Here is a 51,796-nt window from a genome sequence, read left to right as displayed (position 1 = left end):
AGAGGGGCCTACAATATTGGTTTCAAAAGAAATTCCCAAATGAGATTTTCCATTCATTATTACATAAGTGATTGTTCACATCTGTAAGAAAATAATATGAGGAGCTTATATGAGTAAATTAACTATAAAACAACAAACAAGAGAAAGGTTGGGGTCGACTGGTCGAGAGACATTCAGGTCAATAAGGTGAAGTGTCAATTCTTAAGGAAATTTTGATGGAGGCTCATAACCCTAAGAAAGCATAAACCTAAGAAAGGGTTAATGTAACCACTGAAAAGTAAGTTTTACATTGTCTATCTTATTGTTTAGGGAATGATTTAAATATTTGTTGGGCTACTCTTCTTATTGCAAATTGGTTTTGAGATGAAACATTAACATCATAGGAGGGTCATAGTCCAACTTCTTTCTGGTTGTCATGGGCCAAAAGATATCCTTTAGTCATGGGTCAAGTTAATCATTCGTCTGATACGGTATGCTTATGTGGAGGGGACATGTTGAGAAGTAAGTCTCACATCGTCTACCTCATTGTCTTGAAAATGATTTAAATACATGTTAGATTACTCCTCTCATTATGGATTGGTTTTGAACTTTTAACACTCACTAAAAAAGATTTAATATATCATAGCTAGCTCATAAGAAATATTAAGTTACAGAAAAACATAAGACTCATTCGGAATAGATTCATCAAATAGAATAATTTACAAATTACAACCCAAAACAACAAATTTCATACCCCCAAACACCCAAAAACACACTCCATATTTCATCTCCAAACATCATCACAAACCAATCATTCATCTGATTTGGTCTCCTAGTTCACTGTTCTTTTATTCATCTGATTTAGTAGGAGGATATATCATTTTTCGATAAAAAAGATCACATGACGACACATGCGCCGGTGTTCTCGTCACTGAAAGCAGTGGTATACCTAACTTCAGTAGAACTAGCACGTGCAAGGTGTGAAACATTAGAATCATAGTTATCATTTCGAACATAACCAGAGGGTGCTTTCTTATCATAAACACCTTGTGCATAAGGGTGAGCTACGACGTCGTATGGTACATAAGGCCATATCTCAGCCCTTTTCCCTGTCCTATGAGAAATTCGAGCCACCACTTTTGAAGGTTCAACGTAGCCAGTAACCGTTACCTTACTAGCTTTACGCTCAACTTCAACTTGGCTCACACCTCTCATTCCTTCAACCGCTTTCTTCACTTTTCTCTCACAACCTTCGCAGTCCATCTTCACCTTCACCTCCACCGTCTGAAATTGCTTCCGCCTGGAACCGCCGTCGGAGCAGTCGCAAAATCCAGATAAGTGATCTAGAACACCCATTTTCCTTGTTGTTTGTTAAGAGTATATATACTGTGATTGATTTTTGTGCTACTTGCTGAGTTATTTTTATCACATTAATTGATTCATTATTTATAGGAGGAGAGAGTAAGTGGTAGCTACTGTAGTAAATAGCCTACGCGGTTATAGTATATAGTATAGTTGACTAATGTCACATGTTAATCAATAAATAATATAGTAGTGTTCACACGTTAACTTGCAGTTTTGTATTTCATTATATATATACTTTTATTGGTGAGGTTCAGTATTGATAAGATTGTGTTGTCGTGTATCTAGTTGGTGACAAACTTCTACAATTTATCTGCACAAAATTTCAAACATGATTAGTTTTGTTAAAATTCACATAAATACGTACTTTTTTTCTTTGTTATCTTCTTATTTAGGGTTATACATCTAGTGTCTCATTAGTTGTATCATTATATGTGTCATTGATTATGATTGGTCGGAAAAATAATTAATTAGTAATTTTAACTTCAATATATTTTTTCATTGTATCTTATTTGAATAATTGAGATTAAAAGATAAATATATATAAAAGTTTTAAGTTATGATAAAACCTATAAATAGTTTTTAATTATAATTATTTATGTATGGTTGTGAAATTCAAGTTTATTTTTCTCACAAATTTTATATCTGAATTATACTATTTATTTTCTACAAAAGTTATCTTGCTAGTGCTAGTACAGTTGATTTGAGAATTTATATTATTCATCAATTACTCCTTTTATATTTTTGTATATATTGTGTCACTTAGATTTAATTGTCGTTCTCAATAACCTGATATTAATAACTTAGTTATTGTTTACTCTCATGATGAAAATAAATTTAATAGAAAAAAACTCTAATAGAAAAATTAATAATTTTATTAAAATTTAAAAAAAAAATCAATGACTACAAAATATATAAAAGATGAATCTTATGAAATAATGGAGTATCAATGTCATCTTTTTCCCGGAAAGAAAACCACAGTACTATAGTACCATGTTAAAGTAATACTTAGAGACTTATTTCGTTCTCCATTTTTGTATATTCCTCGTACCGACATCAATCATATGATGCCTTTTATTACGTGGACCTTCCTCCATATTTCCCATTTCATTTGTTTTTTTTAAATGTTTGTGTTTTAACTTTCTCTTGTATTCATATTTCATGTTTGTTGAAATTTAAAAATTCAACACTAATTATATCTGTTCCAATTATGCCCTACTTATCATATCTTATTTTAGTTACACTTATTTCTTTTTAATTTAGCCTTCACATTATTTACTCTTACTCAAATAATACAAATTTATAAAGGTCTTGAAAAAATGGGATAAATTTTATCGTGAGAAATTAAGAGGGTTAATCATGGAAAGTGTGAAGACATTAAATCGGATCGCTTTAGTGAAAATGGAATGTAGTCCTACTTCAGTTTATTTAGTTTCAACATTTATTACCCTTATTCTACAATTAACCACCTTGATTTTCTGATATAATATTTATCTCAAACTCTCACGAGTTTTACAATTCAGGAGACGGAAAATGAAAATATGATAAATAAGAGTATGTATGAAAAAAATGTAATTTAGGAGTATTAAGTTTCTAAACATCAACATCATAGAAATCAACAAAATGAGAAAAATCAAAACATCAATCTTTGAAGAACGAGGAAATACGTGGTTAAATCATTTATTAATTTATCTGTATAATCTTAAAGATCATTTGTAATATTAATTTTGAACCACAAAGTTAATTAAGTTTTTTTTCTAAAGTCCATTAGGTGAACATGTTTTGAATATCCTCTCTATATTTCTATCTCCTTATCTTCTTGTTTTCACTTTCCAGAAACAAATCATTTATAGTGACATGGACTTAGCCTCAGAACATATGAAGATGATGATAGAGCTTAATTCTCACAAATATTTGTTTACATCAATTTCACAAAGCCCACAAGTCAAAAAACTCGGGCCTTAAAAACAAAATAAGCAGCTTCTCATAACAAAGGGAATTAATAAGTTCCCTTTGTAGTGACTTATGAAAATAAAATAAAAATGTTTATTTGTCTCACATTGTTTAACATCAAAGATTGAAAAAACATTTTTGAACTCATGGAATAAACAAATTCTAAGAGAAATTTTGGATCCTCTTTATTTTTTTTAGATTTTTTATACACGAAGCTATTATACATATAGTATGGCTAATATAAATTAATTATTACCCTCAGTTTACAAGTAACAGAAATAATAGAAGTAAGTTTGTGAGGAAAAAATTCATAATCGTTTCTTGTAAAAGCTTTCACAATCATGAATCATATTAAATTGTAACTTTTTAACATTTTCACTTCTCTATAATTTAAACAACTAAATTAATATGTTACCATATTTCATCAACTCTCTAAAACTTCAACGGAGCACAGACTTACCCAACTCTTATATCTAAACAGCTTTGACTTCTCTTTTTCAATGTGAAAAATGACAAGGACTGTTTTTATAAAAGACTTGACTTGTACGGAGAAGTATATAGGTTAAGATAGTCAACAAAATCTTGTCAACACATTAAAAATTTAATTTCAATTAAAATTTAGCTACAAATAATAGTATCAAAAAATATAAATACATTTGTCTTCAAATATAACTTGTTGTATGTATCTTCATGCAAGTTTTTTTCATTTAAGTTTCATTTAAGAATCAACTCTTTCATTAGTTAAGAGGACCGTGCTTTCGGCGGTGGTCTAACGGGCTTTTGAGTAAATCCATATCTAAAAAATGGGCTTTTGAGTATCTACAAATTGGGCTTTTCAGTAGATCCATATCTAAAAATTGGGCTTCTGAGTATATCCATATCTAAAAATTGGGCTTTTAAGTAGATCCATGTCTCAAAAAAGTTTTGTTTTTCAAATATATATTACATTTCAAATTTTATATAAAACAAACATTGCTTATATCTTTCAATCTGTGGAATATTAGTAGTACGTTTGACATACTAATTCAAATTGAAAACTCATGTAGATTTATTGGTTTGGTGGAGTGAGTTGAGTCACTATGCTTCTGCATCCTATTATGTTCTGCTTCAATGGATGAAAAATAGAAAATAGAAAATAAAAAATAAAAAGACAAAGTTGCCTTGTTACGAACCTACCACGAAACAACAAAATAACGTTGATTCCAATATAATATTATATTAATTCATGCATATCTATTCCCAGCTTTTCTACACATGCTTTTCTGACTCACAGGGATTGACCGTTAAACAATGAAAGGAACATACAATGGGGTAGTAGTGTAGTCAAAGTTGCACAAGATTAACCACTCAATAAGCTTAGATATTGCTTTCACCCATAAAAACATGATCATATATGCATAGGATTAAGATGGGTGATGGGTCCTTCCTCATGATGCGATTTGCTGTCTCCAACCATGTCCCCAATCACATGTCTGACCAATCATAATGAGCAGAAATAATAAAGTTATGAGTATTTAATTTTTTTTAATTGACGTGACATAATAAAATTGATATAGGACAAAGAGTTTGGGACAGCAAATATTTGTCCCCTTCCTCCACCCACAAAAACACAATTTCACAATTCACATTATTGTCTAAGCATTAATTCTACCATCATATTTTGATGGAGATACTACAAAACAAATAAAGATTTGTTAGCCGACTTAGATTTACATAGTCAATCTATATTTGTCTTCTCTTTTAGTCTATGGTGCACTATTGATTAAGTTGTCAGCTAATGAAACAAGTCATGCGATGCAAATGCCTAAATATGCATTAAATTTACATATTGGTGTTGCAATATTGTGTATCAATCTCAATAACTAATTTCTCGGAGATTAAAAAGATTTAATATATATACAACGAAAATGATTTTTGGTGCATAGATTTTAAATTCATTAAAGAATTAATTAACTACTGTATAATGCATTCTGCCGAAAGAGATTATTATATAGAGCTCCATTACAACGATCCGATCGAGAAGTTTAGCCTTTTCATCATATTAAATAATTGTTTCGATTAAATAAGTAAATCGATCAAATCAATTCCACCTAAATTTTTTTTGGCGGTTAACAACTTATTATGAGATAAGATTATTATAGTTTTAAACCATAATGAATTACAGCACAATGGTACAAACAAAAGGAGCAAATAATGGTTATTGGTGTGAACAAAAGAGCACGCAACTTATGGGTCAATATCATGGCAACGTTTGAGTTAAGGCATATGTATATAAGGACTATATATGAAACCAATATTTTTCCACCAATAATGCATTTGGCGGTGCTTATGTGATTACCAAAGGGATTTTATATTGATATAAGTTGAAAACCTAGCGAAAGTAAATTGTTCTTTATTTTGTACAGAGATTTGTACGTATAGTGGAGTAGGACAGGCTTTGAAGTTGGAACTATCAAAATCTTAACTAATAATGTGGGGTGATGAGTAGGTATAAGGTGGGTAGTGATTGAGGTGTGATGATGGATGATATATATTTAAAACAAAAATTATACATAATCCAAAATCCGAAATCCGATAATTTCGTGTTTTGGAAAATCAGAATAATGTGTTTTGCAAATTAATTAAATTATATTTGTGTTATCTTCCAACCAATTTTTTTATTTTAAAGATAATATTTGGAATCAAAGTGTTGATAAGCGCTTTTAATAATACTAATTATTGACACGTATAGTCTTGCAAAGCAAAATTATTTTAATCAATATCCTAGAAATAAAAACTTACTGTCATTATATACCTAAGGGATCAATCAATATGTGATTGGTTTATAAGGTAAGTGATTTCTCTCATTTAATCATAGTACTAATTCGAATATTATGTAATAAAAAACTCTTACTGAAAAAGCTAGCTTCATTGTAGTCGAGATGTTTCGAGCTCTAACAAATTCTCTCCCTTGAAATATACTTGTAAAAATGATTAATATATTTTTAATCCTTACAAGTTGATTTTAGTCCACATGTCGTTTCCTTTAAAGTATTTAGACTAATCTTTGTTGTTTTTGTCACAATAGTCAAATTTTATTAGATTTAATATATATACAATGACATAGTATAAGTGTTTTTTACCTAAAATTAATAAATCTTCATCATTTATATGTTAATTATCATTGAGTTTTAAACAAAAATATTATTATAAATCAATTATGAATAAGATGGCATGGGACTTCATTGGTGCCCGCGTAGCATAAAGTAAGGATAAAGTTTGGGTTCCATAGCAAGCTTCCTTACATTTACCTTCACGGCAAAGTAAATAATTAGGACATTTATGTTTGATGATTGTGCAAAGATCAAAGTCTTAAAGTTAACAATTATGGCGTTGAACGAGTTCGTGTTTTTGACCGTTTCTTCTGTGAATCAATTAAAAATCCCAACGGCCACACAGCAGCAGCATCAGGGAGTGGGACTGCCCTTTGCTGCAACAAGGAACATCTTGTTTTTGCCAAACCAAAGCTACAAACCAATAAGACGTTAATTTAGTACCGTAAGACGATTTCAGAATATCCAAAATATTAATATTTTAATTCAAGTAGACTATATTAATTGGGAGAAATAGTCACATAATATAAAATTGATTAATTTCTTATCCAAAATTCATGGACAACTTTTTTAGTAAAAGAAAAAACCAAAGTTTGAAAAGGACAAAAACAAAGACGAGTAATGTTGCAGGCTTGCATCATAGACTTTTCTCATCAAATACGAGATTGGAATATCCCACATCTTTAATTATGGATTTTCTAATGCTCGAGAATATATTAAGAAAACTTAAGTAAATAAACTTTTAGAAATTAAATATTATAGTCAACCATTATATGTTCTTAAAAAAAACTAAATATTTTTCCATGCAGATTTTAAAAACAAAATCGACTCGTATCTAATAGTGAACTTGAACGTAAAACATATTTATTTCACTAAAAATAATTATTTTGTTAGCATAAATAATAGGACGATAACAATTATAAAAAGTGGGTCAATGTGGGTGGATTTTGGTGCATAAGAACCGCTCAAAATGGGAGGGTGTTCTTGGGGTCAAGGTGGGTGGATTACACGTGGGTCCATCAATACTCACCACTTCATCATGTCTTCATCAAAATCACACCACAATATTCGATGTGGCTCCCTCAACCTCTTCTTTGTGCTTTCCCCATCTATCTTCTAAGACAAATCAATGTTTCCAAAACAAATGAATAAAAAGATGCAACATATTTTTCTTTTAAGGACATTGAGGAAGATAAGATAGAATTTTGTTTTGAGAAGTGTTGAACTTAATTTAAGAAGACTAATTTGCTTGTTTTATTTAAATAATGCCAATAAGGTAATCATTAAAAAGAATCTAGGTGATGACTTTTCTCAAATACCGTGAAATGCAACATTTTTTATATAACTAGTCTTTATCTATATTTAAAAAAATAGTTTGTTTATTTGAAAATATTAATAAATAATTATTTTTTAATTTCGTTTTAAGCATTTATCATGTTAATTAGTAAATTCATGGAGTAGATATATTAGTGGTCATTGGAGAAATAAATAATATTGATTTTTATTTTAAATCATCTTTGTATATACGTACCAAAAACCATATTTTTTTTAATTCAAAACTATTTTTTATCAAAAGTATTTAACAATATTTTTTTCTAAGAAGTTACCTTCCATTATTTTTGTGTGTATATTTGTGGCTTCACTGACATATAGTACAAACCACTTTTAATGCAAGATTCATATGGTAATGGTGCAGGTCATTTTCATATGTTCCTTTCATGTGTGCAAGATTCCAAGAAGATAAGTCCAATGTATAGTCCAAATTAAGTTCAAGAGATTATCACGATCTTCAAATATGGATATATGCTGAGATTAATATTATAGTGATAATTTTGGACCAACTGAACCTATGTTTATTCAACATATAATAACAACTCATGCATCATTATAGTATATGTGCTCTTAAATAACCCATCCTTCTTTTTCCAATCTTAGCTATCAAACCCAAAGCAAAAGGGAATTACGTCTTCTTTTGGCTTTTGGTGGACGGTAATGTCTATATTTCAACCATTTTGAAAGGAATTTGCATAATTTGTTTTCAAAACAAAGAAGAAAATGGTCAAGCTCAACTCACCTAAATTGGTAAATCCAAATTAAGGCACGTCATTGATGATATCGCGCTATATTATTTGCAAGGAATAATTTGGATAATACTATACACTCATATTAATTGCATCAAAACCTTGATGATATCACACTATATTTTTTTTTGGGTTTCATACATTATAAATGAATTTTTACTTCGATACTTTTATTACGTTTAAATGAGATGAAACTTAAGAATATTTGGAAAAATGCTATATCTATTGGTGTTTTTTATTTGTGTGATTTGCTATTATCATTTTCTTAACAAAAAATATATATTACCTTTACAAGACAAGACATGTGTGCTTCTACACACATAATAATATTTGTAGGATGTTTCACTACCAAATTTAATAAAATATCTAAACAAAGCAAAAAAAATGTAAACAAAGGAAAAGATGTGTACATAATATAATAAATGTTAGGATAATGTACTTTTTATTTTAATTAAATATATATGATAATCATATAAATAATGGGTACGCACATGCACGAGTATTATACTACTTATGGATAAGGATCTGAGTTCTCAAACCCTATCTCAGACCAATCTTATTATAGCATCAATTTTGCTTCATTGTGATTGATCAGAGACGTAGTTGGGCACAACAGATTCCCATCCTACTACCTTATCCGCCCATATGCACGATGAGTATTTTAAAAATCCGTTTGTAAAACTCACGGACACCCATTTATGACCTATACTCGTATGGGTTTTACCTTTTGGGGTCAAATTATCAAGAAAACGGCAACCATAATAACCCGCGTTTGACAATGTTTAGAAAATCTGAAAATAAAAACATGGATATCAGCAACACAATAACAAATGACAGAAATAATATAGTGAAGAAAGTAAACAAGTCTATTAAAGACAAAAAATTATGAGCCGTACGTTCCTTTTCTGGCCAATAATAAATCATGCTTTCAATATTCAATCAATTTATGTGACTATTTTCAACGAAAACGCACCATTTCACAGGTTTTAGTGAGTTTCTTATGACTTGCGCTCTCTGCAACCCCACCACCACCCACTTGGAATTATAACTCATTCAATAACCCCATTCATACATTTATTCAAACCAGAACAAACGCCTCTCATATCTCTGACCCGATTGTTTAGTATCAAAATCTGCATGCGGTGCATTGTTCCTTACTATGACCCACACCTACCATTTCTTTCTTTAATGCCCCTTATAGTACAAAAACTATATCAAGTTATAAGAGAGAGAAACAACAAACTCTACAGTATCCCACGCCTTTATAGGTTTCCCTCTTTCTAAATTTTCAGTTACTTTTTTTCTCTCTTCACTCCAAATCTATCCATTAGTTGTCTCATTAATATAACATTTATGTGTATATATATATATATTTCATTTCACACCATCCACTATATAGCACTATCACCACAAAATAATAACACCCCCCAATATCACGCCGCGAGAGCATGAGAAAGAAAGAACTATTATTATGATCATCATCCTTTAAACGTTATATATCACTCTCTCTCTCTCTTTCTACGTTTCCACATTTAACTTTCAACTAAAAACTCTTTCTTTTTCACATCAAGGTGGTGGTGGAGGAAAAAAGTCAAGTTTTTTGGCTTTGGTTTGAAGATATCTTATGGCCATCCAAGCTCAGTTTTATCACAGCAATGGTGGGTCTAATCCATTTTGTGACAATGGATTTTATACTGCTGGCTTTACAGATTCATGTTTCAATCCCCAACAGAGACATCAGCAGCAGATGCAACAATTACAGCAACGTTTGCAACAGCCACACAATGAGAGCCACAACAACCTTGTTGATCCAAATCTTCTTGCTCATAATTCAAAAGCTTTGAATCCTCCTAACTCATTTTCTCAGTTGGAAGAGGTTGATCACTACATCAGATTACAGGTCAGGATTCATAGTGGCATAGACATAAAGTTCTCATCTTTCTATTATTTCCATTGTGTTAAGATTGTGGGTTTATTTTGTTACTTCAATTTATGGAACAGAATGAGCATCTAAGATTTATGCTACAAGAGCAGGGAAAGCAACAAGTATCAGCATTACTGAATAGAGTGGAATCTCATTCGCTGAAACTCCTGAAGCAAAAAGATGAAGAGATTGCAAAGGCTACAAAGAAAAGGGTAGAGTTGGAAGATTTTATAAAAAGACTAGAGGCAGAGAATCAAGGGTGGCAAAAGATAGCACTGGAAAACGAAGCAATGGCACTATCATTGTGCAGAACATTGGAAGAGATGAAAGAAAAATCATCCTATCATAACAATGTGGCAGATGATGCAGAATCATGGTGTGACGAAAGTAGAAGAGACAAAGAAGAAGCAATAGAGGAAAATAGAATAGGGGTTAAGATGGAACAGATAACGAGGGAGATAATGTTATGTAAAAGCTGTAATTCTAGGAGATCGTGCTTTTTGTTCCTTCCATGTAGGCACCTTTGTTCATGCAAAGCCTGTGATGCTTTTCTTAAGGCTTGCCCTGTTTGCACAATGCCAAAGAAAGCGAGCATAGAAACTTTAATTTAATTTTCTGCTCTCTTTCCTTGAACAAAAAAAAAGTAAATAGTGAAAATTTGCTTAGCTGTTTTGATCTGATCTCTGCTATGATAGAGACTCAGATGAATGAGCACAATGTGTTTTACTGTTTCTAGGCTTAGCTAGTTTTAAATGTCTTCTTACTTTTGTTACACCTTTTATGTTTTTACATCTATTTGTACTTAAAACGAATATAAAAGAATCTGATATGCACAGTATCTTTTCTGAGTCCCAAGTATTACAGATTTCCACGTTTTTAGTATTGGTTTTACTTCTGGACTATTTTATTATTCCATTTTGTTCATAGTTAATTCTATAGTAAATAAGCTAAGATTTCTATTTTAATTTATCTCTGCTTACATTCAAAATAATATTTTATTAACGGATGTGTTGATTCAAGTGGTATATAATTGATTTTCTTAAGAAATATTTTGGGTTCAAGTCTTATGTATAAAAAAATATCTGCTAGAAGAGTTAACTTTATATACTTGTGGATGTTCTTAACTCAGATATTATTATCTTCGGTGTGAGGATATAAGTGAGAAATCGGGTCTATGTATTGAATAATTTCAAAATTGTAATTGGATTTGTGATTGGCAGAAATTTTCTTTGCAACAATGACGAGTGGTTGATGGATACTGGACATAGAGTCTATTCAATTTTGGGGCGATCTCTGGATAGGAAGATACCATAGGTTGATATTTTACACTTGTCATGTCTTCTTCTATAGACTTGACAGTCTAAGATATTTAGTTCAGAATATTTTGTAAATATAGATATATGAGTAAATGACTAATTTCAAGGTGCCGTTGGGAGTTGATTTTTAAACAAACATAATTAAAAAGTTATAGATTCATTAAATACATCAGATGGTTATAAATAATTAATCAACAATTCTAAATTTAAGGTAACTTTATGCATCTAATTAGTAAATTTATCCTCTAGAACATACATACCATTCCCGGGTACATAGTATCAATACATTTAAAAATAGAAGCTGAATAATCTGTATAATTATTTTGCATACATATTTTAAAATTTAGAGTAAATTACACTGACATCCCCTGAGTTTTAGTGAAATTACATAAACAATGCTTCACTTTTCTACACCTACACAAACCTCCCCTATTTTTTAACTTTCATTACATTACCATCTCTGCATAAGAAATAAGTGTAATCTTTTAAACAAAAAATGTGATAAATGCAATTAACTTAAACAAAACATGATATATTGTGTAGACAAGTCTAAATAATATACAAATTAATATATCTTTATTATTTTTGTTACAAAATGCATCAACAATTCTAAAGAAATATTGTTTGAATCGCTCTTGTAACGAACAAAAAATAATAAAGAAATATTGATTCATATATTATTTGGACGTGTCTCCACAAGATATCATGTTTTGTTTAACTTAATTGCATTTATCACATTTTTTGTTTAAAATATTACACTTATTTCTTATGCAGAAAAGTGAGGGGTAATTTAATATGGGAGGTTTGTGTAGTGTAGAAAAGTGAGGGGTAATTTATGTAATTTCACTAAAACTAATGAGGTGTCAGTGTAATTTACTCTAAAATTTAGTAAAATATAAAAATATATGGATAAGATTGTCTTGAGAAAGCCAAAATTATTTTCACTATCCCCAAGGCTTACTAGTGTGTTAATATTTATAAATAAATGGTTAAAATTATAGAAATTTAATAAATTGTCATATATATGCAAACATGGTTTCATGATCCCTAAAGTTAATTTCTCAAGTAGAATTGTTAAAGTTGTTTGTGAAGACACAAAGGAAAAGGTGACTTGTGGTATGTGAGTCAATTCTACTAACCATGAGTTTAAGTTGGGCTAGGATAGATAGAGTGGACTTACCTAGACCCGTGTTAGATTGAGTAAGGATCCTTTTAATTATGGATAGGCAACTATAAAAATTAAAGGAAACAATAATATGATAAGACACTTTTATCCTTTTATATATAATATAATAATAATTTTATTATTGAAAATACATATAAAATTAAGTACATACCTCTTAATTAATGGAGATGATCCTTCATATAAAACCGAATCACCCAAGTGAAAGGCATAAGAAAAAATATTCTTGGCCTAAATGCTTAAGAAATCTAGATTAAGTGCAGCAAAGTGTATCCTGATGATGATGAATGAGACCATGAACCAAGGGAACAAATATCTGACGTGTTGTATTTCCATGTGTGCAGTTTGATAATGATCCCTCTGCTATAGCTGAGTCCACCAATGTCTCGTTCTTCTCACCACTATAGCTGTTTTTGTCATTCAACCACGCTCATTTCGTCCTTCACTACCTTTAACCGTTCAACTACTACTACCACAAACCTCACCCATAAAATGGATTGTAGTGCAACACACCACTTCTCAATGTCCCATCAATCAAATCAATTACATTCCACGTGTATAACTCGACTACTAATCTCTTCTTTCTTATAAGTGTTGTCTACCCAACGTAGACGGTTCTCATGTTCTCTTGTTTGTTCGAACCGCAGAATGCATGCTGTGTATTCAGCCTTATTAATACAATGCAGAATTCCAATTATGTCCACATTTAGTATTCAATTGAAAAGTTGGAATACATTCAAAGAAGTTTGACTTGTAAATTATCACTTTCTTGCTAATTAAACTAAGAATTTAAAACAACTTTAAATCTAAGATTGATTAGGCAATTTACTATAAAATCAACATTCTTATTTATATTTATATTATTATAATTTAATTTATATTATTATAAGATGTGGATATAGATTTAATTTTAAATGTTAAATAGGAAAGGAAATTATTATTATAACATTATTAGACGAGGATGTAGATTTGAAATTTGAATATTAAAACGGAAGAAGAAAGAGAAAAAAAGAAATTATTATTTTTCTTTTGATGCTACAATACCATTTTTTGTTGTTGTAAATAACTAATTTATTTTTGGGTTTGTTATTATCCATTCCAACATATGTTGCTTCATTTATAGGAATGAACTATCAATTTTGAGATCTAATAGACTTTACACTGCATCGAAACATTGATGTTGATAAAAAATTATTATGTATTATTATAAGATGGTGATGTAGATTTTTTTGGTTTACTATAGATATCCTTGTACTGATTTTTTTTTGGTTCACTATAGTAATTCTGTCCGAGTCAAAAATATTTACATATCTACGAGACTTGAATATTGATATGTTGCTTAATAGAATCAAGCATGTGACAGTTGAAAGTAGATTTAAATGTAAAAAAAGAAAAGGAAAAAGCAACACGAAACTAAAAGTTAACCATGGTGATGCCACAGACTGCCACCTCTCGTAGTTAATTTAACCGTCGTCTCGACTCTGCCTCCTCCCTTCGCCGCCATCCGCCGCCATTCACCGCCCTCTCCGTCTTTTCTTCTCTCCGCCGGCATCGTATGATTCTTTCTATTGCTTATCTCATATTTTATTCCTTTCCACCATGAAATGATCGATAAATATATTCCATTTTCTGCTATTTTAGGATTAAGTGTTGTCACTTCACTTACACAATAAAATTTCTACTATTTTCAATTTTCAATTAATTTTACAATGATCGTTACGGATTTGGCTTCGATTTGAGATTTGACGTTTGGTAAATAATTTCGACAAGTATGTATTATCAGTAATAGTTATCTGAAACTGCGATTTGGAATGTTAACTGTGATTAAACATGGTTGAGACGAGAACAATTAATTGATGATACAATTTCAAAATTTATGGCATAGCTCCGTTTTGCTTGTTTCTATTATGAGATAATAAACAGATAAATTTCATCATCAGATGTTGACATGTGGTGCTATCAGATAGTTATTTTTCTTTTTTATTTATTTATATGTGTCTGGATGAGTAGGTTGGAGATTATTGTCAACTTCTTAAGTCATGTTTGTTTAAGGTTATATGTGAATGATATGGAATTGCCTTTGTAAGTGTGCGTATTTCTAGATTTGGATTTGTTATTGGAAACTATTTATGCAGGTGAATATTTGATTGGAAACTCTATACTTGTTAGTCAAGTTTTATAACAGAAAGAAGCTTCAATGGCCAAGAAACCTGGATCAAGGCTCAGTAAATTATCTGTATACCTTTACATTCCTAATATCATAGGTGGGTATTTAATTCATGATTAAGCTGAATGATTTTTTTGTTTTTTCCTTAATGGTTAATTACATATTTTAGACACCGTGTTGTTCTACAGCTTATTTTGTTGATTATAGGATACAACTTCGATAAAAGGACAGATTAAACTGTTAAAATTTTCCTGGCATTGCTTATTGTTTTTGGTTTATGGAAACACTAGCCCTTGGCAATGAAATCATGAAATGTAGATGTGTATTGGTTGGTTCTTTGGGTTGTGGACTTCCTACTCTCATTCTTTGGGTTATGAAATCATGAAATGTAGCCCGTGTTTGCAACTGATGTTTAAAACTAAAGGATGTTACCCAACTTCCCAAGGATAATAATACAACATTGTTTATTTTTTGGAATCTTCAAGAGATTTCACTCAAATGTAAGGTCTTTCCTCACAATTCTCCGTGAGCACAATGTATTAACCAGTGTGATGATGATGCAGGATACATCCGGATTCTTTTAAACTGTACTGCCTTCTACCTATGTTTTACAAACAAAATATTGTTTTCTATTCTCTATTTTTTCAGGTGGGATACAATTTTATGTTTTTTTTTTCTAGTTTTGATCTTTCTCTTCTTTAATGCTAATGGGATGGTGGCATAACTTGGCTAAATTTCTGTTACCAGCTTTGTATGCGATGCTGTGGATGGCTGGGCTGCTCGCAAATTCAATCAAGGTATAAACTTTATTGTACAAATCACAGTATCCGCATATATGTCCAAGAATCTGCTTCCATACTTATTTGAGAAGCATTTACCATTTGAATTTGTGGTCCATGTACAAGGCGAGTCTTAGTGCTAATTTCCAAGGTTGAGGATGATTTGTTTCACCCGCATGAATGTATTCTGTTAACTTTTTGACATTTACATCTCTTATAGGATACTGGGTTAAAAGGTCTTAAATAAGAAAATAGAGGGGTAAGTTGATTCATATTACTAATGACGATTGGCTCAACCAATATGATCGAACAGTATTTGTAAACAGGCATTGGGTCTGAATCCTGGTGGTATTGCATTGGTAAGCCATGTGTAAGTACCATTGTAAAGATCTCATTGAGGCTTATGCCCCTGACTATGGGGCAACCTTCCCTCTCACACAACTTTTATTACAGAAAGAAAGTAATTATTCCATATAGTAAACAAATATATTAATCTTGTTTTTTTGTTGTGTTGTTACTTTCTTGATTCAGTGTCAACCTTTGGGGCTGTTCTGGACATGGTAACAGACAGGTCTTTCTCTATCGCCCTCTCTCTGTGCATGCAAGCCAATGAAATGTGTTGATTGATGCTTGCAATGACTCTTTATATTTTTCGATTTTTGTGTGCTATGAACTGATGTGGCTTTCCTCAATACCAGAATTAGCACCGCTTGTCTACTTGTAGTTCTCTCACAAGTGTACAGGTAAGATTTTTCTCCTTTAAATATGTTCATTATTTTCTGTAATTATAAGCATGCACCTAACTTTTGTGGTGAAATTGTTAAGGCCTGGCCTGATTTTCTTGTCATTGCTAGCCTTAGATATTGCCAGCCACTGGCTACAAATGTACAGGTAATGTATTTCAATTTTGTTTTTGCCTCCTCTAACTCTAATTGTATGATTCTACTTACTGGGTTTGGTTTTGACAAGATTCTTTTGATGGATTTTTTTACTTTAAATGTAGCACTTTCTTGCTGGGAAAGGCTAGTCATAAAGACGTAAAAGACAGCACTAACTGGCTTTTCAAGGCATATTATGGAAATAGGATATTTATGGCTTACTGTTGCGTCTCATGCGAGGTAATTGTAATTGATCTCTTGTTGTCACAAAACCTTTAGTGAATATAATGTTATTTTGTTCATCTCCTTTATGTTATTCTACAGGTTCTTTATTTAATTTTGTTTTATCTTGCGGAGAATCAAACAGAGAAATTGGTGGATGTAAGTAGCTAGGTGCTCTCTGTGCTATTAGATTATCTAAGATGTCTACAAATTTTCTTCAGATCACCTTATTTTCTCTGTCGTTTAATTTCAGGTTCTGAAAATTAATTTGAAAAGGATATCAATACTTTCTTTCCTCATTGCTACAAGTTTATTTGGATGGGCAATCAAGCAAGTTATAAATATTATTCAGGTTTGTGCACAATTTACTTGGTTAATATATTTTAAATGATGAGGTCCGGTATACAAATAACTTTACCTCCCCCTCCTCCTCCTCACAATTAGATCTCTGTACTCTATTGAATGCACTATTAGGAAGTATCTTGTCGCCAATGGTGACATTGGTTTCATTTGCAAAACCTTTGAATTCATATCTAGGATTGAGGGTCAGGCAGCAAATTCAGAAACTAGCCAGTTATGTTTTTCCTTAGTCGAATATTGCTTTAGTTTTGTTATTTTATCAGAAACTAGCAAGTTATGTTTTCCCTTAACATGACTTGAAGATTGATTTAAATAGTTTTGTTCTCTTTTACATCTACTTCTAGCCATATAAAGTGTTAAGGATTATTTAATTAATTTACTATGCTCCAATTAGTATATGTGTAAATGCACGGGTTTTGACTCATTGTTCAGTTATTCATTGATTTATTATTCAAGTCTTGAAGTTTGATCTGCCTTAATACCCTTTCGTTTCAGATGAAAACAGCGGCAGATGTGTGTGTTCTTCATGACATTAACAAGAAACACAAGCAGTGATGTGTCTTCCATAACCAAAATCTCTCGCCTTCGGATTTCATTATCAAGTTTCTGGGATCTAACCTTAATACTAATACAAAATCAGTGGCCTAGATGGCAATTGAACTTGAATTGTTCAGTTTTCTATCATTTGTGATGAAAGAAATACAACAGTGTAGAATTAAAAATACTAGCTGTCCATGTTGTTACCAAATTCTAATAGCACAACATTCATTCTTTTTTCTTATTGTTCATTTTGATCTCTGAATCCCATTTAAATCTGTTATTTGCTCCAGAGGAATAGGGTACATTTGTAACCTTGTGATCTTCTGAAACTCCTTATAGGATAAACCGATTAAACTTTATATATTTCAGTTTCCTATTACATTGTGAATAGGGCTACACCTTATTATGGGATAAACTGAATAGGGCTACACCTTATTATATTTCTTTTCTATTTATTTTATGAGGGGGAAACAAGTAATCCAAATGAATGAGTGAATGATGCAATGATTGTGTATAAATCTTTATACTAACATTCTATCACTCCCTCATTCTATATATGTTGTTGACATTTACCATTGAACCCTACAGAGTTATATACATTCAAAAGCAGAGTCAAATAACTGGCAATAATCAATATTACATGTTGCATGGATAATAAACTTGCTCCAAATAATCAAATTTATCTCTGATCTCCGTACTACTTTTAGTTTCTAAAATGATGTTCATAAAAAATAAAAATAAAAGGATCCTCGCTGATATAAAAGTTGTATTAATAAAGGCTAAACCCAAAAAACTGGCTAATGATGATGGCAAATCCCAGGGCAATTGCAACAAGAGAAGAAGCCCAAGTGAGTTTCTCAGTTATTCTAGGTACTCTATCCTTTAGTGCCTCGCTACATGAACCTATAAATACTGTATAGCTCCCCATTGCAAATACAGTTCCAAGTAAGAACATGATGAGAAATGCAGCACCAGCCAATCGAGAAGGCAAAGCGAGCGCAGGCAATACCATCATCAATGCATCTGGTTGCAGTCCATGAACAATTCCGGTGGCGAAAGTAGCAAAACCTATCTTCTTCTTTCCTACTGTAGGATTATCTAGTGATTCATAGACACTCACGTCGCATTCACCATTTTCTAAGGCAACACATGGGGCCGAGGCTTCTGAGGCCTCCTTAATTCCCATTGCACCAATTACTAGAAGGGTAAGTCCGACCACTCTGGTGCCCCAGGTTCGGATGATTTCGATGTGAAGTCGATCCTTTAGGAGCAAAAATATTAAGCCAAAGATAAGCTGACCAGCATCATGGCCACAACCCCAAAGGGCTCCAACAGCAGCACTCTCCATTCGGGTACGACCAATTGACAATGGAGCCAAAGCTGCAAGGTGGTCAGGCCCTGATAGTGTGTGCAAGCAACCAGCAAAGAAACCAGTCCAGGCACTACTTAGTATCTCAGTCCGGATTAGTTTTCCACCAACTGCAGCAGCAGCAGCAGGACCACCGGTCTTGGCAGCAGCCGAAAAGGATGCTAAAGCTGCCGGTGCAAAAGTTGGTTGGAGTAAGAGCATAACAAGACCAGCTAGTATTACAATTGTCCGAGCCGTTATTGCCTGGGAAAAATGTATAGAGGACTAAATTTGTAAACTCTATTTAAGCACTTCAATATCTAAACATGTACTCTACACAAAATTGCAGTATACATTGAGTCTATATAAACCCAGTGACAAAAATTACAAAGAATATCACAAATAACTATGATAATAAACCACAATGACAAGTCACCTACTTAATCTTCCAGTGAAACTTTCCCATATATCTAAATGTATCTACTCAGTTATACATTATTCAAAAATTCCAAATTAGGTTATGGTTCAAGGCCCCAACAAGGATCCGCCTCTTAAACAATGACTATAATCGTGATAAATAAATAAATAAATAAATATATATATATATATATATATATATAAATTATGGAATTGTTATGATCCTAATAGTTAAATTCTTAATCAACAGGTATAAATGTGTATTTTACCTTCTGAAGTGCACCATGGTGTACATTGTAGAGGAGCTAAATCCTTGAAACATTAACAGAAATAATATACATATAATTCATAAGAAGCAATCATATTATATTCCAGCATAAGAATCTACGCCATTCGATAGAAATTATATTAAAGGGTCTAGTCAGATCAGAGAACAGTGACAATAGAATATGCTCTAATTCAAATTCAAATCAACAAAGGCAATAATATTCCAGAAAACAGTGTTTAAGACACAGAACATCATCAACTTGAAAATATATAAACGTCATGAAATGCATAAAACACAAGATCTCAGCAATCATAAGAGCGAAAAGCACGTACCTTTGGCTTTTTGAGATCATGGGTAATGATGGGGTTTGTGAATTGTGGATCGGGTATGAAGCTTTCAGTGGAGGCGGCGTTAGAAGACAAAAGGGTTGACGATAATTGATTTGGTTTGACCGATGAAGCCAAAAAAGGGGTAAAAGAAAGGAATGGAGAAGGGTTTTGAAGGTTGCACGTGAAATGGGAACGAGATTTGGGTAAAAAATTGAATCTTGCAGAATGAAATGGATTGGGGAAAGTGAAGGGTTTGAGATTGGTGTGAAGAGAAGAGAGAGAAGAAGAAGATAGAAGTTTATCCATGGAAGCAGTGTTATGTGGAAAAGGGTAGAGACAAATGAATGAAACAGAAGAATAAATAGAGAAAAAATATTATAGACAAATGAATGAAGCAGAGGAGAATAAATAGAGAAAAAAAACCACAGACATAGGAAAGTTAAACAACATTTCAATTTTCAATATTATATTTTCTATTTGCGTAGGGTTGATTATTTGATTACTTGATTTGATTGCATTTTTAGTCAATTTTAATTTATTTTTTGCAATTATAGTTTAAGTGGTAAGTCACCAAGCTTAAATTATTTTATTGTTATCTTAAACTTGGTCCTATAACTTAGTTCTTTTTCTCCTTTTCTACTCAAGTTAGTTTCTCTATTTTCTCGGTGAAAGATCCATTTTCTACTATTTGTTGCAACCTGAAATGCGTTATCTTCTTCACGTGTGTTCTTCCATTATTCATTATAAACGTAAAATGCATCATTTTCTTGGTGTTGATGTGGATTCGAGCGAACAGAAAATGTCATACTTTTTGTAATTAGAATCCTAAATTGAACAAAAATAAGGAAGTGAAGGTTGAGATTGAAGTTGTTGTATCGTAGTATTGCTAATTAGTGGGGCGAGAATCAAAAATAAGAGAAAGAAAACCAACGGTGCCAATAAGACCAATGTGAAAAATTATTAAGGGACCCAAATAATGGTTTTTCTGTTGTTCTTTGTTTTTTGGGAAAAAAATGTTTTAAAATTGCTTGATGTTAGCCTTCCAATCTAACAATAATAGGGAATGATTTTGCAATATTACCGCTTTTAATTCTATTCGTTCGATTTAATTTATTCAAATATTCATGAAGGGAAATATTTGTGGCACAAATTGTGAGTAATTGTGTGAAGAAATTTAAGATTCAGTTGTTATTCAGGAGGAATTTACTTGCGTCCAAGATTTCTCATCCCTAGTGGGCAGAATATAATAACTTATTTTTTAATGAAAAATAGTTTTTTAATAAGATGACTATTTACAAAGAGAGCAGTACAATTTGTGAGTATAAAAACTTCTCCCAGACAAAGTTAACGAATATCTTTAATATTGTTTTGAACCATTCAGCATCAAACTTTAACAAACCCCAAATATAAGTGGAATGCTTGACATTAGAGAAGCAATAACTTGAAGCTAAATGTAAATTTTGGTCAGACTTAATATTTTAGAAAGAATTATCTTCCCTTTAAAAAAGCCACATCCAGATAACTTTTACTCAAAACTGTTTTGAACCCAAAATAAGTTTATTCCGAACAATCACTAGACTAATACTTCTATACTTCACATGAAATACTTAATCATAGTGAAGGGTCGGAACTTAGGGGAGTGATAATATTTTCCAAGCTTGGCTAATGATAAGTGAAAACAAAGCAGGACCCTTGAAATAAATTTGGAACTCACAAGAACAAGCAATTTATTAAAACAGGGCAAGAGCATAATAACAAATTTCTTTTCACACTGCACTAAACTCAAATGCTGTAAGATTATCCAAAGCTTAAACAGAAAGCTTCAAAAAAATAGAAGAAAACATGGTATAGTTCCTTGTCATCAATTATTTCCAAAAAGAGAGCAATAGGGCGCATCATTGTTTGCGTTCAGTGATGAGCCTTCGCCTCAGCTTTGTTATGAGACTTGGCTTTGGCCTGAAATTAGAACAATCGTAAAAAGAGAATAAATTAAATCATCATGAGATACAGGTTGCAAGGTAAAGCATCTTAAACCTCCTACATAATCTAGAAAGTAATAGAAAATGAAAAAAAAATTAATAATAATGGGAAAACATTGACAATGAGTATTACAGTAGTCAACAAAAGCATGCACAACAAATGTACTTCGATTGAATGAAATTTATAATTATATGTGAAAATTCAGATATGAAAGTATTACTTAGACTATGATGCATGGACATGGATACAAGTATCAGATGCGACACCGATGTCACATGAGGGATTCAGCATTTCCGTCAAAATAATAATACAGATATGACGGGACAGCATAACACATGAAAAGTTATATATATTATCCTATAAAACATTAAACAATAATTGTATCATAAATTAAAGGCAACTGTTCAGGCCATTCCATCACTAACGGAGGAAATGGAGAAAAATCTTCTAATTTTTCTATTTTTAGCATTAGTCATTCCATACCAACTATGAGGAGTATCTAGGACGGTATCCAATTTAGTTGTGGCAAAGGGAAATACAGGAAACAGGACCAGATGGTTCAAAGATTAACAATTAATCCATTTGAGATCCATTAAAAAACTACAAAAATCGAACTCAGGCATGACCCATTTATTAAATCACTACTCATCCCAACTATTTCAGACGTTTCATGGAGTGATATCCAATCCTTACATTTTAAATTATATTAAAGATCAGATTAATCTTAGTTATTATTTTCTCAGTCCATGACCAAACAAGGTTCATCTGAGATCTCTCTCCACCAGTACACTCGTAGCAACTCATATTTTGATGAAGACAGAAGCAAGGGGTTCTGTAGCACTTTTTAACAAAAAAGGATTACATAGCAAAATGGACCTTTGTCAGGGGCAACCACTGGTCTCAGAGGAATGATTCACAAGATATGGTGGCAAAGCAGAAAAGCCCATCGTTCAGGATGGCAAACCCGAAACAGAAGAGGATAGTTACAGCAGTAAGAAGAAGAGTCCAGAACCAGAGCTATACAGTTATTATCTTTGTATAGGTGGAATAGCTTTAGATTTAGGCTTTGGATTTGTATTTGGGTTAATTGTGATTTTTTGGAGGTTTGGGCTTAAAAGAATCAGTGGATGGATCACTAACTATTCACTAATAAAAGTTAATCAATCCTATCCAATCCATTAGTTTCTTCTTATTATTATTAATGAATGAACTGAAGGTTCTATTCAAGGATGTGTATATCCAGCTACCACACTTGATCCAATTAATGTCACACGCTTTGTAGTCTATGTGCTTCCTAACTCTCAAGAATACATAAATATTTTCCGAGATAATCAAACGAGCCTAGCAAGGAGACCGAATTCAAACTAAGACTGCAAGTCTAGCAAAGAAGTACCACCATTCAGGAACTTCAAAGTTCAAACTAAAGTTTTGATTCATCAAACCAACAATAATAAAAATGTAATGTCTACCTAAAAATTAAAATATTTTTCCATTATTTATGTTGATGTGTGTGAAATGGAATTAAAAACAGCAATCACCAAATGTTATTATCAATCTGGTTGGCGGCTAAGTAAGAAATTCACAGGTAAGGAAAATCACGGCTGAAAATCGCATGATCAGTAATCAAATTCAAGTAAATGGAAACAAAGTTTACCGAATTTGTTTGCATGTATACCAAACCTGGTTAAACTCAATACGAGAACAGTCATAAATTCATAAATATAAATACCAATTAATTGCATTCAGATCAACGTAAGGGTAACATTTTAAGAACAGTTTCGACAATAAATTAAAATCAGATCAATTGATTACTGTGTCAAATCATTACAACCCTAAAAAATGGTAAATTACTATCCGATGCATCTAAAGAAAGGGATTCGATAAAATACCTTGAGGACCTTCAATTTAAGGCTTCCATAAACAAGGCCGAATGAGAAAGCAGAAACTCGAGCAACCTGCACATTAGAAAAATAGAAATCGTTGTTACAAATAGCGTTAATCGATTTTCTCGGAAAAAAACAGAAAATAGAAATTAGGAACAAACCAAAGCAAGGGTGCTGGTGCCAGAATAAGGTCCTGGTAGTGGTGCCATTGGATTAGGATCGTCGAGTAAAAGAGAGTAACAAGATGAGATGAATGAAGAACTCAACTTTCAACAATAGAACCCTAATTTTTAACTTTTTCTTTCATTATATTTTTAAAAGGAATTATTGTGACCCGAACCCACTAAAGCATGAGGCCCATAACAAATTGGGTATTTGTTTCACAAAAACCTAGTTAAAAATATTTTCATAAAAATTAAAGCAATTTTTACTTGGAAAAAAGTAAACCATACAATATTGAAAATGTTATATATTACTGCATATAATATATCAACGGACGGTGATACATGTTTGATTCTCCTTGAGCAAGATTTCAGGTTCAAGTCATGTGAATAGAAAAAATATTTGTTGGGAGAGTTAGCCTACTTATGGATGTTCCAGCTCGGACAATATTACCTCCAATGCGCTAGGATACATGTAGGAAACCAAAAAAATTAATATATAGTGATTAATGTCAGATATAACAATTATGAGATTAGTTTTTTATTTTGCGATATTGTAATATTTGTGAGTGATTTTTATACTTTTAAACCGCACACAAAAAACTACATATTCATAATTTCATTAAAAATCAAAGTCATCTATACATAATATTTTTAAACCTGAATTAATTATTTAAGATATTCAAATGAATCAAATTAAATAGAGTCGGACAGTTCGTAAACTTTAACCAAGTCGGATATTTCATGGACTTTAACTGAGCTACACTCGAGCTAAAAAATAACGCATATCGAACACGGCTGGAGCTTCGAGTTGAGCAAATCTTTATCAAACTGAACCAAATTAAACTTTTGTTCCCCTCGGTCCAACTTGCTTACAGCCTTACTTAATCGTGACTAATTGTCCTGATCAATTTACACATCTCATCATAGATTTACGGCGCCTCATGGTTATAGCCTTGGTTCTACATTTCCACACCATAGTCACAAAATAGAGACAAAGTGTTCAAGATTAAGGATTTGGGAGACATAAGATCTTAGGAGGTCAACATGGTTAAGAGTGTATATTATGTTTAATGAATGATAGTAATGTAATTGCATACTTGAAGTCTCACATATAAAGATGGCAAAAGAGACTTCCTTGCCCTGTTTATGTCTCTCAAATTTAAGTAGGTATGAGCATGGTCGCATTATTTTAATAGACAATATTACATGTTCTGATTTTAAAATGAACTATCGAACATGCGAGCAAAAATAAAAAAAATAAATAAAGTATTTGAAGAGAAAAAATTTAAAAAAATTGTATATTTTATTCAAATTTGAAAAAATCATTTTACACAATAATTTTTTGAGGCAATAAAAATTACATTATATCATAATTTATTTCATTTATTTAGATTATGCTACTCGTAGTGCCCAATTGAAATGTGAGCTGGCTTGGAGGACAAATTGGATAGGTTAAACAGACAAATGAGTGAAATTTATATATCTTTCTCATAAAAATTATCCCACAAACATTAACCATTTCATCATATATACCCACTAACGTGTGGACGTACACTTCATGTGTGCCGACCCACATACTTATTTTGTACTATTGAATATTTATTTTTTATATATTTTATTTTAAAGAATTATATCACATTTTTTGTATTGAATATACACGATTTTATAATTTTATTTGGATATTTAATTACGCATAATATTATAATTTTGACTATAGTTTGAGATTGAGTGTGGAGTCTATATATGATGTAAATTATTACAAAACAAATATTTTATAAGAAAGAATAGACACTTAATCTTTGATTTGATTGTATTTTGATAATTATTTAAAATTGTAATCTTCCTTATATAAACAAAATTGGATCAAAGATGAACATGATATAATTTTCGGATGTGAAGAACATGACATAAAGATGTAAAGTTGCTTATTGTTGGAGTGTTTCAAAAAACATAATATGTTCTCCAATTAAAAAGTAACCTAAAGTAATTATATACAACCCCTTGAGCAATTTTTTGCATTGATTTATGACAAAATCATTTGTATTGTATATGTTACAAAATTGAATATATCACATTGGTTGTCGGTAACCACCATTTAAGTATATAAATGAAATTATATATATTAAATTATGTGAATGTACATATTTATTTTTATATAATAGTAAAAGTAAAAATGTGATATAAAAATTACAGTCGGTTCAATTACCTATATAACCCTAGATATATTTTGTCCTTATATACCGTCCATTATTATACTAATGTTTACCTATATCTATTTAACAATTTAGTTTGAAAAATGATCGGTAAAATTTTTAATTACTCATTTATCACTAATGTTCATGCTGATTTTTTTTTCTAATTTAAAAACTTTTCATCATCCTATAAGTAAGGAAACGATCACTTTCAAACTATAGAATTATCTCTTTCAATAAATATTATTCTCGCGTAATTTATCAATCAATCTGATGATATAACTTAGTAATCCAAAACTCTATCGGTTCATGCATATTTTAAATGAGGATTTGTTTTTGGCATTGCTAGAAATATTAAGAAATTTATTCCCGCCGCGAAACTCTGAACAGAAAACCTAGAACGAGTCTTTCTCTTCATCATTCAAAGTTGAAACACTAAAAATAACCCTTTCATCATTCCCCTTCCTCTTTCATCAAACCACTCCTTCTTCCTCCCATGGCCACCGCTACTTCACAAAACCTCTCTCTCTCTTCCTCTTCCTCCACCCTCTCTCTCTACAAAACCCTCCCTAAACCCTCTTCTCTCCCTCTCCCCCGCCGCACCCACGAATCCCCACTCGCCGCGTCCCACAACAACCCCATCTCCGATATCGTCTTGTCCAAAACGCCACACCGCGACGATGACGACAAGCCACGCGAGGAGTGCGGCGTCGTTGGTATCTACGGCGACCCAGAGGCCTCTCGTCTCTGCTACCTCGCGCTTCACGCGCTTCAACATCGCGGCCAAGAAGGCGCCGGTATCGTCACCGTTAATAACAATGTGCTACAATCGATTACCGGCGTTGGTCTTGTCTCCGATGTGTTCAATGAAACCAAGCTTGATCAGTTACCTGGTGATTTAGCCATTGGTCATGTTCGTTATTCCACTGCGGGTCAATCCATGCTTAAAAATGTTCAACCTTTTGTTGCAAGTTACCGGCTTGGTTCTGTTGGGGTTGCCCATAATGGGAATTTGGTAAATTACCGAACTTTGAGGGCAAAGCTTGAAGAAAACGGTTCTATTTTTAACACTACTTCTGATACTGAGGTTGTGCTTCACCTTATTGCTACCTCAAAGCATAAACCTTTTATTTTGAGGATTATTGATGCTTGTGAGAAAATTGAAGGTGCTTATTCTATTGTGTTTGTTACTGAGGATAAGCTTGTTGCTGTTAGGGACCCACATGGGTTTAGACCTTTGGTTATGGGGAGAAGGGCTAATGGTGCTGTTGTTTTCGCCTCCGAGACTTCTGCACTTGATTTGATTGAGGCCACTTATGAGAGGGAAGTGTACCCTGGTGAGGTTATTGTTGTGGATAAAGATGGGGTTCAGTCACTTTGTTTAATGTCCCATCCACAACCAAAGCAGTGTGTTTTTGAGCATATTTACTTTGCTTTGCCTAATTCTGTTGTTTTCGGGAGGTCCGTGTATGAATCGCGAAGGCAGTTTGGGGAAATTTTGGCTACTGAGAGCCCTGCTGATTGTGATGTTGTGATAGCAGTGCCTGATTCTGGTGTTGTTGCTGCTCTTGGTTATGCTGCGAAGGCCGGTGTTCCTTTTCAGCAGGGGCTGATTAGGTCACACTATGTTGGGAGGACTTTCATTGAGCCATCTCAGAAGATTAGAGACTTCGGTGTGAAGCTTAAGTTGTCGCCTGTTCGTGCGGTTCTTGAAGGTAAGAGGGTTGTGGTTGTGGATGATTCTATTGTGAGGGGAACTACATCATCCAAGATAGTGAGGCTGCTCAAGGAGGCAGGTGCTAAGGAAGTTCACATGAGGATTGCAAGTCCACCGATAATCGGTTCATGTTATTATGGAGTGGACACGCCAAGCTCGGAGGAGTTGATTTCTAATAGGATGACTGTGGAAGAGATAAGAGAGTTTATTGGATCAGACTCACTTGCTTTTCTTCCATTTGATAGCTTGAAGGGGTATTTGGGGAACGACTCTCCTAATTTCTGTTATGCTTGTTTCTCTGGGAATTACCCGGTCGAGCCTAGGGAGCTTAAAGTTAAAAGGGTTGGTGACTTTGTCGATGATGGCTTAAATGGGAGTTTGGAAACAATTGATGGAGGCTGGGTTAAAGCAAACAGAAATCTAAAAGAAGTGAAGGTTGTTGATACTTAGTCATTGACAATTGTACTATTCTATAATTTTGCAGTACTTTGGGTTCTACAATTGAAGGGTACCTGTTATATGGTTGGGTGAGAGATAATGTCAGAGGATCTAACTACAGTAGTGAGCTTCATTTAATTTATTTTGATTCTGAAGGCCATTGCTCCATATTTATTGTTGGTCATATTTTCAGAACTTATATTTAGAGCTTTTGTTATTTTCAATTGAGAACTGTGGTATTAAAACTTGGGATGTTTTTCTTGTACCTTTTTTTTGAAATAACATTTTCTTCAAAACTTGTTATTGTTACTACACTTTTGGTATATTTGGTTTTCATGGTAATCTGTATATATTTGTTTGATCGCTTAAGAGACGAAGAAATGAACATCTAAGATTAGGGACGAAATCCATTCTCTCAAATAGTAAATTTACTCCATATCTTAGTCATAGGATTATATGAGACAAGTTTTATCCATCTCGAACCGTCGCCCCTCACATTCTCCTACATGACATCAAGGTAAATGATGAAGCACTCTCCCTTGTCTGTTCATGACTCAGAAATTGAGAGCACAAGATATCTCAAGCTAACAGGTAAACAAAAGACTCATTCTTAAGTAAATCCAATAAGTATAAGTATCTAGTAATTCTATTTAAATTTATTTACTTTTTATCTTTTTGCTATGTATTTAAAAATATGTATAAGTAATTGGTAGATCCGAAATCCTTTATGAATTTTCATTCATGTCTTCATATTACAAAAAAATATAAATTGAGTTCTTTGAGTTTATTGATAATTTAAATTTGTATTTTTGAACTTATTAACCATTTGTAATTGAATCAATTTTATGGGATTTTGGTTAGTAGACCCAAGTAACTGTAGGCCTACAAATCAGTAATTGGACTCTGATCTTGTCATTAGAGCACCATATAATTATTCTTTTAGGCTAGGTGTTTGTTTTGAATGTTAACAAAATTATGGGATACCAAAATATTAATAGCAAAAGTTCATAACTCTTCTCCTATTGACTGGTTAAGTGGGGAACCCTTTGAGTCTTTGACCACCACTTTGACAACGTGGCAGCAACTATATCTCTATGGCAAGTTTCAACTCCAAGTTTCAACTCCAACTTATCATTTGTTGTTCCAAAACAATGTGTTATTCCATGCGTTGTTGTTTGTCATTAGTCATAACAATAATTAGTTTTTAAAATTTTAATTTAAATATATTTTTTCAACCAATTGTAATCATTGATACATTTAGTGGCACGTGAGATCGCACGACATAATCAAGGATGAAAGAAATGGTGGAAAATCCATATTCCACATTGCACATGCAAATGATTTGTACAAATTTAACATTTCACCCTATGCTATATCCGCTCCCAATACTTGTCTGGAACTTGAGAACTTCTTTCTTTCAACAATTTACTAGGTAAGTTTCAATTTGATGAAACTAAGCCAAGCTAGACTTGAGGGGCAAAAATTGAAGTAAATCATCATAATAATGTTGAAACATAAATAAAGATGAAGAGTACAACTAATCAAAATGGAGTGACAGATAAGTAGACAATTAAAACTATCATGTATTAAAATTGATAAAGCATGATAAGTGTAAAAAAAAAGAAATGTAATAAAATGTCAGAAGTGGGATTTGAACCCACGCTCTCTCACGAGAACCAGAACTTGAGTCTGGCGCCTTAGACCACTCGGCCATCCTGACTCTTTTGTTCAATTCTTGAATTGTGACTATAGTATTACTACTTAAGTTTGAGCTTTCAGCACTTGTTTTGAATTTTTCATTCTAAGTCTATTTATTTTTACACAGGATTTGATGGAAAATGTGCTCTTTATATCACATAAGGTTATAACAAAATATAACACTCAGTTGGTCCAGTGTTAAGCAAGTTAGACCATACTCCATAGTATTCATGCACTATTAATATTTGAAGTTCATAGCTTGTTTTAGGTAATATTAACATATATCATTACTATATAGCTTAAAGTTGGGTAATGTTGTATTTGAAAAGTAAAAAACTTCAATCTTTGCTTATGCCTTCACCACCTTTATTTTCTGCTTATAATTAATGCGAGATTTAGGACGCAATTACTCGTTACAGGCCTAGTCCCATAACAAATTCTTCCACAATTTCTCCCTCTTCCTAATAATAGTAGTACATTACTAAAATAACATGATATGATATTTCCTAAATAATTAAATATTTGCAAGTACTAACACCAACAACACTTACATACACCATCCATGACAAATATCCTTTGAAATATAAATTGATACATTCAGTGCCATACATAAAAAAAATTAGAAAACCAAATATTATATATAGTTGTATGAAGTTATAGTACAAGATTTTTTAACATATACATGTAACATCATCTGTATTACAGAAGCATATTTAAGTTTATAAAATATACAGATTTTTATATTTTCTTATTAGAGAATTGCTAATCAGGATTCAGGAATAGAAAAAATTGCTTTGGAAAGTAATGATGCACTAATTTGAAAGTTCAAAGGTGGTATTTTCCAATCCCAGTTTAGAAATCTTAAAAGGTGCTATTAACATGAGCAACAAAATCTTAGATTCTCCCTTATTTACTGATTAGGATTTGACGAGGGCTGGCCTAAGAAGATAAAATTTTCAATCATCAACATGCATAGATCAAATCCATAAGACCTCAAATATATGTTTAGAGCAAATCCAAATGTGAATACAAGTCTCTCAGGGTTGAACAACCATGATGTTTTTAGCATAGTTGGGGATCATAATACATCCTTAGAAAGGAAAAGCATTTTCACGCATAGAGATCTATGCCCCAAAACTTGGCTGGTTGATTAGTTCGATATTTCTTGTCGATGCTTCTGATGAGCTCTATGTCCTCTTTAGACAGCTCGAAGTCAAAAACCTGGAAGTTCTCTTTCAATCTCTCCAGTTTTGATGTTTTAGGAATGACCACAGTGTTTCTTTGAATGCCCCAACGAAGAGCAATCTGGGCAGCAGTCTTTTTGTACTTCTCAGCCAGATCCTGAATTCAGATAAATGAAATTAATTCAATGTCAATTAACTTGCAATAAAGTAAACGAATTAGTAAAATCCACTTTCGGGAATTACGATTTACGACAACTGTTTTTGGATAAGCAGTGGCAGGAAACTATGATAGTTGGCTACTTAGTGTTTGCAAATTAGTTAGTCTAGATTGAAAACTCACTTTGAGAACTTGGTCATCCAAACATGACACTGAACCAAACCATTCAGTGTTTGCAGCGGCACCTCCTAGCGGGGTATGAGCTGTGACAACAACCCCGTGCTTCTGAGAAAACTTGAGTAGAGAATCGCGCTGGAAGTATGGGTGAGTCTCAATCTGATTTACAGCAGGCTTTATCTTGGAATATGCTAAACAATCTCTGGTAAGGAAGATATCATAGTTGCTGCAAATAAAATCAAACATCTCTACATTCAATATCTAGACCACCAAATTAAAACAGATTGTTTATCCAACTTGTTTGTCTTTTACTATGCTAGATGACAATAACAACAACCAACATCAGCGAAGCTTTATCACAGGGTAGGTAACAATAGCTAAGCTTATTTGAAACATGTGATGAAAGTCTTCAATAGGCATCATACAAATCAATCAGTTGATGCCATAATTACATAGAAAAATCATTACTGGGTATGCAAAGATACTCGGCTTCAAGTTATTAGTCATCCGACTTGTGAATAGTAAGTAATGAGAGAATGTCACAATTGCTGAAAATCATGAGCTTAACAAGATTAGTTGTTTCTTGATTTTACTATTTCCAAATGGCTATATAAAATTTATCACATGAACCATAGTCATAATCATAAAAAGGATTGCTTGCAACACTTTATTGCACCTGATCCCAATGCTGTGAACCAGTCCCAATGAAACAAGTTCCTCCATGGCATGCCAGGTAGTTTCCAGGGATATGGTTGTATCTATGTCCAGGACCCCATCGTCACCCAAAGCACTATCAGTTGTACCAACCCCTGCAGGCGTGTGGAATTATTAAAATCCGAAACAAATAACTTGATAGGTATGAAGTTCACAAAGTAGACGGCATGTGTGTGTGTGTGTATAGAGAGGGAGAAGAACAAGAGAGATGCACCATCTAAGATTCTAAGTAGCAGTGATTAGATTAGAAAAAAGAGATTTATGTATTTATGTGATTCAGACCCCAAGATTCTGGAGGCTCGTTGTAATCACAATACGCAATGTTAAAACACAGTGCTCAGTTAGATCATTCCTAATAAAAAGTGCTCCGTTAGATCATTCCTAATAAAAAGTCGGCAGCGAAAATGACTATATATGAAGGAGAAGGACAAATTCAATTATAACATATACCAGTGTGTTTAGTGGCTACAGGAAAGTGAACAAGATATAAATCCAGATAATCTAACTGAAGTTTCTTGAGACTATCTTTACAGGCCTCAATGACGTGTCCATGATCAGAATTCCAAAGCTGAAAGCATTAGTGAAATGCCAAGTTAAGAAACTAATCACACAATTCATAGCAATAACCATATAGCAAAGTGCATTAATTGTTGTAAAAATGACCTTAGTGGTGATGAAAAGTTCTTCCCTCTTCACAAGGCCACTACTAAAAGCCTCTTTAAGAGCATCTCCAACTTCTGTTTCGTTCTTGTAGTCAGCTACAAACAATGCATTCAATTCAAATCTCGTTAACATCCATATAAATAATTAATCAATAAATTTCTAGGCGCATATGAAATAGAGTCAAAATGTATAGTAAATCTATGAATCTATGAGTATTCATATTCAATTAACGAATAAATAAATCACATTTGCATAATTAAAAGGAATAAAAATGTAGAAGGGGATAAGAATACCAGCACAATCAAAATGACGATAACCGAGTTTAATAGAGTTGAGGATGAGATCCCTAATTTCTTGACCTTGCATGCGCCACACTCCCAATCCTAAGATTGGCATCTTCAACCCATTGTTCAGTGTTATTTCCATTTTTTCTTCTCTTCTTCTTTCTACACTCACCTTCACCTATCTGTGTCGGTATCTTAGATCTTAATGCTTTCGTTTCGGGCCGAAACGATAGGAAAAAAATTAAGCCCAGCTCTGACAGTAGTTGGGGGCACTCGAAAACATTAAATTTATAAGTAGGAAGGACTTACTCGAAGAATGATTTTTTTAAACTTACTCATATACCGATCATCAGTTTTATGAAAATTTAATAATTTCAATTAATAAGTAGATTTACAATATTATATAAATATTAAAATTGATGACTATGATAAAAAGTACTCTTAGAGTAAGTGAATCTTCACTCATTTATAAAATATATGCATAGCCCGTTTACGTACAACCTCACTACCTGCATTATTATACATTCAATTTTTTTTTGTGCAGGATAAGAAACAAATCATTTTCGAGGTACGTAGTTACCCCATTCCAACAAATATCTTTCTCAGACATCAAACTTTTAATATTTTGGTTATTTTGGGATCTAACATAAGCTTCCATTACTAAACTAACGTTTTATAATAAATTCATTAACTTATTTCTATCCTCACCATCAATTTTATGAAAATTTAATACTTTCAATTAATAAGTAGATTTACACTATTATATGAACCATAAAATTAATGACTATGATGATGAGTATTCTTGGAATAAGTGAATCCCCACTCGTTTATAAAATATATGCATAGCCCATTTATGTACAACCTCAAGTAACTGCATCGTTATATACTGTATTTGTTTGAACATGATATTCTCTTACTTTCTTGATAAAGAACTGATCATTTTTGGAGTAAATGATTGCCCCTCCCAACAAGTGTCGATCTCAAACATCAAACTTTTAATATTTTAAGATCTAACAAAACCTTACACTATTAGACCAACGTCTTATAATAAATTCAATAATTTGACATTATATTATAATATGGGAGCTACTCTTTATAATAAATTTAATAATATCACACTTTTCCATGACCAAAATCAGTCGACATTTTTTTTTTGAATGAACCAAATTATTTGATGAGAAAAATTTTCATTTATTATTTTCGGACCTTATTTTTGTAGGACTAAATTTGGGGGTCGATAAAAAAAACTGAATGACTAAATTGGGGTTTTAATCTAACTGAATAAGCCCAATGTTATTTATAATTAGATTGGGCTGTTGAAATCGGTTTTGGATTTATTTACAAGACAAAACCAGTATATATATAATTTAAAGGCAATATAAATGGAAGATGTGCTCCCACGTTCTTTATTCCTCTACCGTATCATATATCGAAACTTCAAACCTCTCTCTCTCTCTGATAAGAAATCAGAATCTCTCAGATTTCAGATCCAAACGACGTCGTTGCAGATCAAACTCTATTAATGGCTCCTTTCAGCGGCGATGAAACGGCTCCGTTTTTTGGCTTCCTTGGTGCCGCAGCTGCGCTTGTCTTCTCGTGTAATTCAATTCCTCTTTTCCGATTCAACTTTATTATTAGATCTATATTCATCTTTTCACCATTGTTATACTTTCTTTCTAATTTCATTTTTTAATCAAATATAATGTTCGATGCGCTATTTCTTGCAGTTATTTATTTTATATTTGATCGATTTTAGCGGATAAAGCTTCCAATTATTAGTGGTTTGTTTTGTATTCTATCCTTTCGAAATTCATTGAACTTGCTACAATATTCCCGCTTTTATAAATATATAGTGTTTGTTCGTTTAATTGTTCATCCAATACAATAACAATAAATCATAGATTAAGTTTTATTCATAAGCTACAAAATTTAATCAAAACAATCTCACGCTTAATTAAGCTTTGTAATTGATTACTAGAAAACTCAATGTCATTGTCTTACGTTGAATAAAAAGTGTGATATTCTCTATTTATGTTCTTAAGAAATTTGTTATTATTGATTTAAGGTATGGGAGCTGCATATGGAACAGCGAAGAGTGGTGTGGGTGTGGCATCAATGGGTGTAATGAGACCTGAACTAGTGATGAAGTCAATTGTGCCAGTTGTTATGGCTGGAGTGTTGGGTATTTATGGGCTTATTATTGCTGTTATAATAAGTACTGGTATTAATCCAAAGGCCAAATCATATTACCTTTTTGATGGTTATGCACATCTTTCATCTGGTCTTGCTTGTGGTCTTGCTGGACTCTCTGCTGGCATGGCTATTGGTATTGTTGGTGATGCTGGTGTTAGGTATTATTCTTATAACTATCTCATCTATTTATTACATATTATTCTGTTCTAGATGTGAACATCTAATTTCTTCTGACCTAGAATAAATCCAATGACCTTTTTACATCACGTTTTACCGATCTCTATTCAAGCATACTGTTTATTCCTATTACTTTTTTTTATTTTTTAATTAAATAATGTTGTTTTTTTATAGAAATGATAATGAATATTTTATTGTTTATCATTATATAATTAAATAATGATTAGTTTACTAATTTTCGTTTTTATAAATAATTATATTTTTTAAATAAATACTAATTTAATTTATTACCTTTCATTTTTATAAATACTAAATATTGTTTTTTATATTAAATGAATAAATCTTAACTAAATAATTTTAAAAATATTTATTATAAATTATTTTGAGATTTAATATTGCAGTTACAATATTAAATCATATCTTATTCTTTGTTTCGAGAAACTATTGTCTTTGTTATCTGTCGAAGTTGGGAAGTCGGTTCACGACCAATATAGTCTCTTTTGCTATAAATTCTCTTTTGGTTAAAATCATTTCTATAACAAATAAATAAATAAATTAGTTTATGAATCAAATATTGGGGTTACGACTCGTCTTAATCCCACTTTCTACTTCAAGTCGAGTAATGGTTCCGATGATTACTATTGTCTTTACTATATCTCAAAGTGGGAAGTCTTTAACCAATGAAGTCTCTTGTGCTATAAACCAATTTCAATCCAGAACTAGGAAGTATTGATTTATCTCTTGCACTTAGGGGTACATCGGACATAGGAGCAGTATAAACTATTGTCACACACAAAAATAAAAATAAATTATTTTGTTTTAGTAAGATAAATTAAGGGTATAATTTAGTCCATGCAATTAGCGAGAATACCACTCAACATAGGTGAACACGTTGCTAATACCTTCCACGATACGCAATCGACTATTGGGCAACTTATTTTTTAAATTGTACATATTAGAGAGTTTTCTATGTTTTGACTTTAGAGAACGTAGTGACGACTTCAAAATATTTGGGAGAAGTCGGAATCACGGTTTACCTTTTCCTAAGTCGTGAAATTGATTTTCCATGGAAAATCGGATGGTGACACTAATATCTTTCAAACTGGTTTTCAGAGAAATTTTTTATTTCCACTAATTCTAGAATCTAGAGTGAGTCTATAGAATTCATAAAGACACTATCAGGTTGTGGTTTAGAGAGACTGCCCCCAAAAACATTACAGTGCTATATTTGATAGCAGGATGACCACTATACTAAAGATAGAGATATATTAAATACAATTTTTCATATGCATAATAATAAATTTGTAAGTTACAGACACAATTACCATTAATAAGAAACATAACTAATAACAATTCTAACAAGTGTTGGATGCTTGGAACTAGGCAGAGCACAGTCGAAAAAACCCTAAAAGGAATGGGAATGTTTAAAAGACACAGGGAATAAAAAGGTTTCAACTCTCAACCCATCATGAATGTAGTGGCCACAGTCGTTCATGACTGAAAAATGCTATGCGACAGACCTCGCATGGCCTAGCCCCACGGTTCTGCCACTACATGGCACTCTGCACAATGGCAATTCCTTTCTATCAATGAGCTTATAGGTCCATGAGTACCTATTTACACTGCAGAACTGTTTTACAAGGAAGTACATGTTAATATGTTCCTAGTCTTCTTAACCATCAAATAGTTAACGATGCATGATAATCATTATTCTCCTTCTGTTAATACATGTTAATATATTTCCTTTACTAGCCTTTATTTTTTGCTGTGAATTTGACACATGGATTAACCTTCCTTTGGGTAATCATTATTCTCCTTCTGCAGAGCCAATGCACAGCAGCCAAAACTTTTTGTGGGAATGATTCTGATCCTCATCTTTGCTGAAGCTCTTGCCCTGTATGGTCTTATTGTTGGTATTATCTTGTCTTCTCGTGCTGGCCAGTCTAGAGCTGATTAAGAAAGGAGCACATTGAAAAATTCTTTGAGCACCCATCTGTTTTATCCTTCTTGTTATGAGGGTTGGGAGCATTTGCAGGCTTTAACAGTTCTTGCTTCATCAGCCATTTGGTGGAGTTTATTTGTATAAGTAGTCCTTCTTTGCTTAATAAAGCTTCTTGAACTTCTTTTTCCTTATGAAATATATCATGCGATATGTTTTACATTTTTTTTTGTTTGCTGAAACTGGTGCATGTAATGATTTGGTTGGAATGTAACTTGTATGCATTAATGGGTCTTTTTTATTGGATATTGATACCTGCTTTGGCATTTGGCTACCTTATATGTCAAAGTTGTAATTTCAATAAAAAGTAAAGATCATAAATGTCATTGCCTATTGAGTTTTTAGTGTATTTTCGTCTAACTCACCTTATATAGCCTCTACATTGAATTTTTGATTTGTTAGTTTTCTAATTTATTCATGATACCTGAGAAAGTATGGGAGATATTTTTTTTTTTAAAAAGGCACTGTTGTTTTGTCTTGAAATTTACTAGTAATTAGTTGCATTCACTTTATGATATTTAGTTGTCATTATGCTTATTATACTTATATTTCTTAGTGGTGAGGTGTAATTACACTACTAAATACTAATCTTGAGGGAATACAATATAGCATTTGAAACCATCAGTTCATCAACAATTCTTCTTCGGTTTGTGCTGCATCAAATATTCTGTATGCTCTTTTAGCATTCAGCCTCAGGTGTATTACTTGAGCTGCGTTTATAGTCACTTCTTCAGATTATGCCCCCAGCTCTACCACTAGAGTTATCTTTTGGGAACATGTCTTATGTCTATCAACCTTTGTTTCCAAAACTGGAGAACATAAAATTGTCTCAAAAGATATGGCATGTTAGTTAAACTAGTTTTTTAGCACTTATTATGACTAATTTCCGAGACACTTTAGTCTGTATTGGGGACTATTTTTACCAATTTGCACTATCTTTGAATTCTATTTTGAATCTCGATTTTTTAGGAATTAAATTGATACATGTGAAAAAATTTAAGAACTTCAGTCGGTATTTACTCAAATTACTATTTACACTTAATTTAGTTTTTTATGGGTTTTAGAATAAGTGAAAAAATAATCTAACAAGGTATGTTTAGTGGGTGTTCAACATCTTAAGGCTTATAAGTCGATCAACAAGTTTATTTGATAAAAATAAGCTAATGGTCTTGTTTGATGAGGGAGTTCTTTTTAAAAATAACATATTTCTTAATAATGCAATTGCAATGTTTTTTTACAAGTTGACCCACTTGCATCGTGGGCAAATTTTTGCTTGGATGGTATTCATATTTTGTCCATTATCCCCATGCACTATTCACTTGCCCATTTTGCTTGTGTGAATTTTCAGATGGGGATTACTTGTCTTCAAAAGTATCTTATTCTCTATCCTAAATCAATTATATATTAATATTAGATACAAATATAACATAAAATAAAACTCTCTAAATGACTTAGGACATGAAATAAAATACTATTTTAGGTGATATTGAATTTACGAGTGGAATTTTCATCCAGTGCTCTGGAAGCTGTCCCAATTTTAGCAGTGGCGGGTTGGGATTGAAAAACCCGCCATATTGTCACGTGGACAACAAGTACAAGCTCGCACATCTAAGCAGTCTCTTCGTTGATTTTTCTTCATAGTGGGTCCCATTTACATTAAAAATAGTGAGGTTTTATTTGGTTGAAATGAGAAAATGAAAAGAGATAAATAGGCTAGAAAAAGAGAAATAGAATAAATTTGTTGTGATATTTGGTATAAGAGAAGAATGAGAGAAAATAAATAGAAAGAAATATTTTTTCTCTTTCTCTTTTGTTTAGTTTGATAGAAAATGAGAAAAAATTGATGATGTTATGGTTTAAATTACAAAAATATCTCTATAATAAAAAAAGAGACAGAAAAATGTTGTTTTATTATTAATTAAAAATAAATTTATAATTTAAATTATAAATTTTATTATAATTTAAATTGATATGATTTGTATCATAGTTTATCACTGTCAAGCTAAAGTCTCTCTTTCTCTTCTCACTTTCTCTTCATAAGTGGAGGGAAATAAATTTTGTGAACCCACCCACTTATTTCTTCTCTCCCTTCTTTCTCCCCTCTTGACCAAAGGGGAGAAACTCCTCATTTTTTCTTCTACTTCTCTCTTACTCTTTTTTCTCTTCTCTAACTCTATCCAACCAAACTAAACCTGGGAGATTAGCTCTTTTGTTGGAGTACATAGTCGCTCCTCCTAATAGATGTTACTTTTAAAAATTAAACTATTAATCTTTTGATTATCCTGATAATCTAATAAAGTCTTATATAACAATATCAACACTTGATAGGTCATCCCTCTTTCATATCAAATTAGTTATTAAACTTGTTTTCTACACTGACCTTTCAAGTTAGTACTATTCAATATTGCATGCATCTGATGGGTAATCATTACTAAGGTGGTCCAAAACTAATGATCTAAAATACACCATGATTATTTATTGCCTACTTAATAACATTTCAATTTGAATTTATTCAATATTGCATGGATGTGATTGGGAGTCACTTATTTAGGCAGGACAAATTTAATAGGAATTATTAACTGGATATTATCAATCATTTCATATGCATAATTTTGAGCGAAAAGTGGATAGAACAACAGTAAACTTAATATGGCAAGTAGAGAATTAATTATTTTTTGTTGGTTATCTATTTAATTTTATTTGTTATTAAATTACTAATGGGTTAAAAAAGAAATGGCCGGATGAGACGGCTACACATCTGTTATCACACATATTGTGTCACTCCATGTCTCATGGACATGTGATTGGTCAAAAATATATATTTAAGTTAAAATTTAATTATTAAATATTTGTCTGACCAATCATAAGCTCATGGTACATGGAGTAACACAAGATGTAAGACAACAGATCTGCTCTAACAATTGGTTTATATATATTAATATTGATATACGAAAATTTTAAAGTTAAATAATAGTGATATGAGTGAAAATATTTCATTGTTATTAATTTAATATTATCTTTACATAGAGTCAATTTCATAAACAATTAAAGTTTAAAAGGTAATTAGAAATAAAAAAATTGTTCATATTAGTTAATTGCAAAATTTTAAGGGCATTTATAGTTTTTTCTCTAATTTCATTAGAGTAGATAATAGATTGAATACTTCAAATACACAGTGATCATCAAATTAAGCCTTACTATATAAATCCTAAAGTTTAAAAACAATCATTACGTAGGACATGTTAGAAAATTATTTGGAGACCATATATATTTGAGGAAATAAAATTTTGTAGTATGTGATTGTCATTACTTATTTATTTGTCATCTCTCTTATGTTTTATTATAATTTTGGTGGACTAATATAATGTTTTATCTTTACTATTCACCCAAATTTATGATTTACATGAATATATAAAAGAGAACAAAATATATGTAATGACATGTTATAAGTTTTGTATACTATTAATATGTCATAAACCATACAAAATAATACAAATAAATGATTGATATAAACTCACGTATAAATTTTTATATTAACATTACCTAAATATTATAATCTATATAAAAAGTGTATGTAAGTGTAACATATGGTAGTATGGGCAAGCCTAGTTCGTTAGCCACCAAATAATTTCTTCAAGCTAAAGGTACCAAAGATAATTTTGGCAACTTTATATATGTTAAGAATCAAAGAAGCAAGGGGTGGCATGAACATGGAGAGTAGGATTCATTTCCATTACTTTAGAGATAAGTTGTGAAAAATGTACTAAGAAATCTAAAGATAATAACATTTATAACTTTTATTTTTCATTAAAGTTACAATTTTGACCTTAAAAGTATATTATAAAATACAATTCTTTTCTCCATTAATAGAAAAGAGTCTTACTCGAATATGGGAGACCGAGTCCGAGGATGGTGAAATCTTTACTATTGCTAATTGGTGGTCCATATCTGTTATGACCACATAAAGCTATCCCCGTTAACAACCTCCCCTGCATAACTACTCGCTTTCTTTTTATCTCTTCTTCAAACCTTTAACTAATAATACAAATATAATTAGATACATGTTCTTTGGGTCCAACATCAGATACTTCGTTGAAGTTAAAATACATTGATTTGTGTAATGTCAACTTCCTCCAAAGTAGTGTTCCCCAAGAAAAGTTAAAAGTTTATGAATTATAATCAATGTTATGAAACTCGAGTCGAGTCGGATGTCAAATTAGAAGAAGTCTCGTATTAAGTTTCACCTGTTAAATTGTTTGGTTTTATTAGATGATTTTATACATAATTAATATTTGTATTCATAGATATATGAATGTAAAATTCTATACAATTAATAATCATGTATAATGACATTGAAGTAACGTCTCTTTATTTATTGTTGGAATGAAATGAAACAAAAGATTAGAGTAGTGTTCCATCTTTTTAATTTTCTAGTGTACTGTCGAGTTTAACACGGTTGGACCTGAATTTTTTTGGTCAAAGTGGTTTAACTCAAACTCGATTATAATGATAAACCAGAGTCGTTTTCAAGTTCGGTCAGCGGTCGAATTGTCCAGTTCAATCCAATCTCACAATACTCATTAAAACAACATATTAGTTAATTTAATTGTTAAAATCTCCTATGTACCATATGCAATTTCATTTGTTAGTTATGTACCCCAAAAAATATCATTTGTTACATCTTTATTATCAATTTTTTCATAATATGTACGCTATTCTTATTTCAATAATATATGTAACTTATTCCAACAACAAAATTAGGGACAGGTCCAAATCCAAAAACAAAGTAACAATATAAATACTATTTAGACTCATCTTGCTTTAAATAATTTAGTTAGTATTTGTTGGTTAGGTTGGTATCACAGGAGAGAAACAAATTGAATCCAAATAATTTTAGTTGGCTTGGATTTGTCTCAATCTTTGATCAAGAAGACGTTAATCTAATGGTATAAAACTCTGTTAAATCTACAAAGTTGAATGTTTGATTTTTGAGAACAATATTTGTTGCGATGAACAACCACGTATATCCCGAAAGGGATTAGTACCTTACCCTTCGTAATACCCAAAAAAAATTGGTTTTTGGACTTGACTATAGTAGTAGTCTGTTGTTATTGATAGAACAAACTCTTATCTATTACTACTTGAGTTAAGTTTTTTTTCTTTTACTTTTAAAAGTAAACATATAATCTCATCATTAATAGAAAGAGTGAGTTGCATCTCACACTTTCTTTAGAATACTTTTCTCAAATAATGAAGATGAGACTTACTGATTATTAATATGATTTGAAATTATTGCATTTATTTGGCATAGAAGTTTTCAAGCACATACATTATTCCAACATTTCTAAGAATAAAACACATAAGACAAATTCACTTGGAATACATCATAGTGGTAATTAAGAAATTAAAATTTCCCCTCATTTAATTTTTATATTCCCTCATATCCATTTATTATATATTCGTTTTCAAAGACATTTACTATATAAAAAAAATATATTTACTGATACTATAATAAATTTTTACAATGTTACTACACCGACCACCATTCATTTCCAATAATCATTAATTTTTTTAAAAAGTAATCAAAATGAAAGATATACTGATTGTGCATATATTTTACACTGTCAAGACATAAATTTAACACTCTTATAATATATTATATATTCCCTCGTTTAATTGAAGACTTTTATCATATACTCAATTTTGTTACATTAATGTTGCAAATAATTTGACAACAAAAAATGCAAAACATGCTAGTGTTTATTATATGGTTTTATTAGTTTTTAAACCAGCCGTGTGAGACCCGCGTGAAATATAGGACCAACGAAAATAAGAATAAGCGAAAAGTATAAAAGTATAAAAATGAAACATCATTTTTTAAGTCAATCGATTCGATAAATCCATTTGTGGTTTTCCTTTGAAGATACGGGCACGTCTGTTAAAGTAAAAAGTTTCCAAATAGATACCCTTTTTTGTGATTTTTTAATATAATAAGACCACGTTATAAATATTTTGTAAACCAAATAAAAAAAATGAACGAGAGCATCATATTTTTATATATAATTATCTAATAATATGGAAAAAAGAAAAAAACAATTTGCTGAGTCATAGGGTCTGTGGAAAATATATTTATAGGTCTCTATAAAACGTGGCTGATTTCTAAAAATAAAATAAATAAAGTGAGCTATATTCGTTTTAGGGTTGGCACCTGGAATAATACATCAAAACAACAACTCATAAATTCACAAGGAATCAGCCACAGAAGACTTCACGTGACCATTTTGCAAAATATACTAATAAAAATAGTGCACGTGACCGCTTGTGAATTTTCAATTTCTGTATTTTAATGTGTGGTTATGTTTTATTCATGAAAATTACAATTAACTAATAAAAAACAGAAATTCATGTTTATGAAGGTCTAGAATTTTTTTTGTATAACCAAAATATCCATTATAGGGTGTGTAACCTTCCTAACATATGTCGTGCTTAGAGTTGCATAATGGTAATAAAAAAACTTTTCTTAGTGAAATAAGTACGTTTTTCGTCCAAGTTCATCATTTGAGAGGAACCGTTCTTATTCTTATTTCACAACAGTAAACTAAATAAACATTGTTCTTAAAGTTGTGAGTGAATATTAAAAATAGAAAAATTGTTACAAAAGAGAGAAATATAAATGATGGGTAGATTTGTGTGATCAATTTAAGAATGAAAATAGAATTGTACAATTGTAAGTGGTTTTGGCTTGAATTATTTATGTTGTTGAAAAGTGTAAATAAATATAAAATAATTAATGAAACTCATTTAAAAACGAAAAATGTATTATACTACTATAAATGCTCTTAGTAATCAAACATTTACCTTTTAATTTATTTGGAATGTGAGTCCTTAAACCATTGTATTAACTATGTTAGTATTGTGAAGGTAGAGTTGTTTATACATATATTGGTTGAACACATAAAACATGGCATCAATAATTAAACAAATGACAAGAGAGAGAAAGTTGTATTATACAAAAAATTCAATTCATTTTCGAAGATATAAGGAAATTATTTAATAATTTAGATTTAAACAGTTAAAGTACAAAGTTATTTAACATATTTAGAAAATAGTATACAGTAAAATCTATGGAAAAGGAAAGACAAGATCAACTGTTTCAAGTTCCAAATGAAAAGTGGTTTGATTCACTTAATATAGTATAGGACTTGATGAGAGAAAAAGAGGGAAAATAGAATGAAATGAGAAAAATTGAAGAAAAATATCTTTTTTCTCACTTGGTTGAAGAGATAATTTAAGAAGAGAGAATAAAAAAGAAAGTGAAACCTACCAATTTTTTTTCTTCCATCATATGAAGAAAAAATTAGGGAGGAAGAATAATAAAAGAGTAAAATTTAGTAAAATTATTCATTCCTCTCATATTTATATAATCAAATAACACAAAATTTCATTTTATTTCTTTTTTTTTTTTTACTTTCTTTATTTCATATTTCTCTTTTATTACTTTATTTCTCTTTTATTACTTTCTTCCCTTATTAAATTATTGAGTTGCATCACCAAGATCCTCCTCTTGTGTACTAGCCTCTCTATGATGAAGCAATCAACAACCTAAAATCATAGATACTAAGCGGTAACCAGTAACTAACATTTGATGACTTATCTCCATGTACGCCGTTTACAGCAACACTTCCCCATAGCGAAGCTTCCTTCTACTTTCCTCATCATTAAAATATTATTAAAAAAATATGAAAACAATTTAATCCTAAATAAAACTCTCACGATATAATAACTCTCACCTAACCCCCATAAGCATAATATCGCCACATCAAGAAGGAATAAATGACCATAAAAATATTAGAGAAAGGGTATAATATTCGTCCCACGCGGCAACTCGTCCCTGATTAGTTCAGAGAGAGAAAATCGTGAGAAATTGAATTGACACATATAATAAGTTATATTTGAAAACAAGTGTATTTTATTATTTTTATGTTATTATTTTTATGTTGTCATCTAAAATTAAAATTAATTAGTATTAAAATAGTAATATGTTGTCGGAATTTTATTGAATGTTTCTATATGGTTTCGTCTTGACACAAGTTTAGTATTATTATTAGTTGGTAGTCCAAGATCCGGGTCCATGGCCCAACTAGGCCCTCCTTCAACCTCAATCCCTATATAAATTGAGATCCCTCCATGCATTTCTCGCTCACTTCCATCTTCGTAACCACACAACCCCAAAACAGTTTTTATTTCCCCCTATTTCCTCCTAACCTTTCTATTCTTCAATTTCTGTGCCTTTGTTCTGTTCTTTCTCATTCCCGTTTCGTTAAGAAACCATTAATTGTTCTGAAGGGTCGGTGTGGGGATTAGAGAGTGTTGGAGAGAAAAGCTTTCAGGGTTTTCCATTTTCAATAGATCTTTCACTGTCTTCTTTTGAGGGGGTAGCCGAGGCTACGGCCTCGGCGGGTTTTAAAGCCCCCATCTATTACAACCTCACAAATTATTGTTATTATTTTTTTTAATTTTAATTTTCCATAATAACCCTAAACTCATTCTTATAACCATCTCTTCATTTTTTTAACCCTAACGGAAGAGATGCCTGCGTTGGCTTGTTGCGTTGATACCGCTGCTGCACTCGGTTCTCCCGGTTACGCTCTTGCCGCTGCCGGTGATTTCTCTCTTCCGCCGCCGGTTATATTTTCCGACCTACCTCCGTCCACAACAACAATCACCACCACCACCACCGCTGATTGGTCACCATCTCTTTCATCCAGCCTCTATAAGGTCGATGGTTGGGGCGGTTCTTACTTCGCCGTCAACTCCTCAGGTAACATCACCGTTCTTCCACACGGTTCCGAGACTCTCTCTCACCAGGAGATCGATTTGCTCAAAATCGTGAAGAAAGCTTCTGATCCGAGATCATGTGGTGGACTCGGGTTACCGCTTCCTCTTATTGTTCGATTCCCTGATGTACTGAAAAACCGACTTGAATCGCTTCAATTTGCTTTCGATCATGCAATTCAATCACAGGGTTATGAATCTCATTACCAAGGTGTTTATCCTGTTAAATGTAACCAGGATCGGTTCATTGTGGAGGATATAGTTTCGTTCGGGTTACCATTTCGGTTCGGGTTAGAAGCTGGATCCAAACCTGAACTCCTCCTTGCAATGAATTCCTTATGCAAAGGGAGTCCTGAAGCGTTTCTGGTTTGCAACGGTTTCAAAGATAGTGAGTATATTTCTCTTGCTCTTATTGCTAGGAAGTTAGCATTGAATACTGTTATTGTTCTTGAACAAGAGCAAGAACTTGATTTGGTTATTGAGATTAGTAACAAGCTTTGTATTCGACCTGTGATTGGTCTTCGTGCGAAGCTTAGAACAAAGCATGGTGGCCATTTTGGGTCTACCTCTGGTGAGAAAGGGAAATTTGGTTTAACAACCGCTCAGATTTTGAATGTTTTGAAGAAGCTTGAACATGTTGGCATGCTTGATTGCCTCCAATTGCTTCATTTCCACATTGGTTCGCAGATTCCTTCGACAACTTTGCTCGCTGATGGTGTAGGCGAGGCTGCACAGATCTACTGTGAATTGGTTCGATTGGGTGCCCGTATGGGAGTTATTGATATTGGTGGTGGTTTGGGCATTGACTATGATGGCTCGAAATCAACTGATTCTGATGTTTCTGTTGGTTATAGTTTGGAAGAGTATGCTAATGCTGTTATTCACACTGTTCAGTATGTTTGCGATCGTAGATCGGTTAAACACCCTGTGGTTTGCAGTGAGAGTGGAAGAGCAATTGTTTCACATCATTCAGTGTTGATTTTTGAAGCTATGGCTGCGAGTGCATACTGTGCTCCGACATTTTCAACCCTTGGATTACAGTATTTGGTTGAAGGTTTATCGGAGGAGGCACGTGCTGATTATCACAACCTATCTGCTGCAACCATAAGAGGCGACAATGAAACCTGTTTGCTATACACTGATCAATTCAAACAACGATGTGTGGAGCAGTTCAAGCAGGGAACTTTAGGAATGGAACAGCTTGCTGCTGTTGATGGTTTGTGTGATTTGATTGGCAAAACAATCGGGACAAATGATGCGGTTCGAACATACGATGTGAATCTGTCTGTTTTCACTTCCATTCCTGATTTCTGGGGGATTGGGCAGGTGTTTCCGGTTGTCCCTATCCATCGTCTAGATGAGAAGCCAACAGTGAGGGGAGTTTTCTCTGACTTGACTTGTGACAGTGATGGGAAGATTGACAAATTCATCGGTGGCGAATCTAGCTTGCCACTTCATGAATTGGAAGGAGGCCATGGTAGTGGTGGTTACTATTTGGGAATGTTCTTGGGTGGGGCTTATCAGGAGGCACTTGGTGGTGTCCACAACCTGTTTGGTGGCCCAAGCGTTGTTCGTGTGTTACAGAGTGATGGCCCTCATGGCTTTGCTATAACACGCGCAGTGCCTGGACCTTCGTGTGGGGATGTCCTCCGAGTGGTGCAGCACGAGCCGGAGCTCATGTTTGAGACCCTCAAGCACCGTGCAGAAGAGTTAACTGATGATGATGGCAATAGTGTGGTGACTGCTTCGGTGTTGGAAACTTGCCTGGCTAGCTCATTCAGCAAGATGCCTTATCTGGTTGCATCATCATGTGGCTTGAATGCCATGAACAATAATCATAATAATAATGGCTTTTACTACTGCTCCAGTGATGATGATTGTAATGCTGCTATTGCTGAATCTGCTGGTGGTGGTGGAGAAGAGGAGCAGTGGTCTTATTGCTGTGCTTGAGTGATGAGTATGGTCTCTTTAGCATTCCTTGTTTGGTTGCTGTTGTTGTTGTTGTTTAAGGTCGTATGTTGAACTTTATTCTATTTCGTATCAATTCTCTATGTTACTGTAGTTTGTTTTTAGTTTAGCATGGAATGGATGTAAGAAGCAGAACGGTGCAGGCTTCTCTGCCTTTTGTTTTTGCAAATTCGGCATTTTGATCCATGTGTTAGTATCTATATATCAAATCTACTGGATTTTCTGTTTCAGTATAACAAGTTTTAATGGTTGCCTTGAATTGTGTTTGGAATGAACATCGTTCACCATTTTTGAAGCCTTGGTTATTCCTTATGAGTAAGGAATAGAGAGACAAGTGACACACAATAACATAAAAAAAGCACATGTGATAACACTTTTATTCATTTGTTTATCATGAAATTACATTTTTGTCATTGAAAATATGAGTAAAAACAAGCCGGAGAGAATCTTTGTTCATAACTTGTAAGTCTTTGCAGCACAAGTGAATCATTCCGTTTTTGATGATTTGTTTTTGTAGTTATAAAGTGAGTGTCCTTATGAGATTAAGGATTTTGTTAAGTTCACTTGAGAATAAGAAATATGTGAAGTTTACCTGCTTCTAATAAAAAGTTAAATAATACTATATGCAACTTAATTCTATTGATAAAGTATTTTTCCATGTGTGTAACAATGTATTTCATGTATCACAAAATAGTAAATAGAGCTTAACAAGGGATTGATATACTTGTAATATTAAATCTTATATCATCAATGTAGTAGATATCATGATAGGACACAGTTACGTGAATAGTCCATAAAATTGACTTATGTTGACACCTGAACAAAATTTAGTATTTTTGTAGTTACTAAAAAATGGATTAATTTGTTTAAAATCTTCAGGGAGGATCTTGTTGGTTAATTAGGCTTTGTAGCAAAAGTCCTTTTCAGAATGTAGTTTATTTAAATTTAATCGTTGTTGTTTACTTGTTGTATAGTGTGAAAGCACTATAGGAGAGGGGGTAGCGATGTCAAAGTAGATTGCAACATATCACTGTTTTGTCATTTATTTAAATCACATGTATTTATTTTCATCCATCAAATCAAAACCAATACTGTTCCAAGCGAGATGAACCATGTTAGGCACAAGAGCTATCCCTACTAATCACATGTATTTTCTTCTTATTTATATGTTTTATTATTATATAAAAATATAATACTTGTGTTGATTTAAACAATTTTAAGGGGAACATATGAAAAATGATATATTCTCTTATTATATTATATGAAAAGTAACATGTATTATAAAATGATATTTTATTTATTAATAATTGATTTAAAGTGATATATGTCATTTTTTTATAAGAAAGGATTAGGTAGGATAATGTTATGTTCCTTGGCCAAATAAAAATAAAGAAAATAAAGAATATGATTGATTTCGGTGGTGTGTAATAATGGTTATAATCTTTATGCGCGGTGGTGACAATACTTATTTGGTATAATTATTTGCACTTAATAGGTGTGTGCAGTTGGTTTTGCTATTGAGACTGAGTTCTTTGTGATATAACAAGGGCTACTTTTGACATGGGATGAGGGCCTTCGATCTATTGTGCTTGAATGCGATTGTTTGGAGGTTGTGCAAATCATTACTAAGAGTCTTTGGTTAGATACCAGAGAATTTCTGAAGTGGTGAGTTGTATCCGTAAATTGTTTTTGTTGTTGGGATGTTTAGATTACATTTATCCATAGAGAGGCTAACTCCTTGGTAGACTTTATGGCGAAGACAGACGCTCATTCGGGCTCGGGTCTCAAGATTTAGTTGTATGTTCCTGCTGGGGTATCAGATTTGTTAGTTTTGGATCTTTCTACTTAGTTTTTTCCTTAGCTTTTCCAATGTACTAAAAGAATAGGTGTGTGTAGTGTTGACCACAATTTTGTTTGTGGTATTGTGTGATATTTTCGTGGTCTTGATGATTTATTGGATTGAAGATGTAATGGGAATTGTGTTCGTTCCGCAATTAGAGACACCAAGTCCAAGTGTCCTGAAAGGTATCCGGAGTTAATTGCCTTAACGTAACAATTGATGCAGGGACCACTTCAAATTGAACTTGTGGAGTTGCAAGTAGTCACTATGGACAAAGATTTGATATCCTAAAGCATAAAAGTTTGTCTCAAAACAATCACATTATGTCATATAAGTTAAAAAATTAAATACTCATGATTTTATCTATTTTTGTTTTACCATGATTGATTATAAACAGATTTCAGGATATATTTGGGGACAACAAATCCTTATTCGTCACCATAGTGGAGAATAACTCAATAAAGATCAACATTTTTCGGATTTGTATGCTACTCCCTTACTTCAACCATACTCATCATCTCTAGTACGAAACATTCTTTGTTTAAAATAATATATTGTTTTATATATATGGTTTTGCTAACCATTGCCCCAAACGCAATGAATGAGCAATGAAAACATAAAAAAATTAAATTTTGAAGTTGTGTATTTAATTTTAAAGAGTCAATATCATAAGTTTTCTGAAATTGATTCTACAGTTTTGACTTCCTAGGTAGTAGTTACCATATATTGGTAGGTATATTTTAAATGATAATTTTATGCGTTTTTAAAACTATTATAAGCAGGTTTTTAAACACTCGCGATTATGTTGTATTCTACAATCACCATTGTGTTGTATTTACTCAAGACGACCGTGTTGTATTTATTGAAATAATGTAGAGTATTTGTGTGGATTAATATGAAAAATTGTGGTTGTAAATAATTATGGAAATTATTGAAAGCAAAATATTGCAACTGATAGCAAAAAAACTTAACTTGTGGTACTCATATAAATTATGAGTGAGAATAGATTTTGTGATACTCACCCTATAAGTAGCTGTGAATATATAAATTTGTTTTTTAACTACTCTTTTATATATACTGTAATTTTTATTATTATTTTAATATTATATTGTTATTATTATTTCATAATAAATTATAATGATTTTACTACAATAATAAATTTATCATATAAATATCTTATTATTAATATTTATTTTTATATATTGATTTTTTGGTACTAAAAAAATATTCTCTCACCTTATGAGTAAGAAACTAATTTTTTCCGAGATATGTGACTATCAATCTCATTGACTACTCGCGAATACTCATTATCCGCATGAATACAATCAAATAGTG

General features: G+C 32.1%; 8 protein-coding genes, 1 long non-coding RNA gene and 1 other non-coding gene across 11 annotated transcripts; 5 read left to right on the top strand and 5 right to left on the bottom strand.

Annotated features, from left to right (window-relative positions):
* LOC109353524 (heavy metal-associated isoprenylated plant protein 26-like) lies at positions 648–1,389 on the bottom strand. The gene has a single exon (XM_019595838.1). The coding sequence runs from the start codon at positions 1,333–1,335 to the stop codon at positions 877–879; it is 459 nt and encodes a 152-aa protein (XP_019451383.1). The 5' UTR covers positions 1,336–1,389; the 3' UTR covers positions 648–876.
* On the top strand, positions 10,092–11,238 carry LOC109353517 (probable BOI-related E3 ubiquitin-protein ligase 2). Its single transcript, XM_019595830.1, has 2 exons — positions 10,092–10,367; positions 10,469–11,238. The coding sequence occupies exons 1-2, from the start codon at positions 10,092–10,094 to the stop codon at positions 11,000–11,002; spliced, it is 810 nt and encodes a 269-aa protein (XP_019451375.1). The 3' UTR covers positions 11,003–11,238.
* On the top strand, positions 14,265–18,215 carry LOC109353393 (CDP-diacylglycerol--inositol 3-phosphatidyltransferase 1-like). Of its 2 annotated transcripts, none has more exons than XM_019595645.1 (11): positions 14,265–14,443; positions 15,026–15,154; positions 15,621–15,705; positions 15,805–15,854; positions 16,368–16,407; positions 16,535–16,579; positions 16,662–16,727; positions 16,840–16,954; positions 17,039–17,095; positions 17,190–17,348; positions 17,392–17,484. In XM_019595645.1, exons 2-10 carry the CDS (start codon positions 15,088–15,090, stop codon positions 17,325–17,327), a joined length of 663 nt encoding a protein of 220 aa, XP_019451190.1. In that variant the 5' UTR covers positions 14,265–14,443; positions 15,026–15,087; the 3' UTR covers positions 17,328–17,348; positions 17,392–17,484. The 2 variants fall into 2 exon arrangements, with proteins under 2 accessions (XP_019451190.1, XP_019451189.1); XM_019595644.1 differs by lacking the exon at positions 17,392–17,484 and adding an exon at positions 17,792–18,215 and having other exon boundaries at positions 14,266–14,443; positions 17,190–17,288.
* Positions 18,430–20,572, bottom strand: LOC109355493. The gene is made up of 2 exons (XM_019598683.1): positions 20,202–20,572; positions 18,430–19,448 (listed from the first exon to the last, which is right to left on the bottom strand). Exons 1-2 carry the CDS (start codon positions 20,502–20,504, stop codon positions 18,606–18,608), a joined length of 1,146 nt encoding a protein of 381 aa, XP_019454228.1. The 5' UTR covers positions 20,505–20,572; the 3' UTR covers positions 18,430–18,605.
* On the bottom strand, positions 24,067–24,274 carry LOC109353535. Its single transcript, XR_002108467.1, has 2 exons — positions 24,223–24,274; positions 24,067–24,133 (listed from the first exon to the last, which is right to left on the bottom strand). It is a non-coding gene; the product is annotated as an uncharacterized LOC109353535 (long non-coding RNA).
* Positions 26,777–28,886, top strand: LOC109353355 (amidophosphoribosyltransferase, chloroplastic-like). The gene has a single exon (XM_019595588.1). The coding sequence runs from the start codon at positions 26,914–26,916 to the stop codon at positions 28,582–28,584; it is 1,671 nt and encodes a 556-aa protein (XP_019451133.1). The 5' UTR covers positions 26,777–26,913; the 3' UTR covers positions 28,585–28,886.
* TRNAL-CAA lies at positions 30,209–30,292 on the bottom strand. The gene has a single exon. It is a non-coding gene; the product is annotated as a tRNA-Leu (tRNA).
* LOC109355489 (NADP-dependent D-sorbitol-6-phosphate dehydrogenase-like) lies at positions 31,206–33,646 on the bottom strand. Its single transcript, XM_019598680.1, has 6 exons — positions 33,459–33,646; positions 33,166–33,260; positions 32,953–33,070; positions 32,465–32,597; positions 31,795–32,014; positions 31,206–31,611 (listed from the first exon to the last, which is right to left on the bottom strand). Exons 1-6 carry the CDS (start codon positions 33,589–33,591, stop codon positions 31,381–31,383), a joined length of 930 nt encoding a protein of 309 aa, XP_019454225.1. The 5' UTR covers positions 33,592–33,646; the 3' UTR covers positions 31,206–31,380.
* Positions 34,855–38,064, top strand: LOC109355490 (V-type proton ATPase 16 kDa proteolipid subunit-like). Its single transcript, XM_019598681.1, has 3 exons — positions 34,855–35,047; positions 35,515–35,800; positions 37,644–38,064. Exons 1-3 carry the CDS (start codon positions 34,972–34,974, stop codon positions 37,774–37,776), a joined length of 495 nt encoding a protein of 164 aa, XP_019454226.1. The 5' UTR covers positions 34,855–34,971; the 3' UTR covers positions 37,777–38,064.
* Positions 46,063–48,877, top strand: LOC109355488 (arginine decarboxylase-like). The gene has a single exon (XM_019598679.1). The coding sequence runs from the start codon at positions 46,408–46,410 to the stop codon at positions 48,601–48,603; it is 2,196 nt and encodes a 731-aa protein (XP_019454224.1). The 5' UTR covers positions 46,063–46,407; the 3' UTR covers positions 48,604–48,877.

The sequence above is a fragment of the Lupinus angustifolius genome, chromosome LG08, assembly GCF_001865875.1.
Source record: "Lupinus angustifolius cultivar Tanjil chromosome LG08, LupAngTanjil_v1.0, whole genome shotgun sequence".
Classification (NCBI taxonomy): Eukaryota; Viridiplantae; Streptophyta; class Magnoliopsida; order Fabales; family Fabaceae; genus Lupinus; species Lupinus angustifolius.
Note: the sequence above shows the minus strand (reverse complement) of the source record. Positions and strands in the feature narration are given on the sequence as shown.

Excerpts from the sequence above, each read along its gene's own strand:
- LOC109353524 (XM_019595838.1), bottom strand. The coding sequence starts at position 1,335 with ATGGGTGTTCTAGATCACTTATCTGGATTTTGCGACTGCTCCGACGGC.
- LOC109353517 (XM_019595830.1), top strand. The coding sequence starts at position 10,092 with ATGGCCATCCAAGCTCAGTTTTATCACAGCAATGGTGGGTCTAATCCA. Across the intron at positions 10,368-10,468 it reads ATCACTACATCAGATTACAG|AATGAGCATCTAAGATTTAT; the intron begins GTCAGGATTCAT and ends TTTATGGAACAG.
- LOC109353393 (XM_019595644.1), top strand. The coding sequence starts at position 15,088 with ATGGCCAAGAAACCTGGATCAAGGCTCAGTAAATTATCTGTATACCTT. Across the intron at positions 15,855-16,367 it reads TGCTCGCAAATTCAATCAAG|TGTCAACCTTTGGGGCTGTT; the intron begins GTATAAACTTTA and ends TTCTTGATTCAG. Across the intron at positions 16,580-16,661 it reads GTTCTCTCACAAGTGTACAG|GCCTGGCCTGATTTTCTTGT; the intron begins GTAAGATTTTTC and ends GAAATTGTTAAG.
- LOC109355493 (XM_019598683.1), bottom strand. The coding sequence starts at position 20,504 with ATGGATAAACTTCTATCTTCTTCTTCTCTCTCTTCTCTTCACACCAAT. Across the intron at positions 19,449-20,201 it reads ATGATCTCAAAAAGCCAAAG|GCAATAACGGCTCGGACAAT; the intron begins GTACGTGCTTTT and ends CATTTTTCCCAG.
- LOC109353355 (XM_019595588.1), top strand. The coding sequence starts at position 26,914 with ATGGCCACCGCTACTTCACAAAACCTCTCTCTCTCTTCCTCTTCCTCC.
- LOC109355489 (XM_019598680.1), bottom strand. The coding sequence starts at position 33,591 with ATGGAAATAACACTGAACAATGGGTTGAAGATGCCAATCTTAGGATTG. Across the intron at positions 32,015-32,464 it reads GTTCACAGCATTGGGATCAG|CAACTATGATATCTTCCTTA; the intron begins GTGCAATAAAGT and ends TTTTATTTGCAG. Across the intron at positions 31,612-31,794 it reads TGGATGACCAAGTTCTCAAA|GATCTGGCTGAGAAGTACAA; the intron begins GTGAGTTTTCAA and ends ATCTGAATTCAG.
- LOC109355490 (XM_019598681.1), top strand. The coding sequence starts at position 34,972 with ATGGCTCCTTTCAGCGGCGATGAAACGGCTCCGTTTTTTGGCTTCCTT. Across the intron at positions 35,048-35,514 it reads AGCTGCGCTTGTCTTCTCGT|GTATGGGAGCTGCATATGGA; the intron begins GTAATTCAATTC and ends TATTGATTTAAG. Across the intron at positions 35,801-37,643 it reads GTTGGTGATGCTGGTGTTAG|AGCCAATGCACAGCAGCCAA; the intron begins GTATTATTCTTA and ends CTCCTTCTGCAG.
- LOC109355488 (XM_019598679.1), top strand. The coding sequence starts at position 46,408 with ATGCCTGCGTTGGCTTGTTGCGTTGATACCGCTGCTGCACTCGGTTCT.